The sequence below is a fragment of the Lactuca serriola genome, chromosome 8 (genome assembly GCF_051521515.1).
Source record: "Lactuca serriola cultivar US96UC23 chromosome 8, Lser_US96UC23_V15, whole genome shotgun sequence".
In the NCBI taxonomy this organism is placed as follows: Eukaryota; Viridiplantae; Streptophyta; class Magnoliopsida; order Asterales; family Asteraceae; genus Lactuca; species Lactuca serriola.
Window position 1 is genome coordinate 30,515,236 of NC_136415.1, and position 72,089 is coordinate 30,587,324.

The following is a 72,089-nucleotide window of genomic DNA, read 5'->3' on the forward strand; positions in this document are numbered from 1 at the left end:
TTATCAATTATAATTCATAATTAAAATGTTTTTTACATATTTTTATAGAGTTGACTTGTATTTAGGTTATATATTTTTAAAATGTATTTCATTTTAAAAACCGATCCAACTAAATTTTAATTTTTTTGAATCAGATCGGATTTGAATTTATTTTGAACTATTCAGATCCATGTTTTGAAAATCGAAATCTATTTTAATTTACTTGATCGAATCAGACAAACTTATCCATGAACAACGTAACTACCTTTACCTCGCAATATCATTAATTTATTATATTGTTTTTATTGCATTTAGCCGTTGATGAAAAAACCGTTGGTATATTGTATTTTTTCACACTTAGGGAGTTAGCCATTAATAAATTGTAAATTTATATACAGCTATATTTCAAAAAATTAATATGCTTTATGGTTCCAACATTATTAATCTAATCTATAACGTATTTTAATTGTATATAAAATTAGTAAAAATAGTTAACAGATTATAATTGTCTTCATTGTAGATTCAGGGCAATAACAAGCTCATACTATCGTGGAGCATTAGGTGCTATGCTGGTCTATGACATTACACGAAGGGGAACTTTCAAGAACTTGAAGAAATGGTTACATGAGCTTAGAGAATATGGAAATCGTGATATGGTTATTGTTCTTATTGGAAATAAATCCGATTTGGTTGACTCAAGAGAAGTTGAAGCAGAAGAAGGTCAAAGTCTTGCACAGCTAGAGGATTTATGCTTTCTTGAAACATCTGCAAAAGAGAATTTGAATGTAGAAGATGCATTTCTCCAAATGATCACAAAAATCTTCGAAATTGCAAGTCAAAAAAGCCTTGAAGCCAAGGAAAATGACGCAACGAAGAAAGTTGTTGATGCTAGAAAAGAAATAATCTATGTTGTTGATGAAGTGACTGCCACTAAACAAACAAGTTGTTGTACAAGTTAGGAAAAACTACTTTGTTCATTTTGACCTTCAAGGTCATACATGACGTTAAAAATGAATTGAAATTTATGAATTAGTAAAAAGATGAATGATTATGTTAATAGAAAATATCGTTAAAAAACCAAAAAAATCATGTTGGTTTATAATATTCTTTGTTGTCTAACCATTGAAGCAATCTTGGAAAACTCATTATGATATATATATATATATATATATATATATATATATATATATATATATATATATACTCTCTCTCTCTCTCTCTCTCTCTCTCTCTCTCTCTCTCTCTGACCCATGTATGTACTCATATCGCATGGTGCGGTTAGTACTGGTGAGTTTTATAGAAAACATAATAGTAAAATGTGGAAAACAATTAACACTTAATAGGGTACATAAATCCTATAAAAGATCTATGTCATACACTTTGATAGCAACATACAATGAACAACTAAACATAGTATAACCCTAGTATAATTCAAAGTTACAAAGTGTAGAGTTACATACCTCTTGATTTGTTGTAGGAAGCAAATCACTTTAATCTCTTTGTAGTGTAGGTCTTGGAAAGCTTAGCACCAAAATGATGTTGTCTCTAATGACTCACACCCAAACCCTAGAACTAGAAGACAAGAGGAGAAAGGAGAGAGGAGACTTTCGGCAAGCGAATCCTTCATGGAAGAGTATGAACGGATTTGAGGACCCAAGGGGTCCTATTTATAGTTTAGGTAATTCAGGGACAAAACAATATTTGAATGATTAAATAATAGATTTAATCACAATTCAAATCTTCTCCTTATTTACAACCAGGAGGCTTCTAGAAACCTTAGAAACCCTCATAATTTCGTTCACCTCTGTATGAGTTTTAGAATTTTCTTTCCTTACTTAATTATGAACAATGACAAATTCAACTCTTGGACTTGTAATTAATTTCAATTAACCCCGCATTATTTTCATATTATTCTGAGTAATAATTAATTAATTCTAATTGACTTCATATTAATTTATTAATCATAATAAATTAATAAATCAAAATTTCTATTTCCAATTAATATATTAATCATATAATATATTAACAAATAATTTCTTCACAATTTTCAACTAGTTTATGTAACATCCCGATGATGAGGTAATTATGAGGTAATTTCGCTTTTAACCCTATGTATGAAGAGTGCACCTGTGCATGAGAAGGATTGCAAAATGGCCCATAGTGGCATTTTGGTAATTTTGGTTGGGGCTTAGTACGTTGGGCATACGCTTCGTACATAAGGAATATATACGAGAGCTTTGTACGTTGGCCATACATCGCGTACGTAGGGCGTACGTGTGAGGGTTTCAAACCATAAAATTTAGGGTTTGGACCTTATTTAAACATTTTTTGGCCCCAAGAACTTCACCCTCATCAGCCTCCACCTAAAAATCGTCTCTCTAGCTAACCCTAAGTGTGAAGAGTGCACCTTGAGCTCATTTGTGTTTTGGTGGTGTTCTTGAAGAAGAAGAAGGTGGTAGAAAGACATTGGAGCTTGGAAGGAGTTTGGATATGGGATTCTCACCTTGCTAGAAACCTTAAAGAGGTAAAAAGCTCCTAACTTGATCAACTTTTCTTATAGATCTGGATATTCCTTCATTCAGGGCATTTTTGGTCCCAACCTTTGTTATTCTTGAGCATGTCATGCTCTTGATCAAATAAGTCATCCTTTTGTGTTATAAAATTGAGATCTTGATGCTTAGTTCTTCCCCATGCATGCTCTAGAAGGTCTTTGAGTGTTATGAAGTTGGGATTGTTTGTATTAAGCACTTAATTGGCATGCAAAGTCATAAAGTTGGAAACTGTATGACTCTCAGTGGTATTTGGCCTTGGATCTGCATTTAGACGTGAAAAGTTGAAGTATTAAGATCTTAAGTGATTAAGAAGGAAACCTATATGTACGCTGGGCGTACTGAATGCTACGCTGTGCGTACGCAGGTTAAGACTCGATGCCTCAGACCACGAGTACGCCCCGTGTACAAGGCCTTACTTGACTCGGTTGTGTTGACTCGATGGATTTTGCTGATTTTGACCGGTTTTGACCAAGTGTATTTTAGGTATTTTGAGCTGTTAATTGAGATTAGGTCCTTGGTTTTGGTTAGGTGATCGTTGAGCCGATTTTTTGGAACAAAGATATATTCAGCTTGCATTCTGATTGAGAGGTGAGTTTTCCTCACTATACTTGCGGGTCGAAGGCACCAATGCTGACCCAACATAATATGTATCATGTTATAGGATGTTGCTATGCTGTAGTGATCTATTAAGATCTGCATGTTTATCTGTTTGTTGGTATATGTCTATCTGTTATGCATATGCCGACATAGTATGGTTGAGTTTAGGTTGTACTGCTTTGTGCGGTAGCCAACAAACCCAAGAGCAATCCAAACATAAGTCGTAGTCCCGAGGGCAAGCCAGACTTATGCTGTGGGTTTGGGAACAATATAAATATGAGCTGAGGACCCGATAGACATGCCAGACTCATACTGTGGGCTCAGGGGTAATCCAGTCTTTTAGTTGTGGACCCAATATATGTTGTTATATGTATATGTGTGTTGGTACTTTAGGGGGACTCACTATGCTTTGGCTTATAGTTTTTAGTTTATCGTTTCAGGTACTTCTGAGGATTATGGGAAAGAAAAGGTGTGATCGTACACAACATCATGTTTTATGTTATTGGGTCTTGGGAAAACTCTGATTTGAAATAATGCTTTTGAAACAATGTCTCTTTTTGTAAACAATGTTGATTAATGGTTGATTTTGAAAATTGTAAATTTCTTTGAGAGTTGGAGTCTTACAGTTTATTAATCATATAATAATCTAATAAATCACCATCTCTCTATAAATGTCATTCTAATATAGTTCTAGTTAGGAGGCCAACCTAAAAAGGACTTTGCTTCTAATTACAAGAAAATACCAATTCCGTTATTGGCTTAGACACTTTATTCAACAGTCTCCTACTTGATAAGTCTACTAAACAAAATAGAGTGCTTTCTAAAGCCACTGCCAAACTCTAATTCAAATCAAACATTGGCCCTAAGATAAGTGATCAACTATTCCTCTGTTCTACAAGTATCGTATGGACATGAGACATGAATTAGAATCAATCTCATAGTCCAAGATTCTATTTCTCGATTTCCAAATTTATGACGACTGGATTCAGACTACTAATTGAACATATCAATTTAGTCTAGGCTTGGCCAAGCACTTTAAATGTCAAAAACAAATCATCGAGGGGACAAAATATATCGTTTTCCCTGTTAAGGCAAAAGGAATGAATTTCTTTGACTATATAGTCATACAATTTACTAACCAAATCATGCATGAATTTACTCTTTATAACACCCAGTTACGAGATTCGTTTGGGTAAACCAATGCACAAATGATTCGTAAACTATGAACTATATATCGCCGCTTAAGAATAGTAAATATTATCGTCTTAGAATTACTCGTGATAAAATCCACGAACTAATCTCTAAGTGTGGGTTTATTCAATACTTATAATCTCTATTTTCAAAGTATTCATGAATATTGTAGCAATTCCAATTGCAATGTCTTAACCTCAATCGACAATTTACAATCAACTCATGACAATCTTAAATCATTACTTACTTACAAAAGTATGAGCGACTGTGAAATTTTGAATAATATTAAAATTACTCATGGAAGTAAACATGCAAAGTGAAAAACATTAGTAAATTAATTAATTGTGGTTTCAAACTTACTGAATATAAATAATTTTTATTATTTAATCACCATAGTAATCACAAATTTATTCATTGTATAATGTTTCGAGTAATCAAATAACCATTTGAATTAGATAATATCTATCATGACTAAGTTATGAACATGCATACTATGCCTCTTTTTGGTTCTTCCATTGTAAATAGATCCACTGGACACTATTCTAATGATGCATATTTCACAATTCTAACTTCTTATCATTATCCAAGATGTAGTGGAATATCATCTTTACATGCATTGTCTCTTGTGTTGTCAAGGCACTAAAGTTACAGAGACTAAACCTATGTTATTACAGAGTATTCCACTGGAACTTGCTATTTAGAATAATTCCTTGGTAATGAAGTCTCAAATTCAAGATACATTTCTTTAATACTTCTCTTGCATTAAAGGTTCCAACTCACTGGTTGATTCTATAAGTATCTCCCAAAATGGAAACATTTCCATATTTCCATATGAAAATCAATTCTAACCAAGAATCATATCAATCCAGAACATGTCACTATGGTCCGTCCTAACAATAGCATACCCCTAATGTCCACAAGCAACCAATTCTTCCGTAAAACCTTAGAACGTTGTTGATAGTTGTTTGACAACTTCAGTCAAATGCAATTCTAATCCTTTTCACACAATGCTAAATGCATTTGAAAAATAGAATAATCAAATATTATAGCATATATAATCGATCCTATATCCAAAGCATATGGGATTCGACTTATTATTAGAAGGGTCTAATATCTATTCAGTTTGTTGCTATAATATTTCTATATATAGAATCTCCAATGTTCAATCATTTCAACATGCTATTTATATATGCATTTGACTAATTTATCCTATACAATCTAAACCTTTAGATTCGTACGAAGTATGAGTGCCCTCTCCCTTAAGTCCACTTATAGCAAAACAATTCCCAACTTTTACAACTTGAAAATTAGAGACATTGTTCCTTACGAACATTATTGTCAACATGCAATACCAGGATAAGAATTATGTTCCCACTAGCTTTGACATGTATTCATAAATCATCTGGACTTCTAGAAAACAATACCTTTTGACTTTGTCATGGATGTGTTGATTCCTAGTTTGTGATTGCTTCGTCAAGCCTCTATTTAGGCTTATTAAGCTCATGCACTTTATTTGGATAGTATATGTGCTCAAACCCTTTCAATACGTGATAAACATATCTCCTGAAAGTTTAAACAATTCATTGCTGCTCTTCACAATTTGAAATATAAAAAGGGATGCCATAATCATATTGTGAATTTGAGAATGAAATTAATACAACCAATATCCATATTGATCTTTATCAGATCCTTAAAATCTATTAGTGAAAGTGTTTCCTCATAAACATTTTCATGAATTTGAGCGAAACCTTTTGCTAATTAAATTTAAAGGTGTAATAAGACAAGGTTTAGGATAAACCAAAATCAAAATTAGTTTTCCTTTATGGACTGAACTTCGCTATTAAATTTCTTGCCTTCTGGTAGCTCAAGGGCCTACCAATGCTTCCATGTTGTTAGTAGCTCACTCATATTAATCAGTGTACTTTCACTGACCAACATGATTTGCTTTTGAAGTCAAATGAAGAACTCATAAGCATTGTCAGCTCAACTAGAAGTGAATAGAAATAAGAATGTGTCACTCAACATGTTATCAACCTCAACTCACATGCTAGTGACTACAAGGATCATTGTCGTTTGATTCTTACAACTCAAGATCAACGTGACTCCTACTGACATCTTGACATATGATTTTTCTCTCAAGGAACATTCCTTGATGAGCTAAAACAAATATTTAAAAGTTTGTGCGGATTTCCAATAAGAAAACACTTCGTAGAATAGGATTATCTTTTGTTTCTCGATCAACGAAAACTCCAATTCTCAATGTGCTAGAGTAAGAAAACATTATTACTCCACATACGAGGTATTATCATCCTTCTTAGTTTTGAAATGAGTTTCAAGATACGATTAGGATATAGGTACTAGAGCATGGCTCTAAAATTCGTTTGGAACAAAGTATGACTCATCCATGATCGAACCATTTCCAACAATGTTCGATTCCTCTTCTTAGTCATAAAATTGCACTACGATGTTCTTGTAGGATTAATTGTGATACAATTCCATAATTACTAAGTTGATCATAAAACATGATACTAAAGTACTCTAGTTTCTTTTTAGATTGAAGATTCTTTTATCTTAATGCCTAATAGATTCTTCTATTCGTTTTGTTACACTTTGAATCTTTTCATAAGTATTAGAATTTTGTTTAATTTTACAAACACAATCATATAAATCATGAAGAATATAGTTATCGTCCCTTGTCGTGGATCTGAAGAGTCCATATCAACATCTACTAAATCCATTAGTCATTCACTTGGCTCACATAAGCATGTGAACAATGAATTAAGACATAATTTTCCAATGAATAAGATTCTCACATATTATACAATAGGACTTGTACAACGTGTATCTGTCTAGTTGATGATGAGATTTCTTTTAACTTGATCAAATATGACATTACCACAAGCAATATCATAAGAATCAAACACAATTAATATTGTTATTATTTGAAACATAACTAACACTTTCATTAATGCTATTGCAAGGAAATAAAATAAGGCAACTACATAAACCAAAACTTCACTTTTATATAAATTGCAACTTGTCCTTACAATTCATGAAATGAAAAACTTTGTCTCTATACATCTCCGAAGAGTAATATCAATCTATTAAATTATCGTAACTCCCTAGTAGTAGCTCCAAATTTTGACCATCAAACCATGTGACCAAAGTCCATCTTTCACAATCAGATTTAGCCCACTTGTTTAAGCTTCATTCTTTCTTTTAGATCCTGAAATACCATCAAAATGTGATCATCACATCATGTACTAAGAGTATAAGAATAGGAACTTATGTAGTTAGATAATGGATATACCCGAAGTAGAGTCACAAGAATTGTACCATCTTTTGGATCCTTCAGTTATGCTGGGCAACTTCATTTTCAATGTCCCTTTAATTAGCAGTAAAATCAAATGGACTCATTTGGGATCAACATTGGGAATGATCTCAAAGCGAGCCTTTCTCTTTACCATATGATCAAATTTGATCTTGGTTGATCCCTTTTATTTGGGAATAGAAATGTTTTCTAGATCATCGACATTGTCTTCATCGATGCCTATGGAATTCTTGGCATTAAACCATTAAGCTACTCTGCTTTAGATGTGTTCTTAAGCATTTCTACTTTAACAACTATCAATATCTCAGTCAAATCAATTAGGACCACGTCAAGATTCCTCAAATGAAAGTTCTTAATGAACTGACCATATGACTCAGGAAAATAAAGAAGAACCAAATCAATGGCTTCCTCGTTTGGGAATATGACACCCATCCTTTCCAATTTGTAAATGTACGCTTTCTTTTTAGAACATGCGCACACACAAAATTTCCATCTTCATGTTTACATGCCAATGAGGCTTGAGTTGTTTCATATTTCTTAACTCAAGGAAAACGTGATGTTGGGAGAGTCATATGAGGAGGAGGTGGAAGAGTTAAATGAGGATGATGTTCAATTCCACCATTTCCTAAGGAAGGGAAAACAATCTCACATTGACTCGATTATGGAAGACCATCTCCAGAAGATTGTGGAAAACCATTTCCATAAGAACGAGGAAGACCATCATTGTCTTTATTTAACATCTAAAGTTTGGGAGAATAGAGAATTCAAGCTTGTTGGTTTTTAATCCTTAATTATTAACCAAAATCCGGATCTCTCTAATTTCCCTCAACGTGCTCGATCTACCGATCTTTCTGAGTTTGATTGGTTTTCACTCCAGCTTTTAAATTAAGGCTAGGATCCATATTTTTGATTCAACCTTTGAAGAAGGATGTCGTAATCAAATTCAAATCTATTTTAGTTAGGTAGAGTCATATCACCAATTTCAATCGTGTGAAACTCCTAAGATCTTTGAAATTCATTGAATCTTATCAATGACATGTTGAATCTCGATTATGCTCTTAGCAATTGTGACTGGGATGCTGATGATCACAATTAAGATGTGAATAATCATGGTACCCGCTTAAACACCCTCGATTGATTTATGATCTCCCATTGATATGTCGGTTAACCATATACGCTCCATCAACAATCATAAACACGAATTTTTTTTCATTATTTCACCTTTATAGTCCCAAATTAGTGTGTCGGTTAACCACACATGCTTCACTAACGACTCAAAAGGATATAATTTGCCTTTTCATGGATTAGTATAAAAATTCAAATTTTTCCTAAAATAACTAGAGTGAGATTTTTTTTAAATGTTTAGTTATTTTGTAGCATCATAGTTTTAGAGGTTATCTCCTATCAAACCTGTTTTGCTAAAGACCCTCCACCATACAAGGGAGCCGTGGGTGAGAGTGAACACCCATTCAACGATCATTTTATAGGCCGTTATCCTTATACCCCCACCCCCACCCCCTTAGCAAATGGCTTCGTGAATGAGACATACTAATGATTCGAGTGACTTGTCTAATATGTATAATATATAACTTTTATAGTATGAGGTGTATTTTAAATCTTTTCAAAATATGAGGTTTCAATATTAATTATCTAGATTATCATATTATTAATCAATCAATTTAAACATATTATAAATTTATAATTATCTTTTAGTTTCATTACTATTAAATCAATTATTAAATTCATAAGAGATAATTCAATTTAATATAACTAATTAAAAATTATCAAATAAGGATATCTCATAATATTTAAGGTTTTAAGGATTATCACACAAGACATTCAAAATTCGAAATCTAACAGAATCAATACTGGATAATTACCAAAATAACACCATAAATGAGATTGGGAAGATAATTACGGAAAATCTAGAAAAAATTATGCTCACGTCGTGAGATCAATATTTCAAAAAAAAAGTTTAGTTTGATTCATCTCATGTGCAATCAATGTTTGACAATCCTAAGCTTCGACACCACTGATGGGTTTTATAGATAATAAAATAGTACAATGCGGAAAACAACTATCAGTTAATAGGGTATATGCATCCTATAAAAGATCTATGTCATACACCTTGATAACAACATACAATGAACAACTAAACCTAGTATAACCTTAGTGTAATTCGAAATTACCAAGTGTAGAGTTACATACCTCTTGATTTGTTGTAGTAAACAACCCACTTCAACTCCTTGTAGTGCATCTCTTGGAAAGCTTAGCACCAACATGATTTTGCCTCTAATGGCTCACACCCAAACCCTAGAACTAGAAGATATGAGGAGAGAGGATAGAGGATATTTTCGGCCAGAAAATCCTTCAAGGAAGAGTATGAACGAATTTGAGGACCCAAGGGGTCCTATTTACAGTTTACGTTAACTTTGGGACAAAGCAAGATTTGAATGATTAAATAATAGATTTAATTCCAATTCAAATACCTTTTCTGTAACGCCTGCAACTTCGGGCTAGTCAATATAGAGACAATAAGTGTCGAAAATGACTTTTTGATAGAATATTATTTAGAAGGAATAGTCTTAATAAAACTTGTATCATATGTTACAAGGATTTCGTACATATAAAGAACTCCAAAATCCGAGTTATAACGAAGAAGTTATGGCCCGTCGAAGTTTTGCGACGGAACTGACACGACATTGTGCGACGTAAATAGTGAATTTACGATAGAGTGCTTTTTGGGCTTAGTGATCTAAACAAAAGTTGTAGTATGTGTTAAACCGAGAGTGTGCATAAAAAGAACGCCCAAATCTGACTTCGTATGAGGAAGTTATGATTTTTCTAAGATTTGGCCTAGTAGTGCACAACCCGGAATTTGAATTTTAGATCGAGCGATTTTGGCCAACAAAACCTAAATGAGAGTTGAGGATATCATTATTAGTTGCACAACGATAAAAAGACAGACAAAAATGGAGCCCGCATGTAGAAGTTATAAATTTTACGCGGTCATTTAACAATATAATCTCCTCTTACTGTTAAATTTAAGATTGGTCGAGAATTAGCCAACGGAGTCAAAAGTAAAGTTTTAGATGTTGTTTTTAGCTACGCGTTGATATAAATAACGTTGAAAATGAAGCTCGTATGCGAAAGTTACGCGGTTTAGAAGTCGGCAAGGTGCTACTGCAAAAGGGGTGACGTGACACAATCTTGGCCATTGCTTTCTCCCCAAGGTTTGCCAATAGATGGTGATATGTGGCACCAATTTCAGCCATATTTCAACCTATAAATACAACCCCTTCCATCCTAATTTCTTCACACCTCCACCCTTCTCTCTCTACTCTCTCTCTAAACCTCCCAAAACTCCCCTAGCACTAGAAGAAAACCCCGGAGCGCTCGACAACTCCGAGATGAAGAGCTTTCGGCTTGGAAGTTCTTCCCCTGCAGAGCCCGACTTCTAGCCAAACCCCCTTGTAGGTAAGATACGCCTACCCTATTTTAAATATAGCTTTTATTTAAATATAGTATTGTTATTAGGAACTTATAATAAATATTTGGGCTATTATTATGAGTTATATAAGTGTCGTTATAATATCTTTTTAACCACTCGCGGTACGGGGAATCTGGTTTAAAGGGCCGCATAGGGTTGTTGGATTTCAGAAGTGCTATATGCCAAAATGGTGCTGCCCTCTGATGTTTTATGTTTGACCCATGTCTGTACATAGTGGGTGAAGAGTATTGTTTAACGCTTATATAATAGTAATAATAGCTAGACTATTAATTAGTCTCGGTGAATATTAGACTAAACTCTAGTGGTAACGATACTAGGTTTCGTCGAAAGAAAATAAATTAATAGAAGCGAAACGTTGTCTAAGTTCGGAATCACCACCTTAACAAGTGAGTGTATAGTTACTTTCATCTTACACATAGATATGAAGTATTTTATATAAACTACGTGCTATGTGTGCATATTATCTATATACTTGCTATCTATGTTGGATGAATGATTTTATACAAGTTTAATTGATTTAAACTGTATATGTATTTTATATCTATGAATATACTGGGTAAAACATGGGTAGATGAATGATGAGAGATGAAAGATGATATGAGTGAACATTGGCAGCTATAGACTTAGTGCTTAATAAATAACATCGACAACTATGGATTTAGTGCCTATTGGATAAACTTTGGTAGCTATGGACTTAGTGCCTGTTAGATAAACGTTGATAGCTATGGACTTAGTACCTATTAGATAAACACTGGTAGCTATGGATTTAGTACCCGATGAATGAACTTTAGCAGCTATGGAATTAGTGCTTTACGAACGAGCATTGACAGCTATGGACTTAGTGTCTGTCGTATAAACCCTGGAAGCAATGTACTTCAGTTTGAAGGAAGATATTGGGGATGGGTAATTGGAATAATTGTTTGATGATGAAACATAATAATTATATTATTGTGGGTTGAAAACCCTATGTACTCACCAAGTTTCCCAACCTGACCCACTCAGTTCATTTGTATCACAAGTGTCGATATGAAGTTACATTACACTGAGAGATTAAGGAGATATAAATCACTAGTGATAATGAATGCTGTTTATGCTTATGTTTCTGTATTGACGATGACATCCCAATGTTTTAAAATGAATATAATACATTTCTTCGGAAATGCTTTGATAACGTATTTATCATGTTTTTCTGGGAACAAATTCCGCAACATTTTTATTAAAAGAGATACTCTGATTTTTATAAAGCATAAACAAAAACGGTTTTTTCTGGCCGTGAAAATGGAGATGTCACATTTTCCTTATTTACAAACAGGAGGCTTCTGGAAACCTTAGAAACCCTCCTAATTTCGTTCACCCCTATATGAGTTCTAGAATTTTTTTTTCTTGCACAATTATGAAAAAATATAATTCAACCATTGGACCTTTAATTAATTTCAATTAATCCCGAATTAATTTCAGATTAATTATGATTAATAATTAATTAATTCTAATTGGTTATATTAATTTGTTAATCATAATTAATTAACAAATAAAATTTTCTATTTCCAATTAATATATTAATCATATAATATATTAACAAATGATTTCTTCACAATTTTTAACTAGATTATTAATCATATAATAATCTAATCAATCAAGGGAAATTGAGTAAGCTAACTACTTTTTTTGGTTTTTTTTTTTTTAATATATAACCAAGTTTTTTTTTTTTAAAATAACATTTTGTTTCGGAATGGGTCATTCCGGACCCGAAAACCGACCCAAGCCCAATAAAGTAGCCCATTGGTATATTTATGAGTCCTACACAAGGTAAAATCGAAATACGCGTTCCGAAATTAACAGATCCGAATTACGATCTACTCGCATTTCGGACCAAATTTTCAGCATGGATTCGTCAAACCAAGTAATTTCTACACTTTAAGTTACTTTGCATTTGATTTCTGAAACGATTTACGTATTTTGGAATGGACCGGAACACGGGGAACTATTCCGGAATATCCGAATTAACTTTTTTTTTTTTAAAATCTTTTTCTCATTGTATGTGTATGAATGTAACGTAAGTACTTTGTAATGTGTTCATGATCAGATGTTTTAGTCCGAAATTAGGTATTGTTAGGGTTGTAGAATGGTAATGTAGGTCCGAAACACAATGAACGTTGTACAGAACCTGATGATCTATTCTAGAATGATGATCCATAATACTTATAATATACAAGTTTTTTTTTCTAAGTATTGTTTAATAACCCATGTTAGTCAAAGACGAGTTATCACATATGTTTTTTTAAAAAAGTGGGTTTTATGAACGACGAAGTTGTATTCAATTTACAAGGGTTTTCAGAATTGCGCCCAATAAAGGTAAAATCGAAAAACAACAATTTTATAATTATAATTTTTTTACAGTAATGTATTAAAATGTTCTTGATTTTTTTTATTTTTATTTATTTATTTATTTATTGTGCAGATAAAAAACGACGATGTTGGGTTTCAAAATAAGATAAAAATTAACCAACAAAGGTACCCAGAAAATTAAGAAAGAAATCAGAAAGAGTGTTAAAACTTAAATTGAAAGCACATTGGACTCCGAAAGATGTCACCGGAGCAAGTGCATTCAAACCTGTTATGATAGACTAGTTGTAATTATGTTTTTTTTTTTGTTATGGATATGTTTTACCAAGTGTTTTTTATTATTAAGGTATATTTTATTTTCAGTCTCCAACATCCAGTGACTTGAACGATCATGATGAGTTGCCTATAGAGTATGCTATACCACGTCTTGTAGACAAGCATCAACGACTTGTTGATACGAATACATTAGAAATGTTTCGTGATTATCAGCATGCTAAACAACGAATGGTAATACTGAAAATCTCATTACCGTCTTCACCGACTGAGGACCGGAGAAAAGTAGCATTGTATAACATGCAAATGTTCATTATTACCATGTCTGAAGATATACGACAATTTGTGAACACAATGAACATCATCCAACAAACACGTAGGACTACAACAATAAAAGATCGAGTCGAATTGACTGATAATGGTTTCGAACTAATTGAGACCTACATGGAATTGTTTGAAAATCATGTAGATACAACTAGTTTGCATCAGATGCAAGTTCGTAGTTATCGTGCACAAAAGTAATCTAATTTTAAATATGGATTTTGTAATGTCTTTTCAAACGAAAATTTGTAAAACGAACGGTATGATTATCTAGAATGACAATTATCCTCTTTCATTAACATTATTACAAAGAGCGTTATTTAACCTAATACATATTTAGATTGGTTTCCACAAATCAGGAAATTGTAAGGGACACATATTTTGTTCCTGGTCAATAAAACATCCTCTAATTCTAACAACATCTATTAGACGACCCTATTCTGTGCATAACTTATTGATCTACTTATTTGCATTTTCAATCCACTTCTTAGCTTGTTTCACTTCTTTCATCGCTTCAGCAACCCATTTTTCTTTTTCCTTTACTTGTTCCGCTAGATCGTCTGCACATTGATTTAGTGTGCGAGTTCTTTCAGATCCCCTTTTGTTTGTTTCTTCAACAACCTTCATAGCTTGGAAAACATCACCAAAAATTTTATCCGGGAGTGGGAAATCCGTGTCGTCTAGAAACAGGTTATTATTTGAACAAACATAACAATCTTCTTCTTCATAATGCCAAACACTATTGTGAAATGAACTCATTCCAATTTTATTTCAACGTTGAGGATTCATGGTAGGTGCATTTTAAGGTCGAAAAGCAAGTGTCCAAAATAGCCATTCTAGAAAGTGGCTCCGGATCCGGAATGGGGTTCTGGAATAAGGGTCTGAAATACTGTTAGGAATCTATGACATTTACTATTCAGAATGACTACACATACTATCAGGAATCTATGATTTTTACTATTGGGAAATGACTACACATTTGTCAGCAATCTATGACAGTTATTGTTCCGAAATATCAATTCCGGAATGTGGCTCCGAAATAGCTGGTCCGAAACCTGGCTCCGAAATAACTATTCCAAAACGTGGCTCCAGAACAATGGTCCAAAATAGCTGGTCCGAAATACTGTCAGTAATCTATGACATTTACTGTTCGGAATGAGTAGACATATGTCTGGAATCTATGACTTTTAATGTTTGGAATGACTACACATATGTCAGGAATCTAGGACAATTACTGTTCTGAAATATCAATTCCGGAATATGTATTCCGGAATATCAGTTCCGGATTCATAACCCTAGTAAATTCCATTATTTAAAGGAATTCAAGTTTAAAAAGTCTTTACCTTGTTAAATTTACTACTAAAAATTCATTTCTCATAATCCAAAGAAATGACATACTGCGATTGTGGTGTTGAAGGTATTATAAGGACATCAACAACTAGAAATAACCTTAGACGACTTTTTTACGCTTGTCCTAAAGAGGTATGTTGGTTATCCTTTTATTACGTTTCTTTGAATTAATATTAATTTACACAATATATGTTATGTGTTTGATCTTAAATTTTCAAAGACCACAGTCTGAGTTTATCTGTTGGTTTGAAAAAGCAAAATACAATAATTCATTAATAAACAGTAACTTATTTTGATCGAAGAAGAAACTTGAAACCCAAAATATACACTTGAAGATAGCGTTAATTTGTAGTTGGATTTTATTTTTTTTGGAATCATTGTGTACAAGTTGTAAGATTTTTGTTCATCAACTAAGTTTCCCTTCTGTAACTCTTTTTAATATTTTTAATATGTAAAGTTTGTTTGTTTGTTAATATTAGTGTGGTACTTGTAAATTATGTTTTTTCTATCTTTGTAATATGTAACAAATATTAGGGCAATAATAATATTTTTCATTACACATTGAAAACCAATTACAAACATAATTAATTAAAATTATATTGGCAATATAACTACAATCAAAGTGTTTGGTATTTCCATTTTTGATGGAGGGGGAAGTGGGTGCACGGTTTGTCTCTGGTAGACAATCTGAAACACATCAGCCCAATAATATATCTAAACCATATCAGGTAATTCATTGATGTTCGAATTTCTCCATTTTTGAGACTGCAAAAAGCCAACACAACCCTGGTTCTTTCTTTCTTTCTTGATTATCTCAATTTTTTTCAATATCGGTTTGTTGAGATTAAAAAAACGATTTAACAAGAAGCAAACGTAAAGGATTTCAATAGGATCTAGCTGATTAGAGAATGTTTCAATAACTCTTATGCTTAAAGAGTATCATACCATTAAATTTCTAACAAAAAAAATTATATATTCACTAAAGTCCCAATATTTTGAACGATTTGACAAAAAAGTCCTAAAGTTTATTTTTTTGACAGTAAAGTCCTAATTGACGATTTGACAAGAAAGTCCTAAACTTTATTTTGTTGACAAAAAAGTCCTAATTACCGGCTAATCGGGGAAAAAGGGTAAAAGTGTCAAAAATTGCCGGTAATTTGGACTTTACTGTAAAAAAAAATAAAGTTTATGACTTTCTTGTCAAATCGATGAAAATATTGGGACTTTACTGTATATATCCCTTTTGGTTTTGTATGAGTCTGGAATTGCATGCACCTTTTGTTGTGATAGCCGACAAAAAATGGATTGTTTTTATGTTTTTGACACGACATTTTATCCTTTTTTCATATTAGATTTTAGGCTCATCTGGATTAAAAGAGACGATTAATGCAAGCTATAACGTTTTACATTAATATATGAATTAGATAAGAAGCAAAAAAAAAGAAATTGCATTGTGTATATGGTGTGATTTTGGAATTTCTATAAAAACACTCTCTACATGAATTTTGTTATAAAAAATTATTTTTCCTTTATCATGAATGACTCACATGTAAAATTGAACAGCTATACATAATGTTTTTGAAAATTGGCCTGCTAAATAATTTGTATTAATATTCATTTTATTATTACTCTAATAATTTTTTTAATTAACGTTATATTTTTTATCTTATTTTCTTGATTTTTAATAAATCTGTTAGCCGCAAATGCTTAAAATTAAAAGGTAAATCTAAAGGCATAATTTACCCTTTTATAATTTGGTTAACATAATTTAAAAATAAATCAAAATACACATTTGAAAGAAAGAATTGATTGTTAGTAACATATAAAATTTGTCACTAATAAAAAACTTTTTTCAAAAAAACAAAGTGAAGTATTTGGAACCTGATCTAACCAGTTTAAGGTACAATACAAAATTTTCATTTAAATGATAAACATACATTGAATAGCTACATACTTTCATTTATTTGTTTCTTACACCTTTACATTGTAAAATTTCATTAAAATACTAAACATACATGTAATAGCTATATACTTCCATTTATTTGTTTCTTGCAACTGCACATTGCAAACTTTCTTTTAGATGCTAGAAATATATTATTATTTTTAGATTTAACTGTTTTCTATGAAAATTGCATTCGCAAACATAAAAATTTTCTTTTTCTTAAAATGTATTTGTAGTGACCAAATCTTGACAAGTTTGATGATAAAAATTTGTTATTTTCTTTAAAAGGAAACTTTGGTTTTAAGGTTTTAAATATTGTTGTAACATAACAGAATAAAGGCAGCAGACTATAGACTTTAGGGTTTTGGACTTAGATATTTATAATGTATTGACACAATATATCCAACATGTGAAGCTAATTTATAAAAAAACTATTCACATCCGTGATTTGATAATTGTTTAAATGTATTAAAATGTTTGTGAAAAAAAAACTAATCGAATCTACAAACTAATTAGAAAATTTATTCACTCCCGTCGTTTGGTATGGATAAACGACTAATATATATATATATATATATATATATATATATATATATATATATATATATATATATATATATGATGAACGATATTATTCTGTGATTTTTTTTTTTTTTTTTTTTTTTATCCATTTTTATATTCTATTCTGTATAACCTTATTTATTTAGTTTTTCTTAGAGTCACCTCCAACAAAGACCAATAAGAAACGACTTGCTGTATTTGCACGTGTTTCCTATTTATTTTTTACTTTGCTCAACCTCTTTTTTGTCCAATAAAATTCCGACACAAATGACTTCCCACTGCTTCATGTCGATGTTTGAATCTTCCCGATAATACCTCTCCACCGCCAAACCACTGCCTCACTCTGTTCCTTTTCTTCTAGACCTCAAATATTCTGGTCTTCTTCTACGACCGGCATCATCTACCGATTGAACATAAGATTTTCCATCATTGCGGATCTTGAATCTGTGGGGTTGAAGTTGAAGCCTACACAACAACACAATGGTTTGCACATCCGTATGTTAACAGAACTCGGAATTATCTATTCTATTTAGAGAGACCGTTGTTTATCAATGGCTCCGACATATTTCCCCCTTCGACGGGAAAGCACTGGAGACCAGTGGTGGTACACATCTCCGATCGATTGGGCAGCCGCTAACGGCCACTACGACTTGGTCCGAGAGCTTCTCCGCCTTGACAGCAACCAGTTAATCAAAGTAACATCCCTCCGGCACATACGTCTCCTTGAAGTCGTCTGGATGAAGATGAACAGTTTGACGACGTTGCTAAAAACCGATGCTTGGTTGCCCGGAAGCTTTTACATGAAGGCGAATCCAAAAGAGGAAAAACCTCCTTAATCAGAGCTGGCTATGGCGGCTGGCTTCTGTATACCGCTGCATCTCTCCACGATTGATGTCTGGTAGTATGATTGCTCCGGTGAAGATGTTTTGGGTTTTAGAGACGTTCAATGGTCAACTATTTTACAAACGGCAGTCGCCAGAGGACAGATTGAGGTGAGAGTCTCTTTCTTCTCTATCTTCAACTTCAACTTCATTTTCGTCTTTTGGTAATAATTTCAACCGATTTATGTGAATATTGGTCGATTTAGGTTATATGTTATGGTTAATTGAGTAACTGTTGTAACATATTTCCGGTTCCTTCTTGAACGCCATATTTCTAGGGCAATATCATGCGACATACTGAGCATACCAGGTTACAGATTGTTGATGGCATCATCCATGTAAGATCTTTTTCGCTTCCACAACACAGCATAATAGTTTTTTGATGATACTGACACATGTTTTAGAGACTGAGGTTGTATTAGTACATATGGCCAATTGTAGGGTCTAAAAGTGGATCCAAAACCAGATGCTCCAGACGCCACTCTTGTAGTGAAGCAGAAAGAACTTTAGATGGAGTTGGAGAGAAGTACACTGCCGGCCTTTGTCACAGATCTCCAAATCTTCAAACCCTAATTACAGGTTTTTAGTCACCCTTTGAACTTATCTGATAAACTTTTTTTTTTCTAATTTATTTTCGTTTGTCTACTTTAATTTGTGGTAATAAATTGGAAAAAGGTATATTCTTATTGAGGTGAATGTTAGTATGTTACTATTTACTAAATTTTTAGAGTTAAGAACTTAAGGGTAAAAAATGCCGAAATCCGAGTTATAACGAAGAAGTCATGACCTGTTGAAGTTTCGCGACAGAGCCGGTACGACACAACGAGACGTAAATAGTGAATTTACGTTAGAGCAACATTTGGCCTTAGCGAACTAAATGAAAGTCATAGAATACGTTAAACCAAGAGCGTGCATAAAAAGAACGTCCAAATCTGACTTCGTATGAGAAAGTTATGATTTTTTCGAAGTTTCGGCTTAGCAGTTTACAGCTGATGTTCGAATATGAGATCGAACGATATTTAGCCGAAACAATCTGAACGAGAATACAATATCTCATCGATAGTAGTCCAACAGTGAAAAGACAGACGAAAACGGACGTCGGATGAGAAAGTTATGAATTTATAACGAAGTTTTCTTGTCTCGGTCTACTAAAATAATATAATAAAAATAAATTCAAAATTAGCCGACAGAGTCTAAACGAAAGTTGTAGATCGTAGTCTCACCTACGCGTGGATATAAAGAACGTCGAAAACGGAGCTCGTACGAGGAAGATATGAATTTTTGAAGTTTATTAAATAATTAAAGTATTTAATTTAATTAAGAAATTCGGGTATTATCCGAGGAGAGGAGTCACCGGTCTGATCCGAAGGGTACGCCCCGCGTAACCTTTAAGTACGCCTAGCGTACCTCGGTCTTATGCGGTCCGAGAGAGAGCCACGATTCACCACCCGAAGCTCGACACACGGAAGGCTGATCCGAACTACTCCCCGCGTAGTGCCTCGTACGCCCAACGTACGTGCGAGGTTCAGCCCCTATATAAGCGCAGCGAGGCCTCCGACTTTTGTTGCTAATTTTTACACTTCTTCACCCTAAACTTCTTTCTTTTTGGCATTTTATACCCCCGAAGGCCCAGTATCATTCCAGAGTCCCGAAGCAAGTCCCGAAGTCTTGAAGAACCCGAGTAAAATAGTTTTTGAGCCGAAAATATGCCCGCGTGAAGCCCGGTTTTGGAGAAAACATACCGGTTTCGTCGGAAAAGATTATTTCAAGAGACGAGGTGCTGTCCGATCATCTTCTGATCAAGTGAGTGTGTGGTTACTTTCTTCTAACACATAAATATGAAGTATTTGTTATGAAATACGTGTTATGTGTTTATATATTGTTGTTTATTTGAGATGAGTGTGGAATGAATGTTTTATATAGTTTTTAAATGAGTTAAACTGTATATGTATTTTATATCTACAAATATGTTGAGTAGAACATGTGTAGATGAGATAGTTGGTGTGTGATAAAAGGATGATTTGGATAATGAGATCAAGAGGTTAGTTTTACATCCGTGAGTATGGATCAGATCAAGAGGTTAGTTTTAGATCCGTGAGTATGGATCAGATCAAGAGGTTAGTTTTAGATCCGTTAGTATGGATTAGACCAAGAGGTTAGTTTTATATCCGGGAGTATGGATCAGGTAAAGAGATAAACTTGCTATTAGTCCGGGAGTATGGATTAAGACTAAGTTAATTGTCCCTAGTCCGGGAGTATGGATTGGGCACAGTTATAGATCCGGGAGTATGGATCAAATCAAGATTAAGGTATAGTTAATTGTTCCTAATCCGGGAGTATGGATTGGGCACAATTTTAGATCCGGGAGTATGGTTCAGATCAGGAGGTTAGTTTTGTATTCGTGATTATGGATCAGGTGAAGAGATTAGTTTTAGATCTGTGAGCATGGATCAGGTGAAAATGTTAGTTTTAGATCCGTGAGTAGGGATTAGGTAAAGAGGAAAATTTTAGATACGAGAGTTTGGATCGTGTCGTTGTGAGGATCGAGGGGGTGGGATAAGAGTTGACTTTATATGGTGAAATCGTACAAGTTTGAATGTTCTATTTATATAAATACATGATATAACATTGTGGGACGAAAACCCTATATGCTCACCAGACTCCCAAGCCTAACCCACTTAGTTTTCTTTGCATTACAGGTAATGACACAAGAGTATAAGTTGGTGGACTTGACGAGAGATTATGGATTATAGGCCAGTAGTTATGAATAACTGTTGTAAGGTCTATGTGTAATATGAAAGTAACTATGCACTCACTTGCTAATGTGATGACTCGAAACTCGGACAACGCTTCGCTTTAGCACTTGGTTTTCCTTTTAATTTGGCCTAGGTTCAATTAACTCTAAGTCTTAGGATAATATTCCTTATGAATAAAGATAGCTTAGATCCATCATTAATTCCAAAGTCTATCGATCTTTAGCTGATAAGGGACAACCAGCTAGGAGCATATCGGAGGAAGGGTTCGTTTGGTATACATGGTATACTATTTGGAAATCCCACTTTAAACACATCACTAATCCAGCCTAAACATCATCCCCGTAAGTAGATCAATCAGTAATATGACATTGGAACTACTCACGAATCTTATTTATAAATTCATAACAATGACTATGAATTTTAAACATAAGTTATACTAGAATAAAATAGAGTGTAATTTAACTTGCAGAGATTCCTTAGACCAAAGTTCGAAAATTACACTGGCGACACTTTGGGGTGATAGCTACTAGATACCCGGCTCCTAGGTGCTTCTAAACGTGCCAAAATATCCTAAATAATAAGGAGAAAGTTGGACCATAAGAGTAGAAATAGAGAGAGAGAGAGAGAGAGAGAGTGAATTGAATGTCGTGGAAGGGGAATGAACTCGAGACATCTATTTGTAAGCTAATCCTTGACCATGCGTGCCATGCAAGGGCCATGCACGCTGCACATAGGGTCAACATTGCTCCTCAGGATTGCTGACACGTGCTGATCAATGGTTGGGGCGACATGACGCCTTCTAGAAGGCCGTGCCAAGGGCGTAAACGCGCGCGACGAATTTTAAACTTCAAAATTGCATAACTTCTTCATACGAGCTCTATTTTGTACATTTTTTATATCCACGTGTAGCTATCGACTGGATCTACAACTTTTATTTAGACTTCGTCGGATAATTTTGACTTTATTTATTTTACACATGCTTAGACTGCTAAAGCCCTTATAAAATGCATAACTTTTTCATACGACGTATATTTCGACTCTCATTTTGATTGTTTCGGCTAACAATCAACCTATCTAAAATTCAATATTTGGGCTGTCTACTGCTACGTTGAATCTTATAAAAATCATAACTTTCTCTATTGAAGTCAGATTTGGACGTTCTCTATATGTACGCTCTCGGTTTAGCAATTACTACGACTTTTGTTTAAATTACTAAGGCTGAAAAGTAATCTAATGAAAATTTACTATTTACGATGCGCATTGTCGAATTTGGTTGGATCGCGAACTTCAACAGACCATAACTCCTTCGTTATAAGTTCGATTTAAATGCTCCTTATATCCCCATAATCCCTGTCACAAATACTTCATCTTTTATGAAGGGTATTCAACATAATTATTATTCTATTTTAGATGCGTATTTTATTCTTATTTTATTATATTGTCGTAAGCACGTATACTACAAATAAATACACATAAACCACATAATACTCAAATAATTTCCCTTTATTATATCAAATGAGTTACAATTGTTGACCCTAATTATTTAGTTAATGCCTAGCGAGAAACGCTTCTAGTGATGGTTATGACTAACGGTATGTTACGATTATTATATACTCTGATTTCCTATAATATATGTTTATTAGTTTTGTTTAAAGTATGTTTATTATATATATTGAATGGCAACACATTTCGCGAGCAGACATGGAAGAGATGGCGGGGAAAGACGTCCACATGGAGGCACATGCAAGGAAGCAGCGAGTTGTGAATCTTGTAGGTTACATGAAATTGTTAAGTATGAGCTATATTTTTAAAGTTCCAAATTTCTAAATTTCCAATTATATGTGTCAATGTAGTAAACCCGAAGTAGGTATCTAGCAAAGGAAGAAATTTAAATGTGCATGCAATGTATAGGGCCAACGATGAGAATCTTTTACCTGTGTGAATTGATAGCGATAGGGAGACCTATCAATTCCTAGGGAAAACTAGAAAAATGTTAACGTGTTTGATCTCAAATTTAGTGGCATCAAATTTACCACTCCATTATAGGTCTTGGTAGTATGTTCCTTTCGAATACAAAGAATCTATGTATCCTGACTTAGAAGTAAGTACACAATACTTTGTATATGTAAAATTTTTTATACTTTTTAAATATTTCTTTTACTAATTAAATTTTCTTTTTTTATTGCATACATATTTTGATCTTAATAGCTATTAGGGTACAAATTTGTGGGAAGCCATTCGAACGGTTGTAAATGCCAACGACCAAAGAGCATACAAAGAACACAAACATGTCGCGGAATGTCATTTTGACGAATTCGACGGATATGACGATATGGAAACTGTAAGAGGATATCAACCATAATAAATGGCGGCCACAACTTAGAATGAATTGATTAATGAGCTTTTTTTGAACGAAGGTTATATGAATCGGTCTGTAAAGGTAAATAATACAAGGCCAAACTTCCACATACAAGTGCTCATGGTTGTAGGTCATATACCGAAAGATATCATATGGAGGTAATAAAATTGATTATGTAAATCTGTTAATTGTTTTTGGCTTATTATAGGTTGAACAATGACTAAGCTCACAATCGCATTAAGGGTTGGAGACAAATGTGCTTCAAGGAAGGTCGTGGTTGTTGTACACCACAAGAATAAGAAAATTAGGTAAGTAATAAATGAAGTTAATACGTTGTTAACTATGTTGTTGTTTTTGTTGTTGTTAGTATCATTATTATAGTTTTTAAGGTATATTATTATTATTTTAGTGTTTAATTTTTTTTATTTATTTTAATTAATGTATGTTTATTCTTTTCTTTATTTTAGGAAAAGATTCAAGCGAAGTATACGAAGATGCAAGAAGAGGTTGGGGAGCGCGAATGTAACGTCCCAAAAATAAGAACCAAAAATTTCATTTTAATTTAATAAAAAAATGTTTAAGACATCATCAAAAGATTCCACATGTAACAATTTATCAAAACATCTCAATATCAGAGTAAACATCAAATGCGAAACAAAGCGTGTGTGCACTGCAATCACCATGAGATCTTCCCTTTTGCACTAGAATTACCTGAAACATAAAACTAAAAACTGTAAGTATAAAGCTTAGTGAGTTCCCCATAATACCACATACCACACATACATAAATAAACACATAATGGGCCCTGCTCGACATCGAGCCCCGCTCGGTATACAGACTTGTCAGTCATCAGGCCGCGCATGGTATACATATAAACGTATAATCATATAAACGTACAAACACATGTGATAATCACAAAGATAATAGCGTACAGTGCAGTCATCGGGCCCCGCCTGGTAAATATATACACATAAGACATCCAAGAGTCACATAGGAAACTAACATACTAACATATCAAAACATGTGCCGACATTGGTGCCTTCAACCCACTAAGCACGGTGAGTAAACTCACATCGCACAGCTAAATCTCTGGCTGCTGGCCCGCTTAAAAAATCTCGCGCTATAATCACAAAACATCATCCAATTAATAATTGGATCCTGGCTCACCCTAAGAGTCCAAACTAGGGTAAAAGACCTTTTTACCCTTCCTTATATTTGGCCCACGGCCCAAGCCCAATCCAAATTGTCCAAAGGCCTAAATTGTAAAATAATCACCGAAGGCCTACTATGGCCCAATTTTCCGTATTAGGCTCAAATCCCTTCATGGGCCTTAAACCAAGGTCCAAGAATATTCTTAGCCCAAAACAATATTTTAATGGCCCAATATAAAGCCCTAGACTCATAAGGTCCAAAATAGGCTCAATACCGAAAAACCCAACTTTCGAAGCCTACTGCTGAGTACGCGAGGCGTACTCAGCTTGTACGCTAAGCGATCTTGCTTTAGGGATTGTACGCCCGACGTACCAGCTTGTACACCCAGCGTACTCCCCCTTGTTTTGCCAACTTTCTCATTCAACTCTTAAACGGTTAAGACATCACTCCAACACTTACATACAACTTCCTTAAGTTGGTTTATCACGTAAAGTTGCCAACTTTATATGCATACATGGCTTAATGAGGCTCTTAAAGCTCAAAAGGACTTAACAAATGACTTAATGCATGCATGAGACCACCAATACCATAAGGTTTGCATTTTTATGCCTAAGGACCCTCAAAACATCCAGATCTAGAAACTTTAGCTTCTAAAACGGCCTTAACTCATCAAGACCAACCAAAAGGGACCAAAAAGAACCATAACAAGCTAAAGAGTAGATCAAAGCAAAGAGTAGACAAGGTATGGAATTTTTACCTCAAAAGTCACTAAAAGATGGAGCTAATTATATATATCTCTAAGCTCCCCTCCAAGGAATGAGTCTTCTACTTCTTCTTTTATCACTTCAAAGAGCACAAAACCCACCGAAGATCAAAACCAAGGCTCAAAAGCACCACACAAAGCATATGGATGAATTAGGGTTTTCAAGGGTAAGGAGGTTGAGTAAACATGTCCAAAAGAGGCTATCATATGGATTATATAGGGTGCAACACCCTAAAATTAGGGTTCCATTAAATCATATGTACGTCGTGCGTAGAAAAAGCACACGCCCTGCGTACATGGTCCGAAACCGCGATCCAACCTCTCAACTAGTACGCTAAGCATACACAAATGGTACGCCCCGCGTACTAGCTTCTCAGCTAGTACGCTAAGCGTACCCTATGGTACGCCCCACGTACTAACCACAAGGACCAAATGTGAATTGCTCAGAAATAGAAGGGTTGAAAGGGAACATACCAAATTCAAGTCTTATAGTGAACATGTAAATAAGTCTAATTGTCTTACTCATGCCCTCGATTAGAGACGCAAACATACTTGCATAGCTGGAAGGAAACTAAGAACCGACAATAATTTAATTACAAATTAACTTCCTTCTAAATCTTCCAAAACCCAATCTCAAAATATGGATAATACCCAATTTGTTGCATTAACCCAACAAATGCAACAATATTTGCAACAAATGCAACAAGGGTATAATAACTCATTGGCGGACGTAATTCCTAACTTCCAACCACCACCAATGCCACAATTTCAATTCAATCCAAATATGTTTCCACCAAATACCTCTGCACCAACCAATGGGACAGATGAGATCGAGGAGAAGGGTGAAGATTGTGGTGATTGATATTTTATGTTAATTTGAACAATGTCTGTTGAAGACTTGTTTTTTTGGTTGTATTTGTTGTGGTATGTAGTAGAATTTAAGTCATGAATTTGAACTATGATGGTTTATTATGATTATATAGTGTGTGACATTATGTTGCATATTGTTTGGATTTGTTTTAAAAAACAAGTTTGGTATATATAACATAATTTGTGGAAAATATTAAAAATTAGGCTATACCGATGGCATGTCGTTAGCATAAGTCCTAACTGTAAAAATAGTTTTGACCTATACAGACGACAAGTCGCTGCTATAGCTAAAATGGAAAAAAAATCGTTACCCACTTTTCCCCGCGACACGTCGTCGTAGTAGGTCAATGTGTCCTGATGATAGGTCGTCGATATAGATTGTTTGTATATCTACGAAAAGTCTTTCTTTAAAAGTAAATAAATTTTTTTCCTCGAAAATCACTTCCGACGACCCTTTGCCCATGACTTGTCGTCTGTATATGGGCTTATCCTAACGACTTTTTTCGACTTCCACCGACAAGGTTGTACCGACGAATTTTTAGCGACGGCTTGTCGTCGGTATAAGCTATCCCGAGGACATGTTGTCGGCATAGGGGTAGTAAATGTCATCGGAATAAGGGTCTTTTGTTGTAGTGTGTATGTAAAAATTGAGAATATTGTATTATGTCGGTATCCGACAAACAAGTTCTAGAACTAAGTGTTGTGGCTGTTGATTGTAACATCACCTATAATTTAGTATAATAATTAGAATAAGCACAAGTGCCAATGGAAATTCAAACGATGATATAATGCAAATTAAATAGTGCTGAGTGCATACTTAGGTTGTAGGGAGTGACTCTCTAGCTCACTCGCGAACTCTCTTGCCATGTCCTCGACACCATTCCTTACCCTCCTTACCCAGGCGCTAAGCCTCTCAGTTCTTCTATGCTCACTAGCTGCTTGGCGAGATGAAAGAGAAGAGGAAGAGTAACATAGGTGGTCCTAATTTGACCATTTGATTATTTCAGTTTCAAATGCTTATAACTCCAACTTAGCTAATTGTACCCTTTTAAAGTTTATTTTTTTTAAATAGTTAAATAAACATTTATTTGATTTAAGAAAAAAAGTTGTTTACCTTCTAAACACAACATCACTCCATATCATTATACTATGCTTAGGTGTCTTTAAAAATATGACGTGACAATTCTTTAACACATGCTACCATTACCTATATCCTTATATATAATAATAGTTTGATAACGTATATGAATTTATTGAATAATGTAAGCCAAAGATATTTATATGATCCTACTTTGAAGTTTTGGTGCTTAGTGAAAGGATATGCGATCTCGTATACTATAACTACGATGTCAGGTACCAGATATGTAGTATCGGGCAACAAAACTATGGAGCAAAATACAAAAACCATGGTGTCGAATTTCCAACTCTACCGTGCCATTTTGCCAAAGCTGCGGTGAAAATTCAGAAAAATTGGTTACAACATGTTAAACCTTTCAAAAGCTAATATTTTATCATCTTGTCCATCTCATGAGTATAAATAGAGATTATGCTCCAACTTTGGGACACTCTTATGAAAATAGAACATTTCATAGTTCTTTTAGTGCGAAAACAAAAGCGCTTGGCCACAGAAGTAACTCGACTTTAGGTTTTAGTCATACCATGTTTGTTTCTGCTCAATTTCCCCCTCTATGGATGTGGTAATTTATATAGGTAATGTCCATGCCAAGAGATATAAATGGAAACAAGATAAATATAAAACAATTTAAGTATATATAATCACTAATATAATATAAAATCAATGAATTATTTATGTTGAAGTCTAATTCAGGATCATTTGGAGATTGAAATTAACACATTGGACCACAGGCGATTCTATTTTTGATTACTTAAAACTAGGATATATGCTTGTCTTATAAAAAAAACTAGACGAATATCCGCACGTTGCGCAGAATACAACAATATTTGAAATCTTTACAAATATACGTTCTTAAATATATCAATGATGTTGTTGTTAACTCTTATATAATAAATCTCATAATAAGTTGGTATAAACATTGTTTGTTTCGAATTATATGAAATTGTAGACATCTTTTAAAATTCTATAATCTCAATTGTCTTAATGACATTTACCGCGGGTTGCTCATGAATAAAATTAAATATAATATATGGTTTACTGATATTTATAGTTATTGTTATGATTAATTAATTTTAAAAAGTTTATTTTCTTAAGATTTTAATTTTTATCATTGTAATTATTTAAAACATCAAACATTGTTTTTGTTTGTAAAGGTAACAATATGTTACTTTTAACTAATGTTGTTGTAAGTTATTTAAAATAACGTATTTGTAAACTCTTAATTATTTTAATTTGGTTTCAGAAATTTATTTTTTTTTAAAATTTATTTGATGAATATTGTTAGTTTTTTTATTGTAATTATTTAAAATAACAAACATTATTTTTTGTTTATAAAGATATCATTATAGGTTTTTTTATATAATATTACTTTTAACTATTCTTATTGTAAGTTATTTTAAGCTAATTATTTGAAAATCTTTAATGATTATAAAAAAAATAGTTTCATGATTTTCTTTGTTAATTTAGGATTACAATTTTGATTTAACATTATAATTTATAATTTTTAACTATTTATAAAATAGCGTCTCGGTTTTTTTAAGTTTAACTGAAATTCTGATTTAAGTTAACCGTTTAACATTATATTGAAATTAATATATAATTTAACTATTTAACTGTTTTTTGTTTATAAAGATACCATTATAAGTTTTTTTTATATAATATTACTTCTAGGGTTATTTATATTCAATAGTTGTTTGCAAATCATAGTTAAAATATAGATCCTTTAAGGTTCATGTGAACTTAGAATTTATGTTTTTCCGCCAAAAATAGATTTTTGTAACATATAAAACTCATCAATAGTATCAGAGTCATTGTTCTTATTGATCTCTCACAAAGTTGAATAGATCAAAATAAGGGTTTATAGAAACTAAACCCTAATGGAGGCATTTTCAAAAATTGCTAGGGTTTTTGAAACCCTAGCTCCACCCTTAGTTTTTTCGATTGTTACATGGGTTTTAGAAAGCCTAGCCTCCTCCCTATTTTCAATTAATTAGAGGGAAAAGTTAGGGTTTCCTTATTTGATAATTATTGTTTTAATTAGTTAAAATAGAATAATTAAAATTGGATAACCTCAATACCCTTATTTTTTTCGAAAATTTAGTAGGGACTAGATTATGATTAAATTTAAATTATTTGATTATTAGTTAATTGTAAATAATTATTTAACCCTCATGAGATTTTAATTAAATTAATTAATTGTTAATTAAACGATAAATATTAAATTTTAATTGGTTTAATTTTAAATTAAATTAATTTTTTATATTAATTTCGAAAATTTAAAATTAAACCTAGTAGAAAAGTTTTAAAATATACCTTATACTATATAATTAAAAGATTAATATAATATATGTATAAAACAAGTCAGTCGGATCGCTAGTATGCTTCATTCACGAAGCCAAAATCTAAGGGGGTATAAGGAAACTGCCTACAAAATGGTAGTTGAATGGGTGTCCATTCTCACCCACTGCTTCCTTACTTGGTGGAGGGTCGTTAGCAGAACGGATCTTAAAGGACATTAACTTCATTAAAAGTATAATGTTATTAAAGTACTACAACTATTTTTAAAATCCCACTTTTAGTTACTTTAGGAAAAATGTGAAAGGTATGCTAATCCATGAAAACGACATCATGCTTTATATGTCATCAATGGAGCGTAGGTGTCGAACGGGTAAAATTTTCGGGTTTCGGGTAGAACGGGTATTACCTTAAGAAAATAATATCCGATACCCGGCCTATATTGTAATTCGGGTTTTCGGGTTTCGGGTATTTGGGTTTGAGGTCGGGTCGGGTAATTATCGGGTATACCCGAAAATTTCTTAAATGACACTTATTGATATTTTTTTTTACATGTTGGTTGGTTTAATAAAGAATTTGGTAGGAAAATACTCCATACAATTAACAAGTACATCTATAATAACAATACAAATCATTATAATATGTTATGTACTTTTTTAATTCCATTACGTGCGATAGAGAGAAACTGAGAATTATGATGACGGTTCAGGACTTCAGCTTCAACATCGTATTCCCTTTGCAAGTTTGTGTCGACTATCAAGTCGTCGTTCATAAGAAGGAAACGAAGAGTTTTGTTTTATTTGAAGTGTGCGTACGTGACCGCATTGTATATTTGGTATTATTTAAAAAATGAATTCGGGTATACCCGAAAATAAATATTCATACCTAAAACCCGACCTATATTATTATCGGGCAACCTATTACCCAAATGTTCATACCCGTTACCCGTTCTACCCGACCCATTCTACCCGAATTCGGAACGGGTCGGTGGGTAGAACGGGTTTCGGGTTTTTTCGACAGGCCTAGTGGAGCGTGTGTGGTTAATCGACACACTAATAGGGACTATAAAGAGATATGTTGGACATCTTGAAAATTATCATTGTTGGTGGAGCGTATGTGGTTTACCGGCACATCAATGTGGAATGCTAAATGACATCAAGGTTGCCAAATGGGTTTGCATGGTTATTCACATCTCGTTTGTGATCCACGGCATCCCAGTCACAAATGTGAGAGCAGAATTCAAGATTAAACATGTAATTGATAAGAATCAATGAATCTAAAAGGATCTAGGAATTTCATAAGATTGGAATTGGTAAAAGTCTTACCTACGTAAAATAGATTCGAATTTGATTACAACACCCCTCTTCAAAGTTCGAATCGGAAATATGGATCCTAGCCTTAACTAAAATTTTTGGGTTATTAATTAAGGATTAAAATCAACTAACTTGAATTCTCTTTTTCTCCTATTCTTAAAATATCTTATGAAGATAGAAATGGTCTTCCTCATTCTTAAGGAAATAGTTTTATGTAGGGTATTAGATGTTGCGTCATTGGGCTTATTATATTAGTCCATTATGTACACGATATTGGGACTGTCAACCCATATCATTAATTAGGGTTTAAGTATTTATAGTGCATGCATGCACTGTAAAAAGTTAACGTTTTCTTGAATATCTTTTGTAAACCCTAATCACGCCTTTACAGTAGTGGTTCTTAATTGAGCCTTTCTGAGGCTATGAAGCTTAATCATTCGGCATATATGAATCATTGTCGTGTTCTTATTGAATCTTGTCAATCTTAAGGATTTTATCCTAACAATTGGTATCAGAGTAGGAGACTGTGTAATCTATACGCATCTCTTCTGTTAAAAGAAGCTACTAGGGTTTCCGTTAATATTGGATCTGATTCAGATGTCATCTTTGTGTTCTTAACGCTGTGATCTCAATATTACCCTATATTTTTACATGTCTGATTCTTAAACAGGTTACTAAGATCTTGTTAAAATGTTGCACGATGATTCTCAAATCAATTCCATTAGCAATAGTGGGTTAACGACAAGGATTCCCATTCTCTTTCCCAGTGATTATGAAGTCTAGGCACTTCACTTTGAAGATTATATTGTAGGGTTAGAAGATAATGGTTATTTGATCTGGCAAGCTATCACTATTTGGAGCTTTCGTTCACTCTGGAACAAGAAAGATGATTAAAACTCAGGCCGAACTCAATCAACTTATTCTTGATGTCAAAGAAGTTCCTCGATATGAGAAATAATAGCTGCAAAGCAACATCAAAGCAATGAGAATCATTAGATTCGCATTGGAGGCTGATACCTTTCGGCTTGTCAGTTCTTGTGATACAGCCAAAGCTATATGGGACAGGCTTAAAGAGCTATATTCAACATATGCAGATATGGAACATTATACTCAAACACTACTGTTGTCTGAGTTTGGTGCTTTCGCACAAAAGACTGATGGAAATCTTAGTCAAGCGTTTAATTGCTATAATCATCTTTTGAGCAGAATGACGAAACATGGAATTGGACGGGAAATCATTGAGCAGAAGGTAACCTTCATGAATGGGTTAAGGTCTGAATGGATGGCGGTGGTATCAACAGTGAAAGGTCACGAGCAGTTTCGAAATTACACCTTAGCAAAGCTGGTAGGTATTCTGAAGTCACATGAAAGCGAAGTGACTAAAGAAACGGAAGTTGTGTCTAGCATGGGTTCATTGGCACTAGTTGCAAAAGAGAAGCAAATTGCTAAGGATGAAAATGAAACTAATCTTTCTGAATGTGATCTTACAACTGAAGAGTTCACTCTGATGGTGTCAAATCCAAGAAGATTCGCAAAGAAGAAGTTTCCCTCCAACAAAAACCAAAATTGGCAGGGAAGCTAAAGTTCAGAAAAAGCGAAGGAGGAGAAAGTGAATAGCTTCCAGAAGGAAGAAGAAAAGAAAGAGAAACAAATTACAGGTGATTCAGGCTATGATTGCAACTATTGTCATGGAAAGAATCATTTGGCTAAAAAGTGCATGATGAGGCGATTGAATGAGAAGAAAGAGGGAGAAAATGATGAGGCCTACCATCTTCACAAGCTTGAGGAAATCAAGCAGAAAAAGAAAGCTGATAAACCAATGCCTGCTTTGATTGTGCAGGGTAATAATGATGATGAGTTCGGTGGAGTGGAGGTATGGTCCACTGATTCAGATGATGAAGAAGTTAAAAGGCCCACTCATGGAAAGAGCTTTGTGGTGAATGTAGGGGATTTGAATAACCAGTTGGTTGAACCAATTCAGAAGCTTTGGAGTGCTTTTTCAAGATACCAGATTTCACCATTTTTGTGGAAACGTTTAGGAACTTGCAGAAAACACAGTGCAAGAAGGTGAAGAAGGGAAGAATCGTCTTAGTGTTTAGAAAGCATAAAGCCTTCTTAGGAGGGAATAAAAAGTGTTTTATAGTTTCAGATCTCAAACATTTATACGATTTAATTTATTAACAGTTGTTAATGGTAAAAACCCTTGGGTTTAAGCCATTATCATCCATTCATAAAAAGAAAAGATTTATTTAAAAAAAAACCGGGCATTTAATGAATGTCAACCCACGTTTGAAGATTGTGTGGAGGGGGAGTTGAAAATCCGTTGGGTAATGGGGAAGAGGAAACAGATTAGACGTCTTGGAGTAAGGTGATGTGACAGAAAAAGGTAAAAGATTTCTTTTATGGGAAAAATAAATTGTTTGTCATATAACCTAAAATAGGTTTGACATGAAAAAAGTGATTTTGAGAGAAACTGAAACGTTGTATGCTACAAAACGAATATTTTTATTAGAATGTTTTTCTTATTTAATGAAGATCATTAAATATCACACAAACACAATATTATCAGTGGGTTTAAGAAGTTGGGGATTCTTTCCACGCGACTGCGGGCGGTGTAGTGACTGTGATGGAAGGCAATGTAATTGCGGTAGAAAGATCTGAAAAGAGCACTTGAAAAGAGATTAGGAACAATAAACAATAAAGACCCAATGAATATAAGTATGATATATGGTTGCGGTACACAGAGTATACTGAAACCATGTATGATAAATATATTATTATAGGACCGCAACGGAGACTAGAAGTGGTATGCGGTACCTATCAATTCAAAAAGAATTGCGGGTCTGCATTCATCATCCCTAACATTTGCATAAAATTGTTGAATTTTGTTGCATCAAGTGCCTTTGTAAACACATAAGCAATCTCTTTGTGAGTATTGACAAAAATTAGTTCAATATTACCTTTGAGAATGTGGTCTTTGATGAAGTGATACCGGAGTTCAATGTGTTTTGTCTTTGAGTGATGAATGGGATTGTGAGAAATTGCAATGACACTCTCTGAGTCATAGTAAATCGGTATCGGCAACATTCTGTATCCGTAGTCCATCAGTTGGGTTTTCATTAGGGATGAGCAAAAGGACTGAACCAGCCGGAACCGAACCGGACCGGGGAACCGGCTTCGGCCAAAATCTAGAATCGAACCGGCCCGGCGGTTCTACCGTTTTCGGTTCCGGGTCCGGTTTTTGCCGGTTTTTCGATTTTGGAACCGGCTACCTTCAATTTTTACGAAACACATTTAGTCCATTTTGGAACCGGCTATATTTTGACACATTTAGTCCATTTTGGAAGCGACTTAAAAAAGAAAGAAAGATAAGTTTCACCAACATTCAAACATTCAACATTCAAGTTTCTCCAACAACAAAAAAAAGAATGACAAGTTTCACCAACATTCAAACATTCAACATTCAAGTTTCACCAAAAAAAAAAAGAATGACAAGTTTCATCAACATTCAAACATTCACCAACAAAAAAAAAAGTCTAATATGTGTATTCCAACATTTTAACTAATTCCCTGATCTCTTCCCCGTTAGCTTCAAGTTGTGTATAGCATCCACAATGTCTATATATAATACAAAAGAAAAACGCTATTACTTACTAAAATGTAAAAAATACTAATAAGATGTTAAAAATAAGATGTAACAAGTAATAATGTATTACCGATAGCGAGGTCATCGTCAGCTAACACATCGTGCACTTCGTCGTAGTCATATATAGGCAAGCTACTCTTTCTTAGCCAATCTTGAGTGCATATTAATGCCTCCACAATCACAACGGACAAATTAGTACGGTAGTCGGTAATTACTCGACGACCGTTACTGAATGTGGATTTCGGATGCTACCGTGGAAATTTGAATCTCCAAAATATCTATTAAGAAACAAATCAGTTATTAGTGTATAATACACATCACAGATTTATAAATTAAAAATGTAAAATAAAGTAAAAGAAGGTCGATACCTCTTGCCATTCGAGCAACGATTGGGAACCGCACCACATTATTTTTCCACCATGTGAGGATATCATATACTTTGTCAAATCCGATTGGGTCCTCGTTTAAGTATCGTTGCAATTGACTTTCTGACGAAGTCGAGGGGAAACTTCCCGAAGTCATATAGCTTCCAAAGAATTCTTTTTCGTCATCAAAATTAACAACGTCTTCGGGAGTTTCTTGTTGAGACGATGAGGTTGTGTTTGACCTTTCCAAGTATGTCTTGAAAAACTTGTCCAGTTTGCATTCGGTATCATTAACCTTTGCACGTGCTTTGGAATCTATCTCATCAACAGACATCTTGTTATCTTTGTTCTTCGCTTTAAGCATTTGGGTAAAAACAACTTTCATAAACTTTGACTTGCATTGAGGATCTAACAATGTCGCAAAGAAGACATAATCACTTATAGTATCATAGTCACCCCAATATTTTTCATATTTATCTTTCATATCCGATACCATAAACATAAAATCCGGGTTGGTTTCATGTTTCCTAAGATGTTGCTCTATGTCTAGGATCTCCTGGGTATACGTATGGAAGATAGGCTTTGTTGAACACGAAACTTTTTCAGTTTTCTTCTTAAACTTTTCAAGGAACTCCATCATCTTTTTAATCATCTCAAAATCTGAATGTGATGGTACCCTTCCCATAGTTTTCTGAAACATTGGATCTACAAAAAAAAAAAAAAAAAACAACAACAACAAAATCACATTACGTTTTATTGTTGTTAGAAAAAAAATCAGATTTGACACCCTTCCTTGCGGGGCTTGTAACTCATTCAATTTTTAACCAAATCAAGCGTTTTTATAGTCTAAAATCAACTACAAATTCTAATCTACATATAGGAAAAATATTCAGGTCAAAACAAGTTAAATTGAATGAGTTATGCACATTTGAACAACAAAATCGGATCACGTTTTATTGTTGTTAGAAAAAAAATCAGATTTGAAACCCGTCCTTGCGGGGCTTGTAACTCATTCAATTTTTAACCAAATCAAGCGTTTTTATAGTCTAAACTAAACTAAAAATCCTAATCTACATGTAGGAAAAAGATTCATGTCAAAACAAGTTAAATTGAATGAGTTATGCACAATAGAAAATTTGAACAGGTTGCTAAAGAAGTAAATATTGCTATTTTTAGTGCTGAAATATATTTGATTTTATTTACCTTGATGGCTATATTCGAGAAATGCGTCTTTCACATCGTATGCTGATCTTAGCAATTCAAAGGTAGAGTTCCACCTTGTTGGAATTTCACCACACAAAAACCTTTGACTTTCTACAGCCGCATCCTTCATGGCTTGTTTAAAGGTCTTGATCCGTTGCGGGGAGGCTCTAATGTATTTCACCGCATCTTGTAGGTTTTTTACATTATAAACTTCGTTTTTTAACCCCATTTTCACAACTAGGTTTATGATATGAGCCATACACCTAATGTGAAAATGTTTGCCATTCTCGTAAATACCCGGTAGTTCTTTCACAATGATGTTGATTGCCGCGTCATTTGTCTTGGCATTATTAACGGACATCGTCATGACATTCTTCATCCCCCACTCGTTTATGCAAATTAGCAACTCCCGGGCCATGTCTTCAGCTTTGTGAGTATCAACCTCTCTAAAGTTGACTACCCTTTTGTGCATGACAAAATCTTTGGTAATGAAGTGGGCCGTGACAACCATATAATTTATCTTTTGACACGAGGATGTCTACGTGTCGGTTGTCAAGTGGATGGCTGTTTTGGGGTTGCTCAAATGTTTTTACAACTTCTGCCTCTCCATTAAATAGAATGACACAACATCACGAGAAATCTTATGCCTTGAAGGCAATTTCACCCTACCATTGAGGGCGTTCACAAATTCTATGAATGCCTCGTTTTCAATGAATTTAAATGGTAGCTCCCCGATGGTGAAAAGGCCTTGCAAGGCAAGTTGGATCCTAGTTGATGGGTTTTAGCCATAAGAACTTTCCTATGTGCGCATGCAAAACCCTATTGCTTGGATCTAGGCTTTCTAATAAACATGCTTTGAATCCAAGACTTCTAATTACTAATTAGGTTAAATAACAACATTGAAACAGATCTAGAATCATACCTTTGAGTTCCTTGTTGATCTTGAGGTCTTGGAGCTTCTAGAGTCACAAATGTCACTCCTCTAATGGCTTACAAACACCAAAGCAAGGAGGATGATTTGGGAGAGAGGAGAGAGGGAGGAATTTCGACCAGAGTTCTCTTACTTAATCAGAGATGATCGAATTCCCTATGCCATGGGGTCTATTTATACTTGTAGACTCCTTAAGGGTTACAACCTAAACCCTAATTGGATAATCTTCTCTTAAGGCTATCCAAATCCATTCCTAGATAACTCTAATGGACGATTTTAGCTATCCTAATCCTCTTAGAATTCGTCCATAGTATATCCAAATGGATTTACAGTCTAAAGCTTAACTATCAAACAATTGACAGTTTATACCCCTTTATTTAATTAATCTCTTTAAGTCACCAAATTAATTCTAATTAATTCTATGACTTATATTAATCAAATAACAATATATATTATTCATTATATTATTCCCATAATATATTAATAATATTTATTCTCTCTTAATAAATCATCCTATCAAGTTGCTATGGTGAAGGCAACCCAAAAGGACCATGCACAACCGGATATAGTTACAGCCTTAGACACTATTCCAACACTAGTATCATCATGTTTCCATGTGTATACATGACCCTCACCATTAGGAGCTTTCGTAAATGACAACTTTTGTTGTTTGTCATCAACTTCTTTCGGTATGTTGTCTAGATTTAACTTGCACCCATTAAAATGCTTCTTTATTGAAGTTGTCCCATTCCGGTTTGGATCTGCGGCTAGTAAATGTAATCAATAATTACATTCGGCCCACTTTCTTTCAATTCCATCGTCCTCCTTTATCCATTCTATCTTGAAGTATTTCCAAATAGGAGTGGTACAATTATCTCTACCCTCACCTCGTCTAGTTGGGTTAATCCGGTCCCTTAACTCCTTTTGAGTATTTTTTTTTTTTTTTTTTGTTTTTGGGTTTTGGTTTTGTTGGGTATTTTTCTTGTGTTCGTTTTTGTGGTGGTGGTGGTTTTTTTTGTTTGTGTTGGTTTTTTTGGTTGTCTTCGTTTTTGTGGGGTTGCAAATTTTCGTTTTTTTGAAGGTTGTTGTTCTTGAGGCTCCTCTTCTTGGTTTGATTCATCACTTGGTATAACATTCCATGCCGATGTTTCTTCTATATAATCTTCTTATGGATCTTCTCCATAATCCTATATTCTCAAAATAAAACATATAATAAGTCATATTACGTTTAAATGCTGAAAAATAAATATAAAAAAAATCAGATTTGACACCCTTTCTTCCGGGGCTTGTAACTCATTCAAATTTTAACCAAATCAAACGTTTTTATAGTCTAAATTCAACTACAAATCCTAATCTACATGTAAGAAAAAGATTCAGGTCAAAACACTACTAGAAAAAAGGCCTTTTACGACGCTCATTGTGCGTCGTAAAACGCTCAGACGACGCACAAATGCGCGTCAAGGAAGGCCCTGTCATAAAGAGAGACGACGCGCATTTACGACGCGCATTTATGACGCGCATTTACGACGCGCGGTTATGACACGCAATGCGTATCAAGGAAGGCCCTATCATAAAGGAAGACGACACGCATTTGCGTGTCGTAACCTTACGACGCGCATGTTTATAACACGCAATGCGTATCAAGGAAGCCCCTGTCAAGAAAGGCCATGTCATAAATGAAGATGACACACATTTTTGCGTATCATAATTTTAAATGTTCTAAAAAGATATATTTATATATTTATTAATTTTTAAATTAAATTTGCATTTAATGTCTCATAATAGAAATAAAATATCATATACAAAAAATACAATCCATTGCATAAAATTTAATGTCATACAATTCTATTTTTTACAATATCTAAATTTGCAGCTAATCTACTCTATACATCAAATTCCAACTAAGTAAAGTTGCATCTTGCCTTTCTTAATTCTTTAAGACTAATACTCCAAGCAGCTGATTATATGGATAAACAGTTGTACATTGGCCCATCTCACTCAAGAATGACTTACCCAAATTCAACTCCAAGTCTTTACTACATCTTGCTGATAATGCTGCAAGATTTGAATCAAGTGGCTTCATATTCCTTTCTTCCATCAACTTTACCTGACGCACAAAATACACAAACAAAAAAACATTATAGAGGAAGGGGTAATTTGGGAAAATGTGAAGGGTATCCTCTACAAAACAAAACAAAAAATATCATTTGCAAGATTTGCTCTTTAGTATCCTCTGCAAAACAAAACAAAAAATATATATCAAAAACACATACCAATCAGAAAATTCACCCCAAAAGAACTCGTATATTTCCCGTGCAACATCATTATAGAAATATTTGTCATAACTTGGTCTTGTTGTCACCGCATCAATAAGCACATGCAGTTTTGAAACATAAATTTTAAAATTAAATTAGTCACCAAACATAATAATAATAATAATAATAATAATAATAATAATAATAATAATAATAATAATAATAATAATAATAATAATAATAATTTAATAACAATAATAATAAAAGAAATTGTCTTGCCACCCAACACTCTGGTAAAGGCAGTGTGAGAAGCTACTCTTCTTTATCAAGAACATCACTCAACACTTCTAGTGCAAGATCCAGATTTTTGAATAATACTATTTATAAAATAAAAAAATGGTAAAAAAATCTCCATACATAGAAAATTACTATTTTACCCCTATACATACCTAGAACCAGGAACAGCTTGTGTGGCCGTGGGTAGAGCACTCCTATCATGTCCATTGATCACAACTTCACTGTTACTTGAATTACTTTTACTGTTGTCTGAAGCTCCTGAATTGTAAAAGAAAACACACATCAATAAAAATCTAACTAATGTATAAATAACAACAATAAAAATTTAACTAATGTGCAAATAATAACAGTATAAATGATACATCCAGTTATTTCTTGATAATTAGGGAAAAATGTGCAGGAAGGAAAAAGATGATGAAAAACAGAAAATGAAAAAAAAAACTATTTTACCTCATCTACACTAAGAAAGTTAATTCCCCGTTCTGTAGCTTCTTGTGGCATACTGGCCAGGTATATAGAAGCATCACATAAAGTAGTTTCAAATGGCTCTAATTACATTAAGTATCAAAGATACAACCCTTTAATACAAAATAAGAGAAAAGGCTTTACCTCCAAATTTGGAAGTGCAAGTGATGTCAGTGAGGTGATTTGATTCCCAGCAAGGAAAAGTTGCTAAAAGAATTGAAAGAAAAAAAATTGTTAAAATAAGTTCATTATTAATGATCATATCAGTAATTTTCTTCACTTTCTTGTCCACCAAAATATGTTTTTAAGGGAACCACAACTTTGGCCTCACAACAATCAGGATTTACAAGTTTGACACCTATAGGATCAACAGGAGCAATAGGATACTTGGGCTTCCTTTAACTCCATCTGCTCGTACAGGTGTATAAACAAGCTCCACACAATTAAAACAATTAAAATTTTAACTTGGAATAAATTACAAGTTTGGTCCTTATGATTTGATTTTGTTTTCTGTTATGTCTAAAAGTGAATATTATTGTAATTCTGGTCCTTGGTCTAGTGGTCCACTTACTAGTTTTTGAACCAAAAATGCGGATGAGTTTATTGAGTGTTATTCATGGAAATGAAATCTTGAAAGCTGTTGTTTACTTACTAGTTTTTGGTCCTTGCAGAATTGCCCCTCCAACGAAGGTAACGACATAGAAGTTTATCTTCATTTCTGATGACAAGATCCAACATTAAAGTTTTCCCAAGGGCAGCTGCTGTCTTTTCTGCAGCTTCTTGGGTTTTAAATGCACTTGAGCTTTCCAATAGAGGACATCCATGCACATAACTGTGAAATGTGTAAAAGGGTAAATCGTAATGTTTATTTACAAGAATTTTTAAGGGCACATTGCTAGAAATAGCAACATTTCTTTACCAATAATAGCACTATGTAACAAATTATGATGTGTTCGTTCTTCATAGCAACATCATTGAAAATAATATAGTCTGGTTGAACACCCTGTGCAGCAGCATCTACACAATACCCAAAAACATGTAAGAAAAAGCAACCTACTTTTATTTGTTCTTATTACAACTTTCAAACTATAATGTCTTAATTAAAAGTACAAGGTTATAACTGGGTATAGTTTAATATAACAAGAGGATTAAAATGACATACAGGCACGAAGTCTCATTTCACCAGCAGCTGGGAACTGAGAAGCCAAAGGGAACTATTGGGAACACGCTTTAAAATATTACACCTGAAACAAACAAACAAAAAACATTATGTTAATGTTACTATAATATATAATGTGTGTCAACAAAAATTGAGATTATATCTTGAATGTTACCAAGTGATAAAAATTTCAGGATCCATCTTGTAAAGCTGATTAAAACAAGCAAATATGACCTTGTTTTCAGGCAATCCGTAAGTTGAACACTTAGGCTGGCAGTTTACATCCATCACATCAAGGTTTTTCTGCACCCAACCATTAACAAAAAAGAGCAGATGTTACTTTAAAAAATCTAACAAATTAGAATTTAGGAGATTATGTAGAGTATGAAAAATCTAGTCAATTACAACAATAGCAAATTAATCAAACTTCATTTACACCTTTACCTGCTTGTAATCATTCATAAAGAGAGATAAAAAGAAAATATGAGGAAACCGAGTTGGGGAGACAAATTGTAAGATACCAATCAATTTTAACATTTAAGCATCTAGTAAAAATGAGATTTAAAAAAAACATAAAAAAAATAAAAAGAGATAAAAAGAAAATAACATCCACAAAATTCCCCTATTTGTTCAATCATCAATCAACTCTTTTTAGCACACCTAAATACAAAAATAACAACCTTTCCAGCATCCTTAAGTGCATTTCCTTAGTGAAAAGTATATTGTCAAAAGCATGAACACACAAAAAATTGATTATAGAAGAGAATGAAAAACTCACAAGATTATTATATGCCCCAAAAAATCCAGCATCACAAGCTATAGCCTACTTATAATGGTTAATTGCCATCTCCAAGTTACCTTGCTCATAATATATGCTAGTCAAATTCCCTGAACAATGTAAAAGTCAACTTAGTAAAAGTCAAATAGTTCGTTCATGTAAAAGATAGAAACAAAACGTGATACTATTACTATTACTAACTAAAAGCCATGGCATAGTCTGGTTTAGACTGAAGAGCACGCTCATAACATACAATAGCTTCTGTAGCCATTCCCAAAGCCTATAAAATGCAAAGAAAAAAAAATTTAGAAAGAAAAAAAAATCTCCTTGTGTTAATATCTACCAAGAATTATCAGAAAAACAATAGAGTATTCACCTTGTATACATTTCCCAAGTTTAAATAGGCATCAGAAAATGATGGCTTAAGTTGGACTGCCTCTTGCAATAAACAAGATCCACAATCAGAGTAAATTCATCCGAATAATACAAGACATATATAGAGAGACAAAACTTAAGTCCACTTTTTCCCCTGGAGCATTGTATTGTAAGCCACTGAAGTTCAAATGACAAAGTGGGAAAGTGATCTGGAACTGTCTGAGACTAATTAACACCAGACACATAAGAGTTAGACAAATCAATACCAAACAGGACCTTCAAAACTTCTTGGAAAGTCAAAACTATGCATTATTTAGAGGAAGGGGATGCATGACATGTTCATGTAAGTGTCAATGGAACAAAGGGAAATGTGATAACTAAACATATGCATCAAGTTTTCTACTTCTTGAACCAATCCTTGAGCCTTCATCAAGTTCCCAAGGTTGCTGTGAGCATCAACCTACACACACACACACACACACACATATATATATATATATATATATATATATATATATATTTATATATAATTAGAAACCAAATAAGCAATAAATCAGAAAATAAAGATGACTAGAGTTCATAACAAGACCAAACGACTAAAAATGTAACATTGTCAAAACCTTGATTTGTCTTCTGAGTATATTTTCAACCTTAATAAACATTCTTTCCCTGTCATCCCAGTCACATACACACTAGGAAAATAAAAGTGTTAAAGCATGTGATAATATCCATGGATTTCATCATATAATATCGCATCCAGATCATAACACTTACCCTGTTTGCGAAAGCCGCCTCCAGTTGTTGATTAATTGATGAGATTACGTACGCCTCTACAAATAAGACGTATCTTCACCAACAAACATCTCCGAGAAACTAGAAGTGGAAGGCGACCATACAGGCATAACACCCCCATCTCTTTCCCTCGAACTTGAACTCGAACTGTTGGAAGAATTCGCCGGCAAATCATCCGAAGTTCTCAATTCCCTCGTGATATCAATCGGTGGCTGCATATTACCCGTTCTCACCATTTGACCATCTCCATCTCCATCTCCATATGCTCCTTGATTAATCGGAACTTCCACCCTGCTATCTTCCCTAAAATTTCCAATTTCTGAAGATGATTCCTCTTCCCCTCCCCTAAACAACAACATCATCATACTTGGAACCATTTGGTCTTCGTAATGACAGATCGTGGTGGTCGTAGGGTTTGTCCTCAGCGTATTCTCGTCCATCTCCATCTCCATATCTTGAGGGAAAGCATTCGGAGCAGTTTACGACGAGTCTCCAAGCCCTTCTTCTATCCCGTTTCCAGAATCCCTCGAGAAGACGCATCATGTTGCCACATTTGAGTAAGCGCTTCTTGTAATCGGGCTTTTGCCTCATATATTTTCACAATCAGGTGAGGGTAGTTGGATCCGAGCTCGATTCTGGCGGCTTGAAGGACGTATTCCGGTGTTATGAAGCAGAGGTTGTTGGTTCCTAGAATCAGCCAAAGTCAGGAATTCGTGAGGGCGAAGAGATTTGGTGATGGTGTGAGTTTGCTGTGGGAGAAAAGAGGAGTGATTAGTATATTAGGGTTTTTTTGGGTATTTGAGTAAGAGAGAAGAACGGTGGAAAAAAGGGAATAACATGGCGGACCTTTCAAAGTTTTGGGAATTTCATTTCCCCAAAAAAAGAGACCCGCGTTTCATTAAAAAAATATAAAGCGACATACTTAGTGGACGCGCATCTAATGTTATGCGCCCTCCATGTTTTTTTTTAATGTGACACTTATTTTAGGGCGCGTAAAAATGCGTGCCCTAAATTCTTCAATTTTTTGGACAGCTGACATTACTTTTAGGGCACACACTATTGCGTATTATAAAACAGCGCGTGTCATTGTTCGCAAGTCGTAAAAGGCTATTTTTCTAGTAGTGAAAAAAGTTAAATTGAATGAGTTATGCACATTTGAACAACAAAATCAGATCATGTTTAATTGCTATTAGAAAAAAAAATCAGATTTGACACCCTTCCTTGCGGGGCTTGTAACTCATTCAATTTTTAACCAAATCAAACGTTTTTATAGTCTAAACCCAACTACAAATCCTAATCTACATGTAGGATAATGATTCAGGTCAAAAAAAGTTAAATTGAATGAGTTATGCACAATTGAACAACAAAATCAGATCACGTTTTATTGCTGTTAGAAAAAAAATCAGATTTGACACCCTTCCTTGCGGGGCTTGTAACTCATTCAATTTTTAACCAAATCAAACGTTTTTATAGTCTAAACTCAACTACAAATCCTAATCTACACGTCGGAAAAAGATTCAGGTCAAAACAAGTTAAATTGAATGAGTTATGCACAATTGAACAACAAAATCAGATCACGTTTTATTGCTGTTAGAAAAAAAAAATCAGATTTGACACCCTTCCTTGCGAGGCTTGTAACACATTCAGTTTTTAACCAAATTAAGCGTTTTTATAGTCTAAACTCAACTACAAATCCTAATCTACATGTAGGAAAGGATTCAGTTCAAAAAAAGTTAAATTGAATGAGTTATGAACAATTCAAAATTTGGACAGATTGCTAAAGAAGTAAATATTGCTAATGAGCTAAATGCTAATCTTACTTGGTCATCAAAGTCTTTTCCATTCCAATTAGCCGGATTACCATCTTCAATATGGGCATCATGAACATCCGAGTTTCGGTATCTTGATGATAGTACATTTGGTAACCCATGCAAATCCTACATTGTCAATTTTACACATTAATTATATAACAAAAGTACTAAACAAATTTGTAGTTTTGACAATCTTACATAATTAGATTCATAATATAAACAATAAACTAATCTAACAAAAATCTTGCATGTATGTCTACAAAGTACATTGTTAAATGGAGCTTAAAACATGAAACATATATTATATGTACAAGAATCAAGATCTTTTAATTAAGTAGGGATAAGAATACATATATTTGGAATGGATACAACAAAATCAAAGAAAAAAAACTTGCATGCATGCCATTATTTGGCGAATCATTGAAGCAAATATTGAAATATATAATCTTAACACATGAAATATAAATATATGCTCTTACTTGATCTTCATGAACATCCATAGTTTGAGTCATTGAAGCAATTGAAGATGAAAATCAATGAATGATGATGAAGAATTGAAGATCGATTGAAACTTGGAGATGGAAAGTTGGAATCGATGGAAACTTGGAGTTGGAGATGAAGAATTGAATGATGATGAAGAGATGTCGTGATTGTCGTCGATGGTCGAATAGCCAGTGGGGTCGTCGGTTCGTATCTTCGTGACTTGGGGAGTTGGAAACTTGGAATCACGATCTTTTTGTTACGTCCGACTAAGCAGAACTCCAAGCGACAGCCAAGGGTTTTATCTATCCGAGCCGGTTCCCGGTTTTGGGCCGGTTCCAACAGCCGGTTCTTACCGGGTCCCGGTTCCAAATAATCATGAAATTGTAGTATAGGTCCCGGCCCGACCGGTTCCATCGGGTGCCGGTTCCGGGACCGGTTCGGCCGGTTCCCCGGTCTTTTTGCTCATCCCTAGTTTTCATCCATAAGACTTGAGAACAACAGTTGGTTGCGGCCATATGCTCAGCTTCTGCGGTAGACAAAGAGACACAATTTTGTTTTCTTGAGGACCAGCTGACCAGATACCTCCAAGAAATTGACATCCACCAGAGGTACTCTTTCTATCCTATCTGCATCCGACATGATCCGCATCCGTGAAGGCTTGAAGGCTGAAGTCATTTCCTACGGGATACTAGAGGCCTAGAGCTTTGCTTCCTTTCAAGTATCTTTGGATTTGCTTGACTGCGGTCAAGTGCGATACTTTGGGATCGGCTTGGTACCTGGCACATAAGCTTGTTGCGAAGACAATATCTGGTCTTCTTGCAGTGAGGTACATCAAAGAACCAATCATTCCTCTATAAGTCTTGTGGTCTACTGATTCACCAAAGGGATCAGCAGAAATCTTATATCCGAAGGCCATAAGATCCTTGGCTGAGGATCAATTGTCCATTGCGTACTTCTTCAACAGTTCAGAGGTATACTTTTCTTGATGAATGAATATCCCTTGTGGGACTTGTTTCACTTGGAGTCCTATAAAGAAGTTAATCTCTCTATTCATGCTCATTTGGAACTTGTTGGTCATCAGCATTGCAAATTCATCCACCATAACCTGATCTGTTGACCCAAATATGATATCATCCACATAGATTTGGACAAAAATAAGGTGATTACCATTTGCCTTTCTGAATAATGTGGGATCAATCACACCTCTTTTGTGTCTGAATGTGACAAGAAACTCAGAGAGGGTCTCGTACCACACCCTCGATGCTTGCTTAAGACCATAGACTGCTTTCTTGAGCTTGTGACAATAATCTGGGAAATCTTGACTTTCGAAGCCTGGAGGTTGTTGTAAGTACACTTCTTCTTTCAGTTCACCATTCAGGAAGGTGCTTTTTACATCCATTTTATGTACTTTGATATTTTTGTGTGCCGTATATGCTAAGAAGATGTGTATAGCTTCCATCTTGGCTACGGGGGCGTAAGTTTCATCATAGTCAACACCTTCCAGTTGACTATACCCCTTAGCAACCTATCTTGCTTTGTTTCGCATGACTGTACCGGATTCTTCCAGTTTGTTTTTGTACACCCATCTTGTTTCAACAATAGTGTGACCAATTGGCTTCGGTACTAGTTGCCACACTTTGTTCCTTTCGAACTCTGTTAATTCTTCTTGCATTGCGGCTATCCAGTCAGGTTCCATGAGAACTTCTTTTATGGTATGAGGCTCGACTGACAACATGAACGTTGCATAGTGATAATGATCAGTTAAGTCTTTAGAGGATCGAGTTTGGATACCTGCGGATGGGTTTCCTATGATTTGACCTGGTGGGTGGTTCTTCGTCCAGACATATAGACGAGGTTGTAGATGATCAACAACTGCGGTGGAGGGAATGTCTTCGATATCAGGAGACACTTCAGTTAGAGAAGGCAGTTCGCCCTCGACTTGTGAACTGCCCGCATAAGTGTCTTGGGCTGATGGATTTTGATCATCATTGAAGTGAGGTTCCTGATGGATTGCGGATGGGAGTTCCCCCTGAACTTGAGACGGTTCCCCCTGAGTAATAATCCTTGAATCAGTTGTTGTGTCTATGTTCTCTATTCCGTCATCGTCAGAGTCTGAGGAGACATTTGATGGGTTTTGGATTCTGCGGGTAGATACCGGAGCTACTTCTTCAAGCACTGGAACCTCGATGGTTGTCACCTGAGCCTGAGTTGAACTTTCCCCCTCAACCGACGAGGTGGAAGTGTTGAGTGACATGTGTTCAGATAGAGTAGGACCAGAAACTTCGGCATGTTGCTGTTGGGATTCCGAAGACACAAGAATTTCAGAGAGATGAGCAGTCTCTGTGGGGTCAAAAAGGTCATCATATATTATTTCAACTATTTTCAAGGAACTCGAAGAGGTTGGGATATCACTTTCCAGGATTGCTTTCATTTCATCCGAAGGAGCAATGTTACGGATATAATAGTCATCGAATTTTACATCGAAGCTTTCGACTATTAATCTAGTGCGTCTGATGAGAACCTTGTAGGCCACTTTATTTGTCGAGTAGCCAAGAAAAACGCCTTCATCTGACTTCGGTGAAAACGTTTTAAGGTGATCCTTATTGTTGATCACAAAACATCTACACCCAAAGATGTGAAAAAATCTGACATTTGGTTTGCGATTGTTAAGGCCCTCATAAGGAGTTTTGTTTAGACACATGCAAATGATGCTTCGGTTTTGAACAAAGCATGCAGTTGCCACTACGTCGACCCAAAATTAGAGAGGAAGATTTGCAAAATTCAGCATAGATCTGGGTGCTTCGACTAGAGTGCGGTTTCTTCTCTCTACAACTCCATTTTGCTGCGGTGTATAGGGAGCTGAGAAGTTGTGACTAATTTCTTTGGAAACCAAGAAACTATTCAAGAGATGATTCGTAAACTTGGTTCCATTGTCACTTCAGATTCTTCTCAAAGGTAATTTGATTTGAAGTTCAATCTCAATGGTGAATTTGATCAGAATCTGCGGTGTTTCGGATTTGAGCCTCAGAAAGAAGACCCAAGTGAAACGATTGAAGTCATCAACTATAACCAATACGTATTTCTTGTGATGGAGACTGGCCACGGTAGATGGACCGTAGAGATCAATGTGCAAAATTTCTAAGGGTTCAAAAATTGATGAATCAATCACCAGTAGATGGCTTCCCTTCGATTGTTTACCACACTCATAGGCTGGGCAGAGTGTATCATTATTGTACTTTAGAATGGGGAGACCTCAGATGAGTTATCCGGTGACAAGGTTGTTGATATATCGAAAGTTCAGATGAGCCAGCTTGCGGTGCTATAGATTTTCATTTAGAGACTCAATGGAAGCTGTTTATTGTTCTAAGGAATGGGAATGAATTCTCTTCCTTTATACGCAATAGAAGCACCTGAAGTACTAAACGGAATAGGTATTAGTTTGGTAATGGTTGGAGCAGCAAACTCGGATTCGGCAAGAATCTCATTTTTTGGTAGTACGAAGGGGGAATTGGCCCAAAAATTAGATAGGGGTCAAGACGCTGTCGGGCGCGAAGGTGGAGTCTAAAAAATGTAACATCTGCCGACTCCTTTGCTCAGTGAACCCCACATTTGAGGGTCAAAGTTGTATGCCACAGCTATGGTGCCGATAGATTCACTACTTCAGTATCGTTATCGGACATTTCAGGCTGAGCATCTATTTCTCGTATATCGCTCCACACCGAGAAGAGGGATGTTTACCTCCAACAACAACAAGATGGAACCATAGCCAGATAACTTCGGAAACTGCTTTGGACAGAAAACACAACCGCGGTTTCCCAATGATCAAAGAGACATCCAAAGGATACATTTTACCTTCGAAATTAGATTTGATCAAGCATGTGCTTCTATCGCTTGTCATAATGTAGCAGTATTCATTATCAAACTCAACCTGATGGCCAACTTTACATATATGACCTACCCTGATGAGATTATGCTTAAGGCCTTCTACGTAAGCAACCTTTTGTATTGAGAAATTCCCTGTTGTTAACCACTGTAACCTATGATGACACCATTCGCATTGTTGCCGAATGTGAAATTTTCACCGTTACATATAGGCTTGAAATCCCGATGGTATTCTATCCTTCCGGTCATGTTCAAGGTTCATGCATTATCAATCAACCACTCCTATTCTTGTTCCTCCTTGCACATAGCCTGTTCAACAATGCTAAGAGTTCCACATTTCACCATGTAACAGTAGTTTTTCTCCAGCTTCGTTGACCCATCCTCATCAGAAGTTGCCATCATACAAAATTTTCCATTACCTTTGATATTAAAGCCTTCTTCTTCATCTCCGGAAGACCAAACTTGATGATCCCTATTGACTTGAGCCACGTATGCCTTAGCCTTTTCTTTTTCTTCTAATTCTTGAGCCATTCTAAGATAGAATGCTCTGTCCTTCACCACATTGGCTTTACAGTCCTTAGGAAAGTGATTTTCTTTGTTGTATTTGTGACAAATAATGGCATTATTGTTGTCTGTGGTTGAGGTACCGCAGTCATTTGATTTGACAGGTTGCGGTGTCTCCTTAGATTGATGAGTGTTCAGAGGTTGCATATACTGGTGAGTGAGGTGAGGATTTTTGGGATATCGAGAGTGATTGTTTTGTTGATTGAAGTTACGGTTAAAGGGAGGTTTAGTGAACTGCTGATTTTTGTGAAAGGAGGTTAGTGGTAGTCGGTTGAACTGTTGGCTAACAAGAGCAATTGCATTCTGAAATTCCTCTTCATCATCGTACTTTATGTCAGCTTTGTATGCGTGCGGTGGGTTGTCATATGAGAGAGAGTAAGGTTGAGTAATGCTTTGTGGAGTTTGAGTAATGAGAGTAAGCGGACCTCTGAAGTCTGCACAATCTTTGAGTACGATTAATTCTTGTGCTTGGAGTTCTCCATATAGCTTGAAGAGAGACAGTGAGTGAATATTCCTATCACCTTGGACTATAATTTTCTCCATAGTCTAGTGTTTACCCAAACCATTGAGAAATTGAAGGTTTGTTTCATGATTACTTCTGACGGTGCCAACATTTGATAATTTTGTGACAATCATGTTGAATCTTTTAAAGGAGTCTTCAAGACTTTCACCAGAATGAGCTTTGAAGTTGTTGAACTCGTTGAGTGTGGTGGTAAGCTTCTTGTCTTGAGCTTGTTCAGAACCTTCATACAAGTTCTTGAGAACATCCCAAATTTCTTTGGTTGATTTGCAATTGATGATGATGTCGAAATTGTCAAGAGAAACTCCGCAGTATATTTCATAGAAAGCAATAACATCGCTTTCCATCTTATCAAGATCATCTTTAGTGGGTCGATTCATCACAACTTGAGCTCCTCCTAATCTGGCTTGAGCACCATCTTCTTAAACTGGAGTCAAAACGGGAACATGAGGTCCTTCTTCTACAAATCTCCACACATCTTGTCCAAGTCTTTTAGATATCTTTCCATTCTTTGTGACCAATGATGATACGCATTTGCCACAAGTATTGGGGCTCGATTAGAACCACCAACACTGTTGGAGACGTTTAGTGATAATGTTGTGCCATTTTTGTTTGTTTTTCCTTTTTAAGAAAGAAATGAGCTTTAGTGGTATAGAAGACTTTTCAAAATTAGAGTTTTGTTTAAAAAGCAACCACTTTGGCTCTGATACCAATTGTAGAGAGAAAAACTTTTGAGAAACACTTGAACAAACGTTAGTACAAGTTATATATAGTGGAATGGAGTTAATCTCCAAGGATCATAAAGCTCAACAATAATATGTTAGCGTTGTTAGATGCGGAAATATAATTGCGAAAAGTAAAGGAATTGTAAATAACAACAAGTTATATATCAAGTAAACACTAAGTTGATTCTTAACAAGGTTTGCATTCAAACTGAGTTAGTATATTTGATCAACTTGAAGTGAATGAGGTCACAAGGACTTGCTCTAAAGGAGAGATTGAGAGTTCGATCTTAATATATGAACGTGAGTTCACAAAGATCTTAGAAGGTAAGAGTAGAGAGAGCAATTCAAATAGAGAATAGAGATAAGAGTGATATATCATTCAGAAGCGGAGTACTCTATTTATAGAGTTCCAAGAAATTACATTAGAAATAAACAAAGACTAAAATTTTGATAGAAATGTCCATGCAAGATACACTAGACAATACAATGTAAACAGAAAAAGTTAAAATGCTAAGTCTTTGTTGCTGATGACACTGCGAATGATAGAGATTGATTGCGGTTGTTGAGGAGACTTCGGATTGATAAGTTAAAGAGGGCCACTTTCATGTTTCAACAAAAACAAATACCTGAAATCCAGGTGTTACAATAAAAATGGTTCTTCTTTTTCTATAAAATATATTCTTGATCATATTGCAACGTATTTTTCTTAAGTAAATTTAATCCTAAAAAATCTTGTACTGAAATTGTATTCTTTAAGATTGAAAACATGAAAAAATGTGTTCATATATGTTGGATCATGTCGTATTCTAAAATAAACTAGTTTTATTTGAATGTGATGAATAAAATATAAAATTTGAATTAATTTTTCTTATTAATTTGACTTAGTTGACTACAATATAGGTAATTTTCATTTATTGTTCTTAATAAAATGTCATATTCACCCTTATAGTTAATTAGATATAGTTACATATATTCATTTTCTTTTAGAATTTTTATTCTTTCGTAATGATCATTACGGATTCGTAATTTGTGAAGTGTATCATGGAACGTGTAGTTTTTTTTATTTAATTTTTTTTTCTAATTACAAATAAATAATATTCGTATCAAATTTTCTATCTTTCTCTTTCTTGTTTATAAGAGGAAAAAGAAAATTTTAATTGAATCATTTATTGGTTAACGTGAAGAGGTAAAAAAAAAGGCATGAGAAAACCATCAAAAAAACACATACAAATTATTCAAGAACCACGATAGATTCTTAAACTATAAAGTATATATTATTAACATTCTGAATATTCTTTTAAAATGATGACAAATTCTTAAAGCATAAAATATAGATAGTGGTGTATATTCTTCAAAATGTTATCAATATTTGTTTTTTATGTTATAAAAATGGTTATTTGATGTTATAAGAATGATTCTTCTTTTCCTATAATATATATTCTTATTATATTGTAATATATTTTTCTTAAAGAATTTTAATCCTATGAAAATCTTGGAATAAAATTGTAGTCTTTAAAATTGAAAAAAATGAAAAGATGTGTTCATATATATATATATATATATATATATATATATATATATATATATATATATATATATATATATATATATATATATATATATATATATATATATATATATATATATATAATTTTTTGCAAACCCATATTTTCTCACGAACTTCATGAATTTTTTCTTGTGATTTTTTTAAAAAAAAATGACTTAAAGCATTAAGTTGGTCACATAGTAATGCGTTCTCAGAAAAAAAAACTCGAAAAAATGTGCACACATGTGAAATGCATATATACACAATCGTCGGAAGTTTATATGTTTGTCAAAAATAACATTTATATAGGCACATTTTTTTCGACTTTTTTTAAAACATTTCTATATCACAGATTTAATGTTTTAAGTTACTTTTTTTTAAAAAGAAAATCATAAAAATAGTTCGCAGAAAAATGTAGGTTCGCAAAAGATTATATGTGTGTGTGTGTGTGTGTATATATATATATATATATATATATATATATATATATATATATATATATATATATATATATATATATATAAGAAAATAGTAAATGTCAAAAAATAAACCAAGATATTATCGATTGCAAGTAATTATGAATTAATTTGTTAAGCAAAATAAACATAATAATGTTATTAGGATATGATTTTGTATTTTTAAAATTTGAATTGAATTTGATTTGTTACCAAAAATAGGAAATAATAAAATTCATACAAAAATGTCACTTGTCAAAAAAACATTTTAAAAAATTGACAAATGTCATATTTAGGTTTCATTTATTAAAAAAAGTATATATAATAAGTTGTTTTGGATAAAATAACATTAATATAATCTACCTTATAAACTTTGCAAGGCTTACGTTTGACTTTATGTTGGTGTGCCGTAAATTCTTTTCCTTAATTTGTACTTAAAAAATTAAGGTGAATAGGAATATAAAATAGATATTAATAAACACTAATATAAATAATTAAAAAGGGTATGTGGATCTCCTATCACTGGTTAAAGACAACATACATTTCTAGTGGTATCGATTCCTATGTGAAATTGAAGTAGTCAATCTATGTACACTTTGTTTTCTAATTACATGAGTAACCAAACATAAAAATGTTATATTAAAGTAGGAAAAGTATTTTAGTTAACTAACAAATTAAATAATATAAGTTTAAGAGTTAGGAATTTCAAAACATTAATATTTTTATTAATCAATCAATTAAGTAACACATGTTGAAATTTTTACAATCATTATTAAAAAGCATTTGAAATATTACATTTTAAATGAATTTCGATTGAAGTGTTTTGACATCTATTATAATATATATATATATATATATATATATATATATATATATATATATATATATATATATATCCTTTCTAATAAATTAAGGTTTTTTTTGTCACATGTCATCTTCTCATTCATTTTGACACTTGTCATTTTCTAGGAGTTTTAGAATTTTTATTTTCCACTAGTCATTCCATTTTCTTAAAATAAAATTCCATAAAATTATAATGGGTTCTATAAGGAAATAAAAACATCCTATTAATTTGATAATAAATTTTCATAAATACTCCAAACAATTTAATTTCTTTTGCAAATGTTCCAAAAGATTACATTCTGTTATGTAAAGTATTACTTTATAAACTATTTCATGTTTATATATTGATATTAAATTTTTATTTTTAACAAATCCGTGTAATACACGGGTCTCACACTTAGTGTGTATATATATATATATATATATATATATATATATATATATATATATATATATAGAGAGAGAGAGAGAGATGGAAAGTATAACATATGTATGAGTTTTAATTAAATATCTTTTTGAAACGGTACAATTACAAAACAAAAAAAATCATATTTAAAATATTTAATTAAATATTTTCGACATCACGCTATATAATATATGATCAATATAGTAACGATTAAACCACAATAGACAACGACTGTATTATAATAATCCAAAAACGAAGAAAATATAAAAACGAATTATTATAACAACTTACAAATTAAAAACTCTAATATAATAACATATCTCCAAAAGTGGTCATAAGACCTCAACCAAACACAAAAACTGTCACAACTAGCATTTTAGGGCTAGGAAATTCTTTCCATGTGTAAATAACTCCTCGTGTATCTTGTAACCCTAACTTTGATGTTATACAAGTTGTTCATTCAAAAATGAAAATTCAAGTCGAAACTTCCTCGTGAAAGCTCTAAACCTAATTCAATATGCTGCATTCACTCAACTTTGGGTTGTTAACCCTAACTTCCAGGTTCAAACCTCTTCATGGACTAGGACTCTCTTATTGGGTCTAATGGGCCGGTAACCCCTTAACTTGGCTCTTTTGGGTCAAGAACCCACATTTGGGCGCTAGTTGGACCTAAATTCATTAAGCAATAGTATTTTGGGCCATAAGACTCGTCATGGGACTTATTGGGCCGATAACCTTTCAATTTCATCCTATGGGCCGAAAACTCATTTATTTAACCTTATTGGGCCGCAAACCCCTATGTGGGGCCACATGGATCGAAAAACTTCTAATGGGCTAATGTAGTCTCATTTAAACTTAAAAATACAAGCCCACCGCTCTTTATTTCCTCCCCTCTCCTATTCTCGACCCTATATATAAAAAAAGAGAAAAGATGGTGTAAGCAAATTGTGACACCTCATAATTGTATTACATGTAAACATGCAATTTACCCATCAAACATCTAGGTATAAGTGATTAACCATTAAGCAATTACCACATTAATCTCTCTCTCTCTCTCTCTCTCTCTTCTCTCCTTAAACTCGGCCAAAACCCCCCATATCACCCTTATTTTTCACTTCAAACACACTATAGATCCTCTCATATCTCTCTCTAGAACACAAAGAAATCCTTCCCTTTTTCCATCCATAAATCGTGAGTGTGTAAGAATTCAAGAGTATTCATCAAAGATCCTAACTTAGTAAGATATTATCACTCTCAAGGTATTTTGTTTCCATTTTACACTAAGATCACTCCTTAACAACACCATTTTCGTGTTCAAGCTCTCTAGAACCATCAAAGTTTCGAAACTCTTCCCAAAGGTGCAAGCTAGGCCGAAAATCATCTTTCCTTTCTCTTCAAAACCGATCTAACACCAAGGTGAGCTTCATACCCCTTGTTTTCGAGTTTTACTATCTTTTGGGGGAGAATACTGATGGATTTTATACAAACAATCTTATGTGTGCATGCAACCCTAGAATTGGATCTATGTTTTCACCATCAGATACACAACATTATGAACACATAATAAAGCCCTAATGAGTCATACTATTTTCGAAATTCACCAAGAAGATTATATTACATACCTCTTGTTGTTATATAGCAATAACAACTCAAATCCTCCTTGTAATGGCTTTAGAAAGCTTAGAGTCACAAGTGTCACTCCTCTAATGGCTCACAAACACCAAGAGCAAGAGGATGATGAATGATAAGAGAGGAGGCACCCACAAAACGTGTGGAAACCCTAAGGAAACTCTTAGCCATGTTTTTGGTGCTCTAGGGATCCTTAAATAGTTGAGGCTATTAGGGTTATCTAACAAGGAAACCCTAATTTAACTGCTTAAGCCCTAAGCAACCCATGGACTCCCTCCTTAAAGGCCTAGGACGATTTCTAATGGGTTTCCCCATAGAATTCGTCCACCCCTCTAATATGGAGTCTATTAGCCCAATATTCAACTATCATACAATTGACAGTTCTAGTCCCTTAAGTTTAATTAATGTCTTTTAGCCACAAAATTAATTCTTAATTAATAATTGACTAATATTAATTAAACAATATGATTTCTCCTTTAATATATTATTCTCATAATATATTAATAAATCATAATTAATCCTATCTCTCCATAATTCATCTATCAAGTTGCTTTGGTGAAGGCAACCCAAAAGGACCATGCACCATCGGGTCAAGTACATACCAAAATAGTTATGGACTTAGACACTAATCCAACAGTCTCCCACTTGGATAAGTCTAATAACTATTATGCATATGACTTTAGATCCTGATCCGCAATCGTAGCTTTCAAATGCCACTGTCAACTCTGATCTTATCAGATACGCGTCCTTTAGATAAAAGATCATATATTCCTCCATTCTAGATATCATATAGACTGAGACATGGATTTAAATCATTCTCTCTGTCTATGTGTTGTTTCCCGATTTCCGATTTATGACGACTGAAAACAGACTACAATTGAACACATCAAATTAGTCCCGGCTTGGTCAAGCGCTTAAGTGTCATCACTAAATCATCGAGGGGCCCACAGATATCGCTTTCATCCTACTTTGGATAAAAGGAACGGATAAAATTTGATTCAATGATTGCTTGCACTCACTTACCGAATCACACACGACAATATGTTTTATAACACCAAGTTACTGGTGCGTTTACATATTATCAATGTGTAACCGAGTCGCAAGATACAACTCACACATCTTGGTTTCAAGAATATAAGATATTATCGTCTCACCAATCACTCGTGATAAAATCCATGAAGTGATCCAAGTGAGCGTGGGTTTAATCCAATGCTCAAAATCATATTCATAAGCACTCATGAACGTTGCAACACACATTTGCTTATGTCTAATACACTTTAGACAATCCACACACCAATTCACGACAACCTTCATTCATATCTACTTCCAACATATGAACAACTGTGGTCCGTTCGAATAATTCGATTATTTTGAAATAATTAATTATTCAGGAAGTCAAAACATGCAATGTGAAACACAAGAATAATACTAATCCTATATGGTCCCAAACCCTTGAGTATAAATACAACACCTTTTATTTATCACCATATCGATTACTCATTATTTTTTTGTTTCGAGTAATCAACTTCTTACTTGAATTTTTACTACACTTATCCCATGCTCTTAGCATGCACACAATGTTTACCTATGGTCCTTACCTTGTGATATAGATCAAATGAACACATTTCCAATCATACTCATTTCACAACTCCCAATCCCTATCACAAGTGTAAGAATATCAAATTCTTGTTACTTATGCTAGATTCTAACATTTTATGCAATAATTCTTTCGTAAAGTCATAGCTCAAAATCATCAAGACTTGGCCAATCTCTAAAAGAAACAATTCTATAGATATGATGTCTCTCACTCAAAGTACATTCCTTTGAACATCCTTTCTATAGATATGATGTCTCTCACTCAAAGTACATTCCTTTGAAACATTTCCATATTTTCCATATGACAACTCATTCTTAATAGAATCTTATCTATTCATAATAATGTCGATATGGTCCATCCAATACCATACTTCCAACTACTCACAAGCGACCAATCCTCAGCGAGCTTTGGATCGTCCTTTGATAGTTGTTTAATTATCTTAGTCAAAACTGATTCTTGTCCTTTTCCCTCTAAATGCACTAGACATTTGGAAAATTTTAGAATGGTCAAATATTATAGCACTTGCAATCGATCCTATACCCGAAGCGTATGGGACACGATGCATAATGTCTTACATAAAGATACGATACTTTATCAATTTTCTGCCATAATATTTAATGTGTCATATTCTCACAATTCGAACAACGAAGAGGGATGCCATAATCATAATCGAAATTTTGAGAACGCACTATGTAACCTTGACTAAATTTATTAACATTCCACAACCTAAACCTTTAGATTTGAAATGAAGCATAATATTCTCTCCCTTAATTATAGCAAAACAACTTTTTAACTCTTACGACTTTGCAAAGTATAACTCTTGTTTTCTATAATTAATATTGCTAACTTGCAATACTTGCCTTAATAATCATACAAACACAACTTTTATGCTCTCACTATCATGATGATTATTATCATATAAGCATAACACTTATGTTCCCACTAGCTTTGACATGTATTTAGAAATAAGCTGAACTTTCAGATTTCTAATACCAGATGCCTCGATAAGCCTTTATCTAAGCTTTTTAAACTTATACACCTTTTCCTAAGATAGTTCATATGTGTGTCTAAACAATTCAGACTAATTGCCAAATATCACAATTCGAATCATGGAAAGGGATACCGTAACCATAATCGAATTCGAGAATCCAATTTTCACAATCGCTATCTTCTTAAAATCTCTCTTAGTGAAAGCATTTCCTCACAGTCATTTTCATGAAGGAGGTAATCTTATGACACTTAGATTTTAATGGTGTATGTGTTCCTATCCATGCGAATTTGTCAAAACCAAAGTTTGCGAAAAATCCAAACTCATATGAACCGAACTCTTAATCTTGATTTCTTGCCTTATGGTAACACAAGTGCCCACCATGTCTTCCAAGCAGTTAAGCAGCTCACCCTTTCCTATCAATGTACTTTTCATTGATCAATGTGCTTTCCTTTTATGCGTTCAAATGAGAACTCATAGAACTCACATGCATAATTAACTCAATTGGAACGACATAGAAACAAGATAGTGTCAACACGATAGGTTGTGAACCTCAAGTCGTGTGCTAGTGATGATCGATAAGGTTTATTCTTGATTAGTTATTGAACTTTTCAAGACCATTAAAACTCCCACTGACTCTTTGACATATAAGATTCTCTTGTCAATAAACATTTCTCGACAAACAAATATTCAAGAGTTAGTGTAGCTTTTATCAAGACAAAACACTTCATAAAATTGGTCCTAGTTGGTCTTTGTCTTATCCAAGACATCACAACTTTCCACATTTGATGAATGTTATAAACCTTCTTAAGACTTGTCACTCAATGTCACAATCTTAACTCTAAGACTTGTCTTGGAATGAAGTATGATTGACTTCTTGATTTAACCATTTCTTCAATTCTTGATTCCTCTTCTCAGACATACAATTGTACTAAGACTCACTTAGAGGATCAATTGAGATATGGTTCTTAATCATTAAGACCTATCATAAAACATAATAAAAGGTACTCTCCCTTCTTCATAGAATAGAGAAACTTTTATCTTTCTGCCTAGTTGATTCTTCTTATTCGTTCTGCTATTGATTTAAACTCTTTCAATCAATTCAGAATTACACTTAATCTTATAAGTATAATCATATTTACTAAACCTTTAGTAAATCATGACGAATATCTTTGTGACTCTTGTGGTGGACTTGATCAACACACAACTTTGTGTACTCGGTCTCTTAGTCCTTCACTTGACACTTTGTCAACGAATTAGTCTAATTTCCAAATATGAAATCTCTCATTCATCATGCAACCAAGTTGCATGATTCCAATTTTCTGTCCAATTGAAACTTGGGTGATGAGAAACTCTCCCTATTTGGTAAATTCTCGACATTTCTACATAATTAAGAATCAAATCCATTATTGCTAATAATAGAAACATTCAAAACATCAATTTTTCATACACGCCATCGTAAGGATAAATAAATAATATAAAAGCAAATTTTTTTTTATTGCGGAAAAATTTGTCCTTACAATGCAATTCTTTGAAAAACTATGCTAATTCATATTTCTTAGCAATCTTATTCTAACTCCAAGTAGTAGCTCAAGAATCTAATTTTCAAGTAATGTGATCGAAATCCATTTTTTCACGATTAGATTCCGCTCACTTCTTCCCTTAAGTTTCCTCTCTATTTTCTTCGATTCTACAAAACATCAAATGTAATCTTATCACATCATGTATTAAGAATCTAGAATAGGAACTTAAAAGAGTTAGTTAATGGATTTTACCTAAATTAGAGCCATACGTTTTGAACCTTCCATCTCTTATATCTCTTAGGTAAATAGGGCAGCTTCGTCTCCAATGCCCTTTCTCTTAGCAATAAAAGCAAATTGAATCTTTTGGAATAGCACATGGAACTACTTCAGACTTTGCCTTTCTCTTATGATCAAACCTTTCGATCATGGCATGCCTTTCGTTTCCATTGCCTATATCCATGGAAGTCTAGAAGGTAGATTCACCAATCAACTTTGCTTTTCCAGTGCGCCAAATCATTGCTGATTCAGCAGCAATAAGCATGTAGGTGAGATCTATAAGGGTCACATTGTGGTTTATCATATAGTAGTTTCTTACGAACTCACTATATGAGTTAGGAAGCGACTGAAGAACCCAGTCAACAGCCAGCTCCTCACAGATAACGGATCCCAACATTCTTAACCTATCAATGTGTGACTTCATCTCTAAGACGTGTACACACACAGGTTTCCCATGTTTACTTGCCAAAAGGGCTTGAGTGAGCTTGAACTTTTCAAGCCTTCGAACTTGTGGGTTAGGGAGAATAATTGGAGTAGGTGGAGGAAGTGAAGCATGATCTCTTGTTCCTCGATCGAATCATGGAATATCATCTTCATGTGGAAAGCTTGTTCCACGGGATTTGGGAATACCATAGTTGTCGTACTTTGACATCTAGAAAACGGGAGAAACTAAATTCAAGCTAGTTGATTGATTGATCCCTTAATAAATCACCCAAATGAGATATTAAGGCTATGACCCAACACAATACGCTACAACCTAGAAAAAGGATGCCGTAATCTAGTTGCAGAATATTTGAAGGTAGGTAAATGACAATTTACCAATTTCCACCATGAAAAACGAAAAAGAAATTTAAGTTTTAAATCTAAGAAAACTCCTAGATCCTTTGAGATTCATTGAACTTTTCAATGGCATGTTTAAATCTCGATATGCCCCTCTAATTTGTGACTGGGATACCGAGGATCACAAAGCGGGTGTGAATAACCATGCAAACTTACATGGTGCCCCCACATGTTACAATCACCAATTCGATGTGTCGGTTAACGACACACGCTCCACCGAACTATGACAAACATCGAGTCACCCTTTGCTACCTTTGCTTAGAACCATTTAGTGTGTCGGTTAACCACACACGCTCCACTAACGTCTTTGCAAGGGCACAAAGTGTAATTTCATGGAATTGCATCAATTCACTTTTGCCTAAAGTAACTAAGATTGAGAATTTTGTAAAACTTTTAGTTACTTTATACTTCATTATACCTTTAATGGAAAGGGTTTGCCATATCCTACCCGTTCGGCTAACGACCCTCCACCAATCAAGGAAGCGGTGGGTAAGAGTGGATACCCATTAAACGGCCATTTTATAGGCCATAACCTTATACCCCCTTATAGATCGGCTTTGTGAATGAGGCCTACTAACGGTAAGACTAGCATTTTAATTATACATATATAATATTAAACTTTTAATGTTATACATAGTATAAGGGTGTATTTTACACTTTTAAAATACTAGGCGGTTTAAATTATACTTTTAATTAACCAAAATCATTATGGATTTATTAACTCTCTTTTAATTATACACTTAATTAATTTAATAAAACCATAAGGGTTTAATTTGAATTTTTCAAAATTAGGGTTTTGGAATTTAGACTTTCAAAATTAACTTTTAATCAACAATTTAAATTCCAAAACTTGAGGGCAAGTTTTGAAACTTTTCAAAACAATTAGGTTTTAATCTCACTTAAAATTTTCGAATTTAAGACATTTAAATTAAAATTTTAAATATTAAAACTCTTGATTTAATAATTACCATTAATTAAACAATTAATTTAAATTATTAAATCACAAGGGATTATCAAGATCATGAGGATAATTACCATTTATACATTTAAGATATCCTAATCCCTTGAACTTCTACATAGATTTCGAAAATAAGGGATAAGATATCCCAAAATCTTAAATTACCATATTTAACTATTAAAGGATAATTACAAGATATGGGATAATCCAAATCCCTAAAATTTAGGATCTTATCTTGGGGAGGAGGCTAATTTCGAAAATCATGGGGTTTTGCAAACCCTAGATTTCGAAATCTTGGGGCTTAAGGAAAAGGATTTGAAAATCTTGTTCAAATTTTCGCAAATTAGGGTTTGGAAACCCTAATCTCGAAAATCCTAGCCTCCTAGGGTTTATTGGCCATAAACCCTAATATGTCAAGTTCATACATTTGAATAAAGCTAATTGAAAACAAAACCAATGGCTTTGATACCACTGATGGGTTTTATACAAACAATCCTATGTGTGCATGAAACCTTAGAATTGGATCTATGTTTTCACTATTAGATACACAACATTATGAACACATAATAAAACCCTAATGAGTCATACTATTTTCGAAATTCACCAAGAAGATTAGATTACATACCTCTTGTTGTTATATAGCAATAACAACTCAAATCCTCCTTGTAATGGCTTTAGAAAGCTTAGAGTCACAAGTGTTACTCCTCTAATGGCTCACAAACACCAAGAGCAAGAGGTAGAAGAATGATAAGAGAGGAGGCACCCAAAAAACATGTGGAAACCCTAAGGAAACTCTTAGCCACGTTTTTGGTGCTCTAGGGATCCTTAAATAGTGAGGCTATTAGGGTTATCTAACAAGGAAACCCTAATTTGACTGTTTAAGCCCTAAGCAACCCATGGACTCTCTCCTTAAATGCCTAGGACGGTTTCTAATGGGTTTCCCCATAGAATTCGTCCACCCCTCTAATATGGAGTCTATTAGCCCAGTATTCAACTATCATACAATTGACAGTTCTAGTCCCTTAAGTTTAATTAATGTCTTTTAGCCACAAAATTAATTCTTAATTAATTATTGACTAATATTAATTAAACAATATGATTTCTCTTTTAATATATTATTCTCATAATATATTAATACATCATAATTAATCCTCTCTCTCCATAATTCATCCTATCAAGTTGCTTTGGTGAAGGCAACCCAAAAGGACCATGCACCATCGGGTCAAGTACATACCAAAATAGTTATGGACTTAGACACTAATCCAACAAATACAAGCTAGTTTTATGGTTAATCTTAGTATTATGCATGTATGTGTACATTTTTCATGTTATGATGTGTGAATATGCCATGAAAATATGTTAAACACTCACAACCTCGAAATATCATCAAAGATTTAGTGATATTAGTAAGAAATCTACTTAAAGTAACTTTTTATGATGTTTGGAAAGATTAAACTTGTTAGAAGTTACTAGAAAAATAGAGAAGGTATACAAAAGGACCACACTTGACAATAAAGGTAAACAAAATGGGCCTTTAAGTATCGTTTGCGGTTTTAATGGGCCTAAATTGACAAATCACGGTTTTATGGGCCAAAATGTAAATTTTCATAAAAAGAGGCCTTATGTGACAACTCACGGTTTCATGGGAAAAAATGTCATTTTTCATAAAAATGGGCCTTATGTGACAACTCACGGATTTATGGGCCAAAATGACATTTTTCATAAAAATGGGCCTTATATGACAACTCACGGTTTCATGGGCCAAAAATGTCATTTTTCATAAAAATGGGTCGTATGTGACAACTCACAGTTTTATGGGCAAAAAATGTCATTTTTCATAAAAGTGGGCCTTATGTGACAACTCACGGTTTTATGGGCCAAAAACGTCATTATTCATAAAAATGGGCTTTATTTGACAAAACACGGTTTTATTGGGCCTAAGATGTCATTTTTAACAAAAATGGACCCTTGTTGTAAGTTTCAACTTTAATGGCCAAAAATATCAAATTTTGGAAAAAGCGGGCCTTTATTGTCCAATACGGTTTTGTTGAGCCAAAATGGTCATTTTTAATAAAGGTGGGCCATTTATGTCATTTTTGGTACTATTTGAGCTAAATGATTATTTTGATAACAAACAGACTTGTTACGACATATTTACTCTAAATGGGGCCTTATAAGCCCATTTACATACTTATTGGGTCAGACATGGTAATTTTTACTCTAATTGGGCCTCATAAGCCCATTGACATTCCTATTGGGGCATGTGTGATAATGACATTCAAATTGGGCCTTTTATGACAAATACTATAATAATCAGGCCGTTAGTGAGAATTTTAATACACTCGAGTTATTTACGATAACAAAAAATATTTTGACACTTTAGATAAAAACAATTATATTTTTATCACCGTTAGTTTGTAGTCAAAATTCACATTTGCAACATCATTTATAACGTTAAATAATGGGATACACCATTCGTGTAAATTTAAGTTAAGGCTCTTGTGAGACACTCATTCGTTCGTACCTACCTAGCATACACCGTAAGCCCTATAGTTATTACCAGAGTCTCCTGGAGGGAGAGCGAGAATTTGTATATAGATCTATATGGGGATGACACCCTATACCTAAGTTGCTCGCTACAGCTAGACGGGCCGGTCTAGGGTGACAAAATGTCTTACCGTAACCGATGCCTGAGGAACGTCATGGTATACATATCAGTCATATCAAATATGGTTATAGCGACTCACATATAGAATAACAAACAAATAAATTTACGGAATACAAATACTAAACCCATGATACAAAGTACGAACTATACAGTTACTATTTACGTTTAACCTTTCATCTCTTGGGTCTTAAGGGTAAGGCCAAAATTTTCAATTTACAGAAAATATAGAATTTTCTGGGAAACTATCTTTATACATTATCAAACAAGATCACACATGCATTAATATTAGATTTGAAACAAAACTCACAAACCATTTTTAATAGAAAGTATAGGATTTTCTGGTGTTTACAAACTACTATAAAAACTTTTCATACAAACTTGCTTATGAACTCACCAACATATTTATATGTCGACGCTTTTCAAAATGACTTGTATTCTCACAAACACGTTAAAACAGGTTGGTCGATAAGGAATGAAGATTTTGCTGTATTTTTGTTTCTCACCGTACTTGATGTTTTGTATGATTTGTATCAAACAAATACAATGATGTATAACTATGATGGTTGGTATATTGTATGTATGGCGATGATGTTGTCTTTGATTCATTTATATACACTGTGATGATATTACAAGATGAAGTCACCCGCCCCCGGACGTTTCCGCCATCTGGTTCGGAGGTGTGACAAAAACCTTTAAGTTTGTTTTCTTTCTGAAATTTGTATATGATTTGTATGCATGTCTTCTCAACAGATTGATGTTTTTATAGTAAAGTTTTCACTAAATACTAATTAAACATAATATAAATTATAAAACTTTTGAGTGTTAAATCATAATTAAGAAAAATTTTGAGTTGCATTAGTTAAAAAAGGGGGTTTCAAATGCATGAGATTGAAGAAAAAATGCTAGCTTTATAAGAATGTATGATATATATATATATATATATATATATATATATATATATATATATATATATATATATATATATATATATATATATATATATATAGGTAAAGGTTCAAATGAGAACCACTAAAAATTAAGAACTCTAAGAACCACTTATTATTAAGGTGATTTTTCTTATTCCATAAAACCTGATGCATTACTCTCGTTGTTTTATAAACGCAAAAGGAATTATTTCATATACTTCAACCACCTGTGATAAATACCACCACCACCACTGCTGACGGCCCAGTTCCACCACCATGGCTACTCCACCACTGCCACGACGCCCACTGTCGCCACCATCGTCGACGGCGGCTTCGCCTCCTCTACCTCCCTTCCTTTCTCGTAGCTTCCGATCACCTACAAGAACATATACATTTGTCGCACAAACTTCAGATCTGGAAGCGCCTCTTTCAAATCTAGATCTGTTGTCACTGCTTCTTCTCGCTCATTACTCCGATTCGCCTCTAACGACCTCAATCTACCACCAACAAATCGGCCTCCTTCAGTTCCATTCTATCTCTAAATTGCAAAAATGTTTCAGATTTGGAGAGAGAGTATTAACGCCGACGTTAAACCACCTCCAACGTCAAACAACCACCTAGATCTGACAAAGCACTAGAAAGCTTATTTGATATGCTTTGCTGGAACACTAGATCGGATGTAGAATGAAGTTATTTGTTGCCTCCAGATGACCGAACACATCCAGATCTGCTTTTTTTTCCTGCCAATCTCCTATAGATCTACAATTTCATGTTGATCGCCGTTGACGTCACTCTACCATAGGTGTTTGTGGATCTGAAGCTAGGAAGCACACTCAAATATGGAAACAAGAGTTTTAAAGATGTTTGATGATAAGCTCATGAAAAAAGGTATGTTTTAAGTTGTGAATGGTGTAAATGTGTTATTTCAGGTTTAGATTTGGTGTTTATGTGTGTGGTGTATCTGTATCTAGTGATGATGTTTACATAAAAAAAATTCTGAAAAAAAAAAAGATGCACACAAGGTGCTTGATGAAATGCCTCAATGAAATTAAATAAATTATTAAGTTGTGAATGTTACTGGTGAAGTTTTTTTAGAGTTATACAATGAATAAATTGTTAATATAACGTCTCTTTGTATATTTGTTCAGATCTTCTATTTTAAGGTGATTATGGATGTGATGTATATGGTGAACACAATGTATTTGATGAAATGGTTCAATGAAATTCGGCAAGTTATTAAACTGTGAATATGTGTTTTTTATAAATTTATTTTTGTGAATATATAAGTTATTAAACTGTGATTATATATTTTTTTATTCACTAAATTGTGAGTTAGTGCTGGGAATATCGAATTAAGTTGTGAATTAATGTCTCAAATATTGAATAAAACTGTGAATTCTGATTTTTTTATTATTATTTAGATCATATTTTTTTAATTCACTAAATTGTATATGTTTTTCTTTTGATGTTTGGTTATAAAATATTATGTATGTATTAAATTGTGAATGATTTGTTTAATACAGTAACATATGAGATTATACTTGTAAATGAGCTATTGTATTAAACTGTGAATTTTGTGTATTAAATTTTATTCACAACTTAATATAATAGATTCACAATTTAATACATAGAAATGTCTGCATATATGAATGTATAAATGCAATTTTTAAGTTGATAATATTGATGTAAATAAATAATTTTACATATTAAACTGTGAATTGACTATATTAAGTTATGAATTGATTGTACTATGTTGTGAGTTTGTTATGAATTTTGTGTTTGCTTTTGAAATATGATAACAAATAATCATTACACACATTTATGATTTTTTTTTAAATTTAAATAGATTATACGAAAACTTAAATTAAGAATATTGTATAAATTTAACTTTGAAAAAAACACTAACCTTCATATCTGAAAGTATAAATGTAAGTTTTAAGTTAAGAATATGACATTTTATTGTATTAAATTGTTAATTTAATATATTAAGCTGTGAATTTTTTGTATTAAACGGTAATTATTATATTAACTTGTGAACTGATATCTGAAAGTGTAAATGTAAGTTTTAAGTTAAGAATATGACATTTCAGTGTATTAAATTGTTAATTTAATATATTAAGTTGTGAATTTTATGTATTAAACGATAATTGATTATATTAACTTGTAAACTGACTTCAACTTACTGTGATTTTTTTAAATAATTTTTTGTTAAAATATAAATGATTTATGAATGAACCTTTGTATTAATGTTAAAATATATTTATTTTTTGTGTTGTATAAGCACGTAAGATTACATTAGTTTTTTTTAATTGTTTTGTATTAAATTCAATATGAGTAAAGTAATAGGTTTATTAAATTATGAATGTAGTATTTACCCTCTCATCGCATGACTTTATATGCAGATCTGATTTTCAAGAAAAGATTGTTGCAATGTTGGCATAGATTGTTGGTGGCAACATTTATTGGTGGTGGTGGTGGTAGAGTTTGGGTTTGACTTCGTTAAATTTGTGAATTAATGTAAAATAGATTGTATTAAGTTGTGAATTTTGTCTATTAAACTGTAAATGAACTACATAAAATTGCATTTTACATAATTTTTAGGTTAAAATATAAAACGATTGAATGAATGGAAATATTAGACTAAAAAAATACGACTTTGCCATTTTCTTAATAAAAGACAAAATTAAGATTTTAACATATTTAGTAATATTCACAATACATATTACTTATTATATGTGAGCTCTTAATGTTTTTAATCCTTTGTAGTTTTCATTTGAACCACTCCACATATATATATATATATATATATATATATATATATATATATATATATATATATATATATATATATATATATATATATATATATATATATAAACCAAAATTGAAGTTTTAACGAGTGGATTTCAAATTCCACAAGTCCTTTTTTGGACGCTATTTATTTTGGATTCTAGATGAGTTTTAATGGGACCGCCCCACTTGTCAAATTTATTAATTAGAGCTTTGTTACTTTAATTTATCTTTAGTTAAAGGCTACTAGATGTTCTAGTAAAAAACACATGATGTTTATTGTATTTAGTCACTTTCTCAAGTTGCTTGACAGATTTGAAAATATAAACGAAAACTAAACAAAATTCCGTTCAATTTAATGTGGTTGAAGTTTCGGTTCGAACACATTTAATAAACGGCCCCAAATCAAGTTCAAGCTCGCTCAAACTGATTTAACTCAAACTCAACTCGAAATTTCAATGAACCGATCTCAAATAACTCATGAGTAATTTGTTTTGTTTACTCCCCTTCTTTGAACACACTTTATTTTTTATTCTAAATAGTTTTAATGGGACTGCGCCACTAACAAACTTATATATTAATTAGTATTAAGTTCTTTACTTTATCTTAAAAACATACTAGATGTTATGGTCAAAAGTCAAAACACATGCTGTTTGCTTCTTTTAGTCTTGTTTTTTTGTCACCGTTCTCTTAAATTTTATACTGTAGTATAATTTTGTGAAGCAAAATGATATTGTACTAACAGTCTTTGAAAATGACTTAACAACTATTTTATTAAATGACAATTATGTTATTTAAAAGGTTGAGTAAAAACTATAAAAAAATAATTAAACAATTGAAGGGTCTTTTGGCCTTTATAACAATTTATGTCTCAAGTCTTTTGACAGATCTGAAAATCAAACACACAGCGAAACAAAACTTTGTTCAATTTTATATCAACCAAACACATATAAATCCTAGTTTCTTTGCATTTTAATTCCTTCAAATTATAATTCTTTTCAACAAATTTTTGCTTTCTAAAATTATTTCATGAACCAAATGGCCATTTGTAGTTTCTCACATTAACACTCATGTGTGAGAGCAATAAAGGTTGACCAAAGAGGATTTGTAAGTGCGCTGTCTAATCATGCAACGTCAAGTAACTTTGTGTCTTATTTTTGTCCATTTCTGTTTTTGTCGTATTCATTTTGTTTTTATTTCTCTCACCACCATGTGTTTCCAAGACTAAAGGGTGTCCTACCGGTCATATTTGTCATCTAGACGGATAGTGACATATTTTTTATTTTTTACCATTTAAAAAAAAAAAAACTGTTCTTGGAGAGAGATCATTTTTTCTTACCGGTGGTAAAAGGGGTACAGCACCGTGTTCCCCGGCGGTAAAAGATGTCCACGTCGTACTATCATCGGCAAAAAGGTGTCAACAGTGTTTAATTATTGTTTGCAAAATTATTGGCTTGTGGTTTTTTAAAGAGCACTCCAAAATATGTAAAAAGTCTTCAAAATTTTATTTATCTGTTTGGAATCAATAAATAACATAATTCTAAATAATGTTAGCCGTAAATTTGGCGGCAATATCAAGTCTTAAATTTTTACGAGACGTGATGAGTCAGATCGTTTGTAAGTCGTGGCTTAAGATGATAATTTTGTGTGTATGTGTGTATGTGTGTGTGTGTGTATATATATATATATATATATATATATATATATATGAGTAAATTACTCAAATCGTCCCTATGGTTTGAGTAAAATTTCACGTTTGATCCCTAACTTTTGTTTTGCACTCGGATAGTCCCTATAGTATTATTTTCTGACAAAGTTCATCATCGTTAAAGACGAAAACACCATATTACCCTCATTTATTTATTTATTTTTTAATTATTAATCAAACAATAAAATAGTTTAATTGCATCAGTCATAACTCAAACGTCTCTTTCTCAATCGACACCACCACCTTTGTCTTTTTATCAACTCCGATGAACTTTAAAACTTAGATGGACATCCCTGTAACTTATCAACTCTGGTGAACACCAAAACTCAGACGAACACCCCTGCAATTGTTTCCTCGCTCTTTCTTCTTCTTTCCTATTTCTTCTATTTACCTTTCTCTTTCTATTTCCTTTTGTCTTCCTCCCCTGTGGCCCAAAAAGAAAACACTAAACTATATTTGAAATGAAAAACCCAAAGAAAAATGAACTCAAGTTGAAATCGACATCTCAAATTAAACCTGAACTCAATTTGAAATCAAAATTATACCTAAAATTAAAATCAATTTTTGAAATAAAAACCAAAAATCATTATTAGTGGATTTTTTTTCACTTGTGTTTGGGTGATGAAAGTGTTAGAAAATGGGGGTATAGATATACTTGGTTCAATGAGAGTTGTGAAACACTTTCAGATTAAAGCATTTCGAGGTTACACTCAAAATCTCTAATTATATGAAACTCACCATTTTCTAGAATGGAGAATGAAGAAGATGTTATGAAAATCTGAACCCAAAGACAATTTCGAAATTGATCATATAACAGGAACTAACATCATGTCTTAAAACTGACATATGGTAGTTACAGGAAAACAACTTCCTGTCCAAAAATTGTCACATTACCTGTCACAAACTAACATAAAACCGAGTCTATAAATGGATCACAAAATCGGGTGTATTTACAGAAAATACGAATTTATGAGACATTTTTTATATAGCAACATAACTCATTAAAAAAAATTTCCATGTTGATCTGGAAGCTCGACCCCAGCCAGGGGCTATGCCCCTTGGACCCCGCTCCCAGGGGCGCTGTGTAACACCCCGTTTCCAAGACAAACCCTAAAATCTGAAGACGTGTTTCAAGTATTATTTTATTCTGATATATATGTGTATGTATATATATATATATATATATATATATATATATATATATATATAT

The 72,089-nt window shown here is 33.5% G+C and overlaps 1 protein-coding gene and 1 long non-coding RNA gene across 5 annotated transcripts in view; both read left to right on the forward strand.

Annotated features, from left to right (window-relative positions):
* LOC145066583 (ras-related protein RABA6b-like) overlaps positions 1-1,018 on the forward strand; it is a 6,645-nt gene extending 5,627 nt beyond the window's left edge. The window contains exon 2 of the mRNA XM_079013880.1: positions 500-1,018. Coding sequence (XP_078870006.1) covers positions 500-938 — 439 coding nt within the window. The 3' untranslated portion in view covers positions 939-1,018. The remainder of the gene's footprint in view (positions 1-499) is intronic.
* Positions 1,019-18,131: 17,113 nt separating this feature from the next.
* Positions 18,132-25,195, forward strand: LOC145068047 (uncharacterized). Of its 4 annotated transcripts, XR_013688925.1 has the most exons (8): positions 18,137-18,943; positions 19,111-19,170; positions 19,274-19,411; positions 23,288-23,358; positions 23,442-23,689; positions 23,797-24,028; positions 24,156-24,255; positions 24,415-25,194. It is a non-coding gene; the product is annotated as an uncharacterized LOC145068047 (long non-coding RNA). The 4 variants fall into 4 exon arrangements; XR_013688923.1 differs by having other exon boundaries at positions 18,132-18,943; positions 19,237-19,411; positions 23,288-23,689; positions 24,415-25,195; XR_013688924.1 differs by having other exon boundaries at positions 18,132-18,943; positions 19,255-19,411; positions 23,288-23,689.
* The last annotated feature ends 46,894 nt before the right edge of the window (positions 25,196-72,089 follow it).